Genomic DNA, 72,089 nt, shown 5'->3' with positions numbered 1-72,089 from the left:
ACAAGATCAGTGGTGGAAATGAGCTGCATGCTTGGCGGAGGTCTGCGCTCTCAGAGTGCTTTTCTAGTCGCTAATCAAATTGATTACCTATACAAGTACATATTGAACTTTCCGTTTTAAACAGTAGATGTTTGACATCTATTGCTTGCATTATAATGATTGTTGCGGAATTATTAAACTTGACATTATAAGAGTCTGAAAAACCTGCATGAATGTGTCAAGACGTTGTCTTTATACTCTCTTGTCTATAGTCCAATACCAATGAGGTTGGAGCCAAGGATTTGCACAGGCTTATTTGATACCGAAGTTACATTTTTGGATAGTATCAGATTTACTTTGATATATAAAATTGCAAATTGGGGTTTGCTGGTAGGCCTACCTTAACAGACTACAATCTGGAACTCATCCGTAATTTTTAAAATGATGTGAGTTGAAAATAAAAGCTAACGTTGGGTGTCTTTCACTACTGCAGGTCCACCAGTCTCTATGATGAAACGCGGAGGAGCATTTCTGAAAGGCCTTTTTTCAGGAGTTTTAGGTAAAGAGAAAGAATATGAATGTTGAATTGGTTTGAAAGCCCGAAGGAGTGACAACAATGATATACCAGAATGATATTTTGTAAAGAAAAAAAATACTTATCATTCGAAGGTCTTTTGAAGGGAGTGCAAAGATACAAGGATACAGCAATAATAGAGAGAATTCCACAAAGAACACAGAATGATGGCGTAGGGTGTGTAGAGTGACTTCAAAATGTCCTTCTCAGCTTTCTGTCTGCGTTCTATTTCCCCCACTTAAAATTTAGAGTCAACATCATCCTGTAATTTTTTACTTTCTCGATTTCTCCCATCCCTTTCTTTTTGCCTCCTCCATTCTCATTTGTTTCTACGTTTCCCTCCTCTTCCTCGTTTTCACATTCATCTCAATCTGTCATCCTCTTCTGCCCTACTTCTCCCCAGCTGCATTTTGACTTCCTTCCCTCCTTTTCTTTCCTTTCTTTCCTCCTTTTCCTTGGATTCTCTTTCCTCTGCTCCTATTCTGCTCTTCTTCTTCTTCTTCTTCTTCTTCTTCTGCTTTCAGTTACATTGTCTATATTTTTGTTTCATTTCTTCGCCAATTCCTCAATCTTTACTTCTTCTTCTTTTTTCGTATTCGTTGCTTTGATTACCTTCCTGTTTGTTGTATCTTTCTCTTCCTCCATTGTTTAGAAAATCTTCCTCTTATGTGGATCCTCATCGTTGTCGGTGGGATTGTGGGTCTGGGACTGCTCTGCGGCTGTTTATCATGTTGTCTCAAAGCGCTCGGTGAACAGGACAACTACTAACACAAACAGCGCCACACAGACTCCATATCGTGCCTCAATCTATCCAGCTGATGTGGATGTGCTCCAGTTTCATCCTTATTTGCATCCTCTTAACGTGGTTTACTCATTACTTACCAAATTTGGAATGAAGAGAGCACTGAAAACATTCCCTCACAATAAAGTAATTTTGTTGTTTGATTAGATATCTTTTAGAATCACTGTATGAAAGTTGAGAACTATAGTCGGAATTTCACATTTTCCTGTCCCAACATTACGCTAGTAATACACTGTACAGGTAATGCTATGGTATCATAAAGATCAATTGTTTTAGAAATTCTTTATTTGAACCATCAAATTTTGTATACCTGGGATTTCCTAACTAAGGACGGAAAGGAAACAGGATTCACATTTCTGAACATCTGTTGCACTATTCTTATTGATAAGGGTAACAATGTTAACGGTTTGTATTTCTGTATAGAGTGGAATTAAATACGTTAAGCTAAGTCGTGTGTTCCTTTAAAGATAAAATCGTGTAAGCTATTCCGTCGATGAAGATTCGTTCATTAGAAAATGATATGTTGCGCGGGGAGGGGGAGGGGGAAAGGGTTAGCCTTATCGTCTAATAAATACGGGGGAAGGGCTAATCTATCATGTCCCATATCCTCGCCAAGGGAATGTAGTGACAGAGAAAATGTTGGATTTTTCTTTAGGTTGTTAATCTGAAATTGTGACCGTGCACCTCAAAACGAACATAAAGTCGCACACACTGATTTGGCGTGAGGACTGAAAATAAGTGAAATGGGTCAACCTAGCCGAACTTGACTTTTTCATATTTTCTGAAAGAGCGGGTCTTCTTTTACATTATGCTAAAATTTGGTATCATAAAACGGGCAGGAAAGTGTGTTTTTTTAGCACTTTATCTCGAACATTTTTGGTAGAATAGTGTGATTAGGTGTGTCTTTAGAATCCCTTTTTCATTTCTGAAAAACCTTCTCCACACTCTTCGCTTTCAACTCTAATAACTTTTGAAAGGATATTGCTACTGCTTTGAAAGTTGGGGTTAATTATGGACAGAATGTGGTAATGAGGCATGGTCAATTTCAGTTTAATCTGATAATCCCTTCATTGTCGTTACTCTGGTGGCTTACTTCCTGTTTTTGGTCCCATTCATCGCACAGCCAGCACGGTTTTGTAAAGATTAAGCGCTTGAATAGACACTGTACTTCAGAGCCTCTTTTCTCAGTTCACAATTTTCCTGAGTTTGTGCTTTCTTTCCAATATTTAGATAGGTTAGGAGAGTCCATTTGATTTGAGTTATACATCATTTTAAAGCTTAAAGTCTGCTCTTTCAGAATATGGTCTTAACTAAAAATTCATGTCTGGCGACTTTTTGTTTGTTTTGAGGTGCAGTGTCACAATTGCATTTCCGCGCTTTTACCTTTTATAATGACTCTATGATAAGCACGCAAAACGAAAATATGATTAGAGCGTACATTATATGTAATGGAACTTTATGCAATTAACTTCTCTGAATAACATGCAGGGGAAAAAAAGAAAGCATATCAATTGATGCCATCGATGTCACAATTACAAATTGATATAGTATTGTTTGTTCCTTAGAGCTCCAATAAACTTCATATTTTGTGTGAGTGTTTGTATATTTGAAGGGAGTATAAAACCTACACGCACCCCTTACTAATTTGTGGTTGTCCTTTGAACAATTGAAGATTAAACTGAAATACAATAAGAGGTTGCAGGCGTGCCGGGAGCAGTAAAGTATAGGCAGCGTGTACACCTTAATCCATTTATATTCATGTATTTGCTCAGGCGACACTTTGATATTAGTTTGTAAACCGTGTGGATTTCTTTTTTTCTTCTTCTTCATTTGAAGGAGTCTATCTTATTTCCGAAGAAACGAATCCTGCTTCATTTTCGGTTGAGCAAAACATTTCTTTTTTTCTTTTGCTTTCTCATTACCGAACTCTTTTTTGGTTCCTGATCAACAGTAACAACCAATGTAAATTTTGGACATTCACAATTCCGGAATAACGACCTGGTAAACACATGTAACAATGCAAAGTAGGCTCTACATACTTATTGTAATTACTGACAAGGAACGACACGGAAAGTGAGTGATGTAAATAATCATTACGTTTTACACGTAGCTTTTTTAGTAGTAGTAGTAGTAGTAGTAATAGTGGACAAAAAACCCCACACATGGTTTATTTACATGTAGCTTATGACAGAGTGTACACATACACACACAAAACACACACACACACACACAAGGAGAGTGCAGACCTCCGCCAAGCACCACCTCCATCCATATTGCAATTATTTTTATCCTAAGTTGTGGTCCTACATTCAAATCATCGTGTGGACTATGAAAACACGCCCTCACTGCTGACCTTCCGCCATTACATTTTTTTTTTTTTTTTTTTTTTTGCCAACAACGCAATGGCTGTGAGGGTCGCAAAAGCAAGCGCGCCATCTAGCGTTCATGATCGCCTTACTGATATTTGAAAAAAAAAAAAATCCTTTAAAAAATCTGCCCTCCTCCACTCCCCCCCCCCCCCCCCCCCCAAAAAAAAAAAAAAAAAAATGCTGATAACAAAAAAAGATAGCTCCAAATCTGTTCATATTCTTTTTGATCAATCGGGCAAACAGACAGACAGACAAACAAACAAACAAACAGACAAACAACAAAAAATATAACCTCCTTCAGTGTTCTTGGCGGAGGTAATAAACATCGAAGCAAAATTATTTACAGCAAAACAAGACACACGGCAATAGACACATCACTCTCAAACTGAAAAAGAAGAGAAAGAAGTCGGTCACCTTTGCCGCGATGAATGTTTAATATTTACGCAATATCAATACAGACGGTGCAGGAGAGAACACGTAGGCCTACTTAGAGACCCTTTTTGCTGTATAAATTGACTCTACTGTATATTTGTGCCGTATCATCGTGTTCTGAAGACCAAGGTAGACGGTATTTTGATGCTGGCGCTACAATGCCAAGCAACTCGCCGGTTTGCCAACATATTTAGAATCCCAGCATACGTTACCCAAAAGGTTGTGTCTAACACCCAGTAAGCTTGCGAATTAGATTATAGGGATGAAATATGTTCGAATATTCGAGGAGAGCTCGAAAACCATGACCAGAAGCGACAAGCCCGCAGAGAAAGGATCCCGACCCTTCTTCTGCTATTGCGTGCCCAACATGCGACCGCGTCTGCGCGTCCTCCTTCGGGCTCCGCTCCCACTCTCGGCATCACTGACATCATTGTCGAACCCAACAGATTTCCATTACACGCAATATGGTACAGTTTGTGTTGCTCCCCAAATATATCTTTAAAAAAAAGCTATGGACGCCCTTGGCCATAGCATAGCCTACTGTAAGAGAGAAAAAAAGAGGGGTGGTTCATGTATCAGAACTGCTCTTTTTGAGCAATCAAACAATTTTGATCGAAGTTGGTCAAATCTAGTTGATGATCTTAGCCGTGTTTTCCCGCAAGGCTGCAAAATGTCGGCTCCTCCTGGTTTTGATTTGATTTACGACATTATTCTTTCCTCCACGCGGGATTCAGTTGTCGTTGATATTCAACGAAACGATACTCGACAAAACAGTGCTAGTATGGTGAATAGATGTTAATTGAGCTTTCAACATTTTGCCTAACACTCTTGTGGCATCATCGTGTAACGGCATCAAACTGTCTAACATGAACTATTATAAAAGGCATCATATTAAATGGAATATAGGGTGAAAACTACTTTTATGAAATAGACACACGAACTTCATTAGTTTTCCGACTCCCTACACTGTTATACTCAAACAAGTTTTCCTCTTTTCCAAAATTCATATTTTGTTTTGTTTTGTTGCTTTTTCCTGCTTGAATGATATACATTTCAGATGTACGCGTAAAATCCCAGCAGTCGGGGAAATCACATGTGTCTGTCTATGTTGCTGTTTTTGTGTTTTTATACTGACCTGCCACAGACTTTAAGCGTTTTTTTTTCTTTGCTTCTTCTTCATGAGTGGATTAAATGTTCATTTTGCACGTACGATACAATTGTTTTGTTGTTGTTATTTGGCAAACGATCGGCTATAAAGTGAAATCTGTCTACTCTTCAGTGGACAAGAAATGCTTGTAATTGCAATAGTGTGGTATAATCATAAACATAATATTTTACAACGCAATTTGTTGGATAAATTGTATATTTTCATCCATACTACAGCATAATACATTTAATACCAAATGTCAAAGTAAAGTCTTAAAAAGACAAACTGCAACCCTAAGTTGTTCGGTAGTGCTCGATGAACGTCTGAGCTGCAAAGAAATCGATTATACGTGAACGTTATGATTCGGCCCGATAGTCTTTCTTCGCATTGTTTATTCTAACTCTCTACTCGGACAGGAGAGGATTAGGATAACGTTAATAGTCCGAGGAAAGTGTATAAGGAATATGAAACTCTTCGTTTCTCATGTAAACCCATGTACAGTACAACACATGGAGTGTGGATAACTTACATAATAAATTACCCTCTTTCGGTCATGTTGTGTTAATTTCACACACACATAATAATTATAAAGATCTACATATCTAACCATTTCTTATCCAAGTACTGTACTTGTCGAACGTATAACCACCCTGCTTGTCTATACCTATCCTCTAATGAGAGTAGGTGTTATTTCGGATGTTACTGAACTGACACGGACAAGGCCGTGCATATCTCTTTGCGTTAGTGTAATGTAGTATATTTCTCGCTCCCATTTCCCTTTCATAAACACACACGCACATACATTTGCATAAGAGACACACGAGTAGATATGTAGAAATTGGTGAATGACAGTGAAGCGCTTCATAAAGAAAAGGGTCAAAACTTTAAATGTGTCTTTTTGTTACATTAACTTTGATACGATTCAGCATACATCTGAATGCATGCAGTCTCGATTCGCTCAAACTCTTGACAGCTTCACTTCATTTTTTGTTTCGTTCTCCACTGTCTACGGGTAACAGGTATAGTGAAATGAGTTTATAAAAGCACCACACACACTTATCCACATGCACATTTACGTAAAAACACGCACACACACGAAATAGGCACCCCAAACACACGCGGGCACATCACACACACACACACATGCATACACACACAAACTAGAAGACTGATCATCTTTTCAAAATATGTAGCAAAGAGTGATGCAATAATGTTAATGTATCATTCTTTATTAAACTTGAGAATTCAACATGAAACTGTGTTAACATGAGCGCATTTAACTTTTTATGTTGATAATATGATATGTTTCATAGGTAGGCCTACAGAAATCAGTCGAACGAGACACATGAATCTCTCGATAGAATGCAAAGGTGGGATGGGAAATTATACAGTAATGGAACCACATGTTTCTGTATTGCTTCCTTTCTTATATTGTCCATTACCAGGAGGCAGTGTCTCCTGTGCGTGATGTTGTTTCTTTTATCGACATTGTTCAATTCCTTTGTCGAATTCATTTTTTTACAGGTTGTATGCCAGAGCTACATGTATGTTGGTAACGAACAACTCGAACTCTTTTTGTACTTGTCTTTCTCTACCTTCCTCTGTTTATATCACACTCTGTCTGTCTATCTACGTCTCTGTCAGTCAGTCAGACTGTCTGTCTGTCTGTCTGTCTCTGTCTGTTTTCTCTTCTGTTGCCAATGTTGGCGTACAGCTGGCCTATCTGTCAGATTTTATGTGCATTTATGTGTGTGTATTCCTGTTTTCCGTTATGTTAAAAAATACACAAAATACACGAATAGATAATAAAAACTATTCAAATGATTATTCACGATTATGTTTCTCACACGGCAACCATAACTAGCAATGAAACAACACGACATTCGCTATTGTAGAGGCGAGTACGTGGGAAGAGAGCCAGCTATATAGTGAGCTACACGGGAGACATTGATGAGACCCACACCATCGCAATGTGACTGTATTGATCATCTCAAAAAAAGTTCTTACGACATAAGACATACAATAGACCACTATTTGTGTACAATAGAGTGTTAGATGTTAGATATGATTGGCAAGCAAAGATTATGTACAGAAAAACCTTCGAACCTCAAGCTTATTCAGTTCATGAGCAAAAGATATTGTTTTCTCCATGTCTCCGTGTCTCCTCGGCCCCTTTGTTCACCCCTCAAGCATCTCTTTATGATCGTAGGCAGCATTACGTGATCATAATCATAAGATTCTCTTGTAGAAAGCAGCAAATTGCCAGATTAGAGGTGTAAAACTCAGTGTAAGATAGGTTGTATCAATTACAGGCGTTTCTTACCTGTGTATTTTTAAATTTTGGGCCCAATATACATGTAAACGGAGCAAATTTGATCATTTGTAGACATTCTAAAAACACTCAATTACATAACTCCCACTAATTTACATTGCAAAAAAGTGATAGCATTAGACACGACATTAATATTCCTCTATTAGATTGAGTCAAGTCAATCCTTGTCAACCTTTAAACACCATTTACAATGACATACACTTGATAACATTTTCTATTCATTGCTACGATAAAAACTTCATGCATGTTTTATTACTGTGCAAGTAGAATCTTTAAAGTATACAACATGTGTTACAGCATCGTAATCGCGACTCGGTGACATGTATTTTATGGCACCACTTTGCTTTGTAATCCTTTCCTCCTAACTTCCTTGTTACACTAATGCGAAGTAAGAAGAATGTGCGTTACCATCACACAATCCTCCAATCCTCCAAGGATCCAAGAATCCAGGGTAGCCTGCTCTAAAGGCCACCAGACAAACGCCGACCGCTGTTCCCATTGAATGAATTAACAATCTTTATAATACTTGGCTCCTGATCGTCATCACTTCTCACTCTCGACAGGAAAGTCGAATCATGAAGTAATCTCGTGGCGTGTTCCATAGTTCTTTCTTTTCTATCTTTTCTTTTTGAAGTCCCTGAATATAGACGGTAGCTGTGCTCAACCTTGAAACTCTGAGATGAGGGCATAGTAGGTCAACAAAAGACCACCGATCTGAAGAAAGAGTATGGACAAACAAATTGAGGTTACACTGTGTGAAAGAGCTAGCAGCTTCTTTAAGAAAAAGGAAAGAAAATAATACAAGCGCTGAAGTATACTTGAAATCTATCCTCTCTGTTGTCGTTGTATTCTTTAATACTTCTTTAAGAATCTCGAGATATTCGTGTGTAAATATGACGCCATCAAACATGAAATGCCATGGCAACAAAGTGAATTATTACGTTAATCAGTTTGACTTCTGTGAAAAACTGGCATATTATCCTTTACGTGTACGCGTTACTGTTATATATTGCACACTTTTAGTACAGAAAACGATATCATATTTTAGTCATAGCATTCGGATGTACCGACACTTTCTCAATAACAGCGGAATAGGAATCAAGGCAATAGAATGTCAAAACACTTCGTGCGTTAATTACTTTCATGAAAGGGCCTACTGTGAATCGAAACTGGCGTGATGCCCATTTATTCATATACAGCCATGTCTATACAATACTTTCAATAAAGGAAGTAAAATCTTACCGTGAGAATGAAAGGCTTGGTGATAGTGACAAGGTCGAAAATCGTGTAGCCGATCGGATCTCCACTGAGGCGGTTGAGGAACACATTCATCTAAAAGTTTGCAAAAGAGTGCGAAAAAATATAAACAATACAAAGAAGAAAAACTTCAGTAATCTAATGGTATCTGATTTATTCAAATTTGATTTTTGGATACAATTTATAAACAGTCTCATCAAGGAACGACATGAGGCAAAGATCACCTTTTAAGACAAATTGCATCAGAGTGGCGACATAGAATATATTGTTAATACCAGGATCCCTAAAATTCTGGTGCCTTTATCGTCAGTAGAATGCCGTTAATTACAAAAGAAGTGATTTTTGTATGGTTGACATCACTTCTTCTTCTTTTTTCCCTCAGTTCCATGCGCTATATACGTTGTTAATAACATCAACAATGCCATTCCACACTTATTAAACTTTTGTTTCCCGGAAAGTGGTCTGTCGCGTAATGAACTTACGGTTAATTACAGGAAATCGGGAGCAATGGGTTCAGTTAATTGCGTATTTTTTTATTTTTTTATTTGCAATCTAAACAATTCTTAACACATACCTGCATAATTTCCTCATTTGTGATGTTCCACAAGTTCACCATGAAGAGCCTCTCCCTAGGGTCGTGAGCCTGGAATTGAAGAAAGCATGAGATCACATGGAATTTATGACCAACTCTGAGAATTAAAAATGTTTTCGACAGCAGTGGAGCAACAACATCATACTTACATAGTCATGACAGAGACAACATGAAACCGGGACGCCATCACAAGACTCCATCTTTACGCAATCAGGATTCGGTTGGCATTTTCACATGTGTACATTGCATTATTAACGTATAATGTACGCACAATATATAATGTGTTGTCGTTTCTTTCTTCTTTATTTTTGATTTTCGACAGACTTAACGTCATCCTCTAAGTAAACAAACACTGAGCGAAATTTAAACGGGTTACAAGATATGAAGAGATGCTTCGGGAAGGCATGGAAGTTTGGGGAGAAAGCGGTAACGACGTAAGACATTAAAAAAATAGTGCATCTCCTCATGCACATCGACGCAAGGCGTTTGCTTACTGGCCTATGCTTTATTCATGTCTATCTGTTAGCGAGTCCCCCCCCCCCCCCCCTCTCTCTCTCTCTCTCTCTGTCTCTCTTCCTCTATCTCTTGCACGTCAATACACTGGTGAACAGTCTGACTTACCCGGTCACTAACTAGTGCGGCGATCCAAGAAGCAACAATGACATTGATGAAGATAGAGATGATCCACGTCCAATACATGACCCAGCCGGTGATACCCAGAGCGTACTTCACAGGTGAGATGATGCGGTAAAGAAGAAAGCAAGCAAGTGGTGCCATGGTCATGTAAGTTACCAGATTGACGAACGTGAAAAGGCCGTCGTTTGAAGTGTCCACAGCAGTGGCGAGGGCCTCGTGCTGCCGACGAAGAATCTCAAAGTCCTTCGGAAAGCATCCGTCGAGGCGCGCGATGCGGAGGGACTTTTCCAGGCGGGAGTCGAGGAGGACGAACTGACGAGATAACATTAAACATATGAGGATGAAGAAGAGGAGAGGGAAGACCCATGCGGCGAAGTCGTAGACGAAAATGACAAGGAAAAGGAATTGGAGTGGGTAACTGCTCTCCATCGGAGCACTGAAGATCACGCTGTTGTTTCTGAAGAGCTCGAGAGGAAGCATCGTGTTGGTCCCCTGGTTCAGAAAATGGATGGTGATGAAAATGCAACCGATTACAGCGCACACCCAGCTTCCTCTCCGCAGCCAGCGGGGGTCGACGCGAGCCTCAGGGTTCGTTTGGATCGAAACCTCGAAATGGTGGAAGAAGATGGCAACCTTGTTTGGTTTGGACAAGCACCAGAAGAAGACACTGGAGTTGAGGGCGCATTGGAGGGTGAACACCTGGAAGATAACTTTCGCGAACAGGCGCTGGGGATCGAGCAGGGAACCGGTGAAGAATGAAGGGAAGTAGCGGATGGCGTTGAACCAGAGGAAAATCTGAACGACGACGGAGTAATTCTTAGAGTTGAATATTTTCTTGAACAACGTCTTTGGTGGAGGGTTGTGCAAAGGATCAACGATATAGCCGTGCCAAATACCAAAGAATTGCATGCACAGCAGGAGGGGTCTCAGACAGTAGTAGAAATCCATGTCGAGATCTGTGCGATAATCCAACGAACTCCTTCCCTTCTCATTTTCCTCCGGCTCCAGCGAGACGACCAAGTGACCACCATTTTTCTTGTCGTGAACCTGGTCATCGGAGACTTTGATATCGTTGTTTTGCTGCAGCGAACTGATTTTCGGTGTGCCGTTCGACTGAGTGATTGGAGGAATCAGTTCAAACGCTTGAGTGTTTCTAACATAGCCATTGTTAATATGATCTGCATTCGCTGGTGAAACCTCAGTTACTTCAGGCACGAGGGGAGTAACACTGTTTGTTCTAGACATCCTGCTGCTCTGGCTCTCGTTGTATATGAAACGATACCTGCGAAAAACAAACGTTTGAATAGACACAATCTTAGTTATTCAACTATTAAAAAGAAAAAGATTATTATGATGGTTTTCACTTCCATTATTTTCATACAGTATCTTTAAATTTGCAGGAGGAAATACACGTAGCATGCAGATTGTTTCTCTTTGCAGAACTTCTGAACTCTTGCAGCTATCTAAAATCGTCATTTCAAGAAACATAATCATAATAGCATCTCTGCTATCAGCAGAATTCGAATGTGGATCTGTGTAGCAGTTCTGTCAAGAGAATTTTTCATGGTTTGAAACGTACGTCACATCACCAATATGGTTTGAAAATGAAAACTCATTTACATTAAGAACATGGATACAATTGTTTTGCTAGCGTATTGCGTTGGGTCATTTATTAAAAGGTGACGTTCTCTGATCAAACCTTTGCCATCTTGAGCATCTTGTGGCATAAAACGCTTTCTGTTCCGTTATAACTTTGAAGAAGTGTTGGCGGAAACTTATAGTGGTGTGAAATACTTTCTATGAATCGCATTACTGCAGACTTTTAGATTACATCAGGAAGCAATAACGTTTTAATTACGCAATGTAATGAGAAATCACACATGACGCTCAGGAATGTTCTAACTACAGACGCGGTCTATTACGTAATATACACATTTCTTCCTCCACTGGGCGATAGTAAAGTCAGGGCCGGTATTGTTTGTCATCTTGAGCGATCGATATTCTGTACCCCACGGAAACGTCGTTGACGACATAATCCTCTTCATTTTGCTGGATTAAGTATCTCGATGCACCCTGGAGGATTTGGTTCACTCCCATTGTGTGGGCAGATGGCTCATTAATGTGTATTTTATTGTGTTCATTCAGTTATTGGCTAATTTGTGAATTGCACGTGTAAAGAGCGCTGACACCTCCACGGTTCCATTTTAGTCCAACTAATGAAAATTACAATCAGCTATAATACTCTGGGTTTTTCTCCATCAGAGTACCAGAATACAAGTGTATCTACACTGTATGTATCTTAAGGTTGCATCTAAAGATCCCACTCTTTTTCTTTCCAGCAACTTTGTGAATGCTGTGTGTGACACATTGTGGGAGCCGGGCGCCTTTGAATATTCTAAAGATAACTTGGGCTATCAAATGTTGTTCATTATCATTATCATTATCATTATCATCATCATCATCATCATCATCATAATCATCATCAAAATCATCATCAACATCATCACCATCATCATCGTCATCATCGCCATCATCATCATCTTTCCTTAAACTTTTTAGCTGTTATGGAGGTTCCACCCCTGACAAATACACTTAATACCAATGATTTCTTGGTTAAATTTGTGTTAAAGATCTTCGAAAAGTCAACGAAATATTGGGTCAGTTTGTCACAATTTGTCAGAGTTTGCTCGATTGGACGTGCTGCATCTAAAGGAGATCGACATCTCCGTCAGCAGCGACACATACATGTATTCCATTCAAAACGAATACAAATCTGTGTTAATGTGGGTGTGCGCTTATAAAGCTTCGTGAGCATAAATTTGTTTTGAATTTTATAGAGGAGGAAAAGAACGTTGCGGTTCAAGCAGGTAAGCTTGGTTTTCATTTGCAAAAATGGGAGCAGTTGAAACTTTCATAGAGTCAGATGTAAGGTCAGTTTAGGTATCAGCATTATGGTGGTCACTTTTTTTTCCCCATGTAAAATGTTTAGTTAGCTTCGGTTTTAATTCGGTGTGTGTCTAACTGTCAAAGAAACAGGTAACCAAGATACCACAAGTATGTAGTGTGATTTGGCGTGCAAATGTTGGTATTTGTGAGTGCGCACTGGTGGGTATGTTGTTGTTGTTGTTGTTTTGGTTGATGTCTAGTGCATATATGGGTGTGTGTGTTGAGGGAAGGCTACGGGGGGGGGGGGTATGTTAGTGGGGAAATAGGTGGGGATGTTAGGGTTATAGGTAGATGTAGTTAGGTATAAGAGTAGAGTAATGGTTAGTGGGGAAATAGGGGGGGGGGATGGTTAGGGTTAGGTACAGATGTATCGTTAGGTAATAGTAGAATAATGGTTAAGGGGCCAGGCAGGAATATGGTTTGTTTTGATGATATACACATATGGTTATTTTGTTTTGTACGGGGGAGGGGTAGGTTGATTGGTTGGATAGAAAAAAAAAATGATGATGAGTTTTGTTCGGTTAAGTAAAGAGTTTTTTTTAATGATATGTTTCAGGAAATGCTGTATTCTCAAGAGAGTGTAAGAGAATTTATGTTATGAAGTGGATATTGAGCAATCTGATCAAGTTGATCAAGATTTTTTTCCCTTTTAAGAGTTATACTTTATCTGATATATTTATGTATATAGCGTGTGCTCTGCCAAAAAAAAAAGAAAAGAAAAAAAGAAGGAAGTTAAGTTAAAAAGTGATTGAGTAGCACACATTTCTTATTCAGAGTGTGAGTGTAAGGCACATTTGGATTGGCTTGATTAGGCTGATCAAAATAGCTTTTTCTGAGAATTATGCAGATTTTCATGTCATTTTTCTTATAAAAACAGGGTATGATTTGGTAAAAAGAATCGAATATATCATACTGCATGTTTGAAAAATGATTTAGCAGCACAAGAAAGAAGAATACAGCTGTTTTTTTTTTGTTGGTGGACGTATTAATTTTATTGTTAATATGGATTTGACATTGAATGAAACTCAAATAAAGAATATTATAAAACAAAAAATAAATGTGGGTGCGTATTTGTGTGTGCGTGTGTGTGCGTGTATGTGTGCCTGTCCGTGTTTGTGTGTCTGTGTACTCCTGAGCCTCGTTTCATAAAAAGTTGATATAACGACTCTTGCTGGAATGCCAATTGTCATGGTAACGACATGAATGCAGCTTCCTGATTGGCTGTTGCTATAGGAAGTTGTCATTCCAGCAAGAGTTGACATCCTAACATCTTTTATGAAACGGGGCCCTGGTGTAAACATTCTCCTCTCTCCCAGGATTCCTCCACAAATTGTTATTGCTTATAGCTCGTACCCAGACGACTGGGGCGAGGTTATCCTTCTATTACAGTGTTTGTCAATATATCTATTAAGGCATACAAATCGACAGCAAATCAATTTGTCCCTACTTTTATAACGGCAACTAAAGAACTCTGGTTGAAGAACCTTGTGAGACGAACAGTAGTCCTGGCAGTATGCCGCGGGGGATGGAAATCGATGTCGGTTCTGTCCATTATTCTTTCGTGGGACGTCTGACTACCACTGCGCAAGATGTATGGGAAGATTCGGAGCATAGCGGAGGTTGACAAAAGGAAGAAAGAGATAGAGGGGTCTATCTATTGTTCCGCCGATCATTCAATGGCGATCATTAGGTACCGATCCTCCCCGCGGTAAGCTGTGTCCGCTGGCGGGACAGCGAAGTTAAAATACCGGATGATTCTCAACGAAATAAACACTGTATGCCTAGAACCACTGCCTACAAGTGCACGCAGTCTCGTAAGAGTGTTTTGTCGGGCTTTGTCACACAATTGTAAGTTAAAAAAATATCAATGTACAGGTACCTCTTACCATAATGTATTGCCCGAACCGAAAAACAGCTAGAAAAGCACTTAGAGAGCGCTTGTCTTTGCCAAGCACATGCATGAATGCTGAAAGTGGCCCTATTTCCCAATAAAAAGAATCCTTAAAGAAGAATAACCCTTAATCCAGACGGTGATCGCGATCACTCTCATGTGATGTAATCGTCTGATTCTTATATCACTTTCAAGTTTTCTGAAGATTCCATTAAAATCCACTCACATCTTTTTGAGTTAATTGCAAAACAAACAAACAAACAAACAAACAAACAAACAAACAAACAAACAGAGAGACAGACAGACAAAGAAGCAATCTAACTTCGGCAAAAACATAAACTCTTTGATGGAGATGATGAACAACTCTGTATACAGTAAGTTAGGACAGCCATTGAAGTACATGTACCTATACAGTGTACATATTCGTGTTTTGGGCTTCTGTGTTGTACAAGGTGTATAATAATGTTAAGTTGGAACATGATGTGGCCAACATGTACTGTACAAGATACAATGTCGGACCTTACATTGAATGATAAAGAATAATGATAATACATTTGTAGTCATTGTGCGAATACAATAATCTGCCTAGAACTATGCTCAAGGCACATCAATCACGATTACCTATATACACACCGCTTGAGAAAATATCATTACTGACTGAGAGAGAAAGAGTAAGAAAGATAGAGCAAGAGGGAGAGAAAACACGAGCAACACAAAGCCAAGGTTTGATAGATATGATGTCAAAAAGATCTTGTAAGATTAATTAGATAAAATATTTCGAATAGGTTACTTAATTCCAGCGTGAACGTCTCTCACACAAATGCCAAATCACCAGACGGATTTTACTCTTTTATATTTCAAGCAAATCAGTGTTCGAGCTTTGATGCAGGATGACATTATTGCTGTTTCAAAGGAACAGCAATTACCCTGGTGCAGATTGATTAAAAAAATAATTGTCAGTAACAGATATATGAATATCATTCTAAAATCATGTAGTCACAAATGATGAGATGTTCGAGTTATATGACTACATTTTCTAGCAAGTTTAGTGTACTAATATACTACCTGCTCTTTTATATGTTTTATAATGCGAGAGGCACAGTACAATTATTTGTAAATTTTTGGTAACTGAAAGAGAAGAATATCAACGGCATCAAAACGAAAAGATTCAACACGTGTTGACTGAAGAAATCAAGTGATTATTTTCTAAATGATAATAATCGACCAATCTACAAGCGCAATTACAAACTGGAGTTGCGCCCTTTTTCTTGATACACTCTAAATCCATGGAGTAAAATTTTGCTAAAGTAAACTCAAGAGTGCTCAATATTGAGCAAGATTGAACATTTAACAGCGGTAAATTCGCCTTTATTGAGCAAACTCGTTCTTTTTACCCCTCTTTACTCAATATTTACATACTTTCATTTTGCTCTTCTTCGTGAGTAAGGTTTGCTCCATTATCTTACTCAACTCGGAGTAAACTGCATTTTACACTCTCGCTGTTTACACTGTACCAGGCGAGCCCAGTCGCGATATTGCTATGTTAGGTGTAAAAAGGACACACGCGGATGACTGGTGGGTCATTTTTACACTTGCGCGCGCACGTGCATGCATACCAACTACATATAAAGTATAGTAGTAGTCTGTACTGTACTTCGACGCGACATCGTGTTGACAGAGCACGAAGCATGGCGGACAGCGAAGTTGCTTTTTTGCTGCGTCAATGGGGTCTTGTTGACCAAATCCCCAACTTTAAAAGTAAGTATAAATTACCAGTATGTTTGTTTCCAATAATGTAGGTGCTTCAAGTTAGTTGATGGTACCGTTCGGAAGTGGTACCTACGACTAGTTGACCCTGCCTGCGCCGCACAGCAGCTGGCTTTGCACTTCAAGCGTATGTACTCGGCGGCCGGCGCCGGCCCTCGGCGGCTGGCTCTTCAAAGGCCGGCCGCTTGGCCCATGTTCGACCTAGTCACTGACACAGGTCCAATACTCGGCATAATCGTGATAAGCATGTGTGCAAGAACTAGTACAGTACCGTACTTTAGATTAGGGTTTTTGATAGGCCTAACGTTTACTTGTTAAATGTTAGACAAGGCTGCACACTGGCACTGGTCCGACGGTCCCTGACCAGTAAAAATCACTGTCGGACCAGTAACTTTTTCAGGAATGGACCAGTAAAAAATGGAAAGACTGGGTACTTACTGGTCCGATGGACAGGCCGGACCAGTAGAAAAAATGGGTTAGTGTGCAGCCCTGTGTTAGATCTACTTTTGTCAGACTAAGCCTTCATAGGCTATAGTCAAGTATAGAGTAGGACAAGTTGATAGAAATCTATAGTCTATGCTATAGGCCTAGTCTAGATACTACTGTCTACTGACAGTATGGTATTTCTACTGTCTTCTGGTTTGCTTGAAGCCTTGGCTTGCCTTTGATTTGTGTGAGGTCTGGATGCACAGATTACAACATTTTGTAACAATGTCAAAGAGGTGAAATAATGCAGTAGAGTCTAGGCCTACATCATTTTCATATTAGTTCAAAGGCTTCAAACTGTGTCTGTTCTGTGGAATTTGACATTTTGGGAATCTGGCTAGATTTACCTCAAGACACATTTCCAAAATGTCAAAAATCTGCTGAACAGACACAGTTTGAAACCTTCCAACTAAATACATGTAATGATGTAGACCAAGAATATAACTCTAACTTAGAGTTACAATTGTACTAGTAAGTTACATCCTGTAGACCCTATTGTCTAGCTGTCTGCTATCTTTTCCTTCAGACTCAGTAGACTATTGTGCAACAACTTAAGTCTTATCCAGCTTATAATTTTCAAAGATAATTACCTAATCAGCCTTTACAACAAAAAAAAAAAAAAAAAATGGGTGGCTGTTCAACATGTATACATTCATTTACCACTCTCTTTTTGGAAGAAGTTACTGGAGTTACACTATGGTCATAAACCCTTATCGTTCTTCACTTTCCTCAAATAATATGTTAATACATGATCTGAAATAGATACGAACACAGCAAGGTTGAACTTGACATCAACTATGCAGTTTCGTGACTTACATGATTGACATCCTCTTACATACATGTATTATGATCAGTGAGTTAATGAGCAGTTGATAGCTGTAGGGGTTTACCAACATGTAACTTGAATCCATCCATAAAAGTAAAGGGTATATTGTCAAATATTGCTATTTTATATTACCCCTTTAATACACATGTTTGCTTTCTCTCTTTTTTGTTGTTGAGATTTTGAAGTTTTGAGAATCGTGATAGAGGGAGCTTTTCAAAGGATGTTATGTGCTATTAGGAGACAGGGTTAAAAAAAAAAATCTGGTACCAATTAATTTTTTTATGTTTTAAAGTTTAAAAAGTGTGTTTTCTTCAACCAAATATTCATATCTATCCTGAAATAAATCATGAGAACTTTATTCATTGGAGTTGAAATTATTGCATATTCAGAAATTTATGCAAATTTGGCCAGACCTGTATAAAAATTACAGAGTCAAGGCACCACTCTTGCCAGCGCTTGTATCCATGACATGTCCTTGACTGTACCATTGACGTGGGGGGGGGGGGGGGGGGGGGAATTGGGCTTGCGTGATACCCTGAATTCCACTAGAAATACAAACTGCCCAGACTTTAAACACTTAAAAAATCCCTTTAAAGAAAATCTAATCGCACACAATTTGTTTTTCCTATCCAGATTAAAAGAGCTATAAAATGGCTATAAAGGAAGGGGAAAGCGGCTAGTTGCATATTGTATGTACTGTATATTGTCTTCATTGAAGTGTGTTTCTTTGTGTGTTTAGTGTGTACGGTATGTGTGCTTTTACAGTGCCTTGACATTTCAATTTTTTTATTTAAATCATGCATTACTCCAAAAAATGTACAAAATTGTAGGCCTACCTCGACAATTAAAAACAAAAATACATGATACATTTCATGAGGTTATATCAACCAAGAAAATTGTTGATGTAATATTTTGAGGGGGGCAGGGGGAGACCACAAATCAATTTTGAAAAACAGCATCATAATTCATATGATTTTTGAAATGACAAGGATGTCAAAAAGGCAATTTTGAGTATTTTTAATGGTAACAAACTTGAACAGTAATGCTTTTTGCTGTTTATGATAATCTACAGTATGGATTGTATAAAAGCACGCAAATCAACTTATCATTCATTTCTCTTTTTTTTCCTAAATAGAATTTACCATATTTTTTCTTTTGTTTTAGATTGTGGCATTGACCTGTCAGCATTCAAGCTGCTGGATGCAAGTCTTGTGAAGGATGTGATCTCCCAATTGGGCCCAAGGCTTAAATTTGTTCACCATTTCGAAAAATGGAAGAAACAGGCAAGTGTGTGACCAAGGACATCTCAAAAATCATTCCTGCAAAAATGTTTGCATGTTGCAAATGTGTGAAATCCTTTGAAAGAAGTGTGGACCTGTGGAACCACCTAAAGATCCACAACATAAACTCAAAGACCAAAACAAAACTTGTGTGTCATGTGCAAGAATGTTTTAAAACATTCTATCATGGTTACAGCTACAAGCGGCACTTGGAACAAGATCATGATTCCATTGTAGAAAATGTCAGTGATGGAGATTCTGTTGGAAACACAGTTTTTAGTGATGAAAGTGCATCAGAGCAGTCAGAAGTGCTTCCAAATGAAAAACCCACAGAGGAAATTTCATCAGCAATCAAACAGTCTGTTTCTGAATATGTAGCAAAACTTAAAAGCTCATCCCTGCCATCCTCCACAGTGCAAAGTATAATTTGTGACACACAAGAGCTGCTCACTAATGTAATTGAAGCAGTTCAACAAGTGTCAGCCCCCATCATCGAGGACGTATCTCAGGATATCAAACCCTCAGTTGATCAAATTGACACTCTACAGTCAGTCCTTGACATGGTGAAAGATCCTTTTGAGCATTTCAGTTTATCTACTCGGCATAAACAAAACCAATTTGCCCGCAACTGTAATGTTCTTATTGAGCCAGAAGAAATTGTTTTTGGCAATGTATACAAAGAATGTCTGAATACACATACTGGAAGGACTGAGCAGAAACAAGTTGAAGAAACTTTTCAGTACGTGCCAGTCGGTGAAAATCTGAAAGTATTCTTGGAACAACCAGGCTATATGTCAGTCATCATTCAGGAAAAAGACACTGCTGGCGAAAAAGATGTGCTTCAGACTTACAGAGATGGATCATATTACAAAGCTTGTGAAGGAAACCAAGACTGTGTGGATATAGAATTGTTGCTGTATAATGATGACTTTGAGACAGCGAACCCCCTAGGTTCAAAGAAAGGGAAACACAAACTTCTTGGTATCTATGTTACTGTTGCTTCTTTGCCCAAGAAATACCAAGCTAAACTGGAAAATGTCCTTTTAGTTGCTCTAGCAAAATCTTCTTTGGTATCCAAATATGGTGTAAATGTTGTTCTTCAGCGTATTTCGGATGACCTTGAAGTTCTCTTCACAGAAGGTCTTCATATTAATAGTCCAGATGGATTCACTGGCCGTGTACGTCCCCGACTCTTCCAGGCAGTCGGTGATAACTTAGCTCTCAATACCATGCTCGGCTTTGCTGGAAGTTTTAGTGCCAACTATTTTTGCCGGTTCTGCAAAGCACTCAAGGCAATATGCAGAAAACAGGTAGCTGTTGATCAAAGGTTACTCCGTACTGAAGAAAACATTGATTATGATATCAGTGTAAATGATGTTTCTCAAACGGGACTTCGGAGGTCGTGTGCTCTCAATACACTGAGCTATTACCATGTGTCGCAAAACTATGCTCCTGACCTGATGCATGATTTCCTAGAAGGGTTACTTCCAATCGAGATGAAACTTGTACTTTCAGAACTCATAAATCAGGGAAGATTTAGCCTTGATGAACTGAACTGTCGTATTCAGTCATTCAGCTATGGTATAACAGAAAAAGCAAACAAGCCCAGCCCCATCCTTCAAAGTCACCTTAGCAATCCATTTGGACCAAGTGGTCAAAAGGCTTCACAGATGAGTTGTCTTGCTGAGTTCTTACCCCTGATTGTGGGAGATAAAGTTGAAGAAGGATGTGAGTACTGGAGGTTGTTCACAGTTCTTCTGGAGATATACCAACTGGTCTTAGCACCAAACATTAGTACTGCTGTCACCTACTACTTGCAGTCAAGGATTAATGAGCATCATCAGTTATATTTGCAACTGTTTCCTGATAACCATCTCCTCCCCAAGCATCACAACCTCCTCCACTATCCCAAGGCAATCAGACAGCTGGGCCCTTTGTCACAGTATGCTTGTATGAGGCAAGAAGGAAAGCACAAGCCTTTGAAAAAGTGGGCGAAAACTTGTAATAATTACAAGAACATCGCCAAGACAGTTGCACGTAAACACCAGGAAGCACAGGCATTCAGAATGCTCAAGAAAGAACACATCAACAGCGAATGTGTATACATCCACACATCAGAATTTGTCAAAGTTTGTGATCTTGAGAGCGAGGTAGAAGTATGTCGGCTGTTGAGCTGTGAACCTGATACCTTACTAGAATTGTGTGATAAAGTAACATTCTATGGATACACATACAGACCCAATGTCATGTTACTGACTGACTGGTGTGGTGAACTACCATCTTTCTCAAGGATTGATTATATTATGAGAAAGCAAGATGGACTGTATCTAATGATCCAGCCATGGAAAACAAAGTACTTTCATGATCACTTTCAAGCCTTTGTTGCATCAGAAAAGGAGTTGGATTCTCTACAGTTGCTTAATCCTGAAGACCTGTTTGAACACAGACCTGTCCATGCAGTGAAGAGTCATGATAGTGCAGATCATCAGTGGTACATTCCTACCAGATACATGCTGTCATAACTGCAACAAAGATCACTAGACCAAAGTAATAAACTTCAAAAATAACTTACAGGTACATGCTCACTTCAGTTTCAATTTTTCAATTTAACCATTTCAAACTTCTGTGCTTTCTTTCTACACAAAGTTATACATGTATGTACTGGTATATCAAATGAAAGGAAAGTAAGTACCGTGGTACAATTTTTTATTTTTTTTTTGTTTGTAAACTAATGACCATTATACAGGATAAACCTATTGAAATGGAACAGAAGATACATTCAGTTTTTATGATTTCTCACTGACTAGCATTTATTGTCATTAAGCTGGCTGGAAAGAACATCTTTTTTCTTATTAAGAGGACACCAAGATCATAACATTTGGTTGTGAGCAGGGCTTGCACCCTTCTTCCAGGCATACAAGTTATGCACTTCAGTTTTGATTTCATGCTGTACATCTCTCTGTTTATTGCATTGTTTACATCAATTAAAATGTCAGTTCATTTCCCTTTTTAATGATACTGAAATCATGGAATGTGTACAACATTTTTGTGCGTGACCATGTACAAAATTTTTGCATAATGGATTGGCATTGTTATCAGATCAATGATCATGAGTATGGAGGGGAAACAGTTCTCTGTGAATCACTTTCCACAATGCACAAATCTGTAATTCAACCCAAAAATTACTGTCTTGATTTGATTTTGCACTATAACTCAAAAGTGTGTAAGTATCAGTAAAAATAATGTGCATGAGGATACAGTGCTGGCAACTGTACACTCATTCCAATAATTTTAATGTCAAGTAAGATTTATTAAAAAGGAATGATTGTAAGCTCATTGCTGTTGAATTGCTAAACCCTTTTTGAGTGGTGTATTTTCATCCTTATAGGACGAAGCAAATAATGCTGCAGAATCTGTACTCAAAGACATGCAGATGGGCTGGGAGTCATCTGAAGTTTCTGATGATCTGATGCTGTCAGATATGGAATCAGTTACTTTTGACCTTTCCCAGGCTTCAACTATCCCAGTAGATGTAGAAGAACCATCATGCTCATCAGCTGTAGTTCAGGATCTGAACAGCAGCAGTGATACACCGCCACCACTCAAACGTCAGAAAGCAGTAAGATACGTAAGTTCACATTTCATATGTAATTCATTTAGTCATATTGATATACATGTACTCATGTTATTACATACAGTGTATGTGCATGTATATAGTGTCTCATCTGTACTTTGTGAAAATAATTTTTTTTTTTTTTTTGCCATCATGCACAGTATAGATATGAGCAAATTTTTCTAAGATTCAGCCTTTCTTATGTTGTGTGTAGAGGAGGAATATATAAGCATTGGAATTTCAAATCACACCAGAATTCAGAGGTGTCATGATATTGACTCTGTTTTTTTTTTATTTTTTTATTGTCAAAGTCTCTTGAAAATAGTCATTCACTGCTGGGAAGCCCATTCTTGGTGCTAATTACTTATTATTTTGAGCCCTGATCATGCTACTGATTATAGTACTTGTACGCAGAACCAATTGAAATTACATGTACTGTATAATTTTTAGATTCTCTTCTAGCTAATATTTCGAAAGAAGTTGAAATATGCCAGAAAAAATGAATTGCCTCCTGTATCATGATGTTTACACACACACACACACACACACCATTTTTTAAACTCATGCAATCTTGAATATTTTACAGGATGTGGGTGAAATTCTGAAGAAATCTTTGGAAGGGAGGAAAACGTTAGAGGAAGTAACTCGAATGAAAGTCTGCACGCCACACAACACTCGTGTCATCTGCAATATGTGTACAGAGCATCTAGTAGACTTGCATGGCCTCAGGTAATGACATTTTACCATTTGCAATGGCATCCTAATATTACCTTGCTTCTGTCTGTGTTAATTTTGCATTCCTATTCTTTTTGTTTCTCTTCTCATTTCTTCTAACAAATAATCACATTCACTTTACAAGACCTTTTTTTTTTTTACCTAAAGTTGTATCTTCACGTAGGTGAATTTCTCATGTCCAATTCATTTCCAAACCCTCTTCTCCCTCTTCAGGAATCTTATTATTTATATACCCTAGACTGGGAAATGTGTAAGATCTTCCATATTTTGATAACCCTAAAAGTCATTTTATCCAAGGATAGTATCATTATGACTCATATTTTTTTTTTTATTTAGGCCTATACCCATAATTGGATATGCAGGTTCTCCACTGTTCCTAGTGCTTGAATAGAATCTGTTCTTCCATTTTCATGAACAGAGAATCATGTTTAATGTCTGGTTTTTAATACCCTTAAGTGGTAAATTTATTCAAGGATTACATAATCATTCATCTCAATTTGATACCCTTTCCCCAGATTTTTCCTGTTTTTGATACCCTTGTAGGGATTCCCTGTAGGTTCCTGGTCTGGTGCTGAGAAAACTAGCCTCTTTTTGTTAATGCAGATGATGTACAAGCTTTAATAGGATATACTTTATGGGGGAGGGGGGAATGCTCAACTACACCACAGTGCTTTGTGTGGGAATTGTATCACATGTGCATTTGCAATGATTTATGTACATTTCACTACAATTCTCATATTTTTTGTCATCAGACCTGGCCCTGACATGAAGGGGGCAATGGCCTCCTCCATCATTGCAGAGTTCCCCTTCCTTAAAGATCCAGCTGGCAATGGAGACGTGAGTAGACAGTTTAAAAATTACTGACTTAGCAGTCATTTGATTTTTCGTAAGACACAACCCAAGTTGACAGATAACTATTGACAAATGATATCTTTGGAATAAAATCAATGAATAACATGTAGAAATATGTATATATATATATATATATATATATATATATATAATTTAATGCTGATCTTACTACAGGCTTCAGAAATATAATGAAAATGTTTGTGGATGCCTAGCTGTACATGCATGTACAGTGCAGACATTTCATTCTTTGCTAGGAGCAATTTTAACAACATCTGTCCATAAGTGCATGTGTACAGGTACTACAGGATTATGATAAATTGCTAAAATTTACCATGTTTGTGGGCAAAGTATTAAGTGGCTTATTGGTTCAAGGTTCATGTTTCATCTAAAACAGGGTTTAGTTATTAAAAGATACTGGGTACAGGTGTTCCCTTGCACTATACTACAAGGAGAAAGAATCAATAGTTTACTTGTTTCTCTATGAAGAGCAATTAGTGAAAATAACCCAAATGGACTTAGTTGAGATATAAACAAAAATAGAAACAAAGAATGTCAAAAGAATTCTGAATTTAGAGATGTTGTGATTAATGATCTCGCACCATTACCATAAATAGTTAGCTTCCTTCTGTCACTGATTCTGAAAAAGCTTTGTCAGCATTTGGGTTTTGATGATGCTATTCTTGTTACCATGCTTTACCATGAGAATTCTGTGTCAATGACCTTTTAACCTCACAACATAGCACTGTTGCATTTTTAGCTTTGTACACTCTTACCATGCTTACCCAGTACTTTTAAACCTGGTGTTGTGTCTTTTTAGTTGATAATACATACAGTATTGTGTTAGCATGTTTGAAGTCTCTGAAACACTACTAACCAATTTCCTATGTCAAGTTCGTGACCATTCATCTTACAATGTTAATATGTGTATTACAACAATGATTGCCTTGGAGATTGAATTCTTACAAATATTTACAAATGTATTTACCAATCTGAGTATCATTACACTCAAACAGCTGTAAATTTGAAACCCATGTGCATTCTCAAACAGCTCAGTAATGCATGCTGAACAATATATCATGCACATGTATCATGGTATTTTAGATAAATTTTATGATACATGAGTTACAAGTGTACTTCTTCATACTTTGCATACTCATATTTTTCAAGGTTTTGCTTGTAGTTCAAGCTCTGGAACAAAAAATCCATAACTTTGACATTTTTAGTTATAATTCAGTCTAAATATATATCAAAACACATTCAGAAATTTTGACCCTGTCAGAACAAAAAATTACTCCCTTTACTGTGAAAATAACCATATAAACTCTTTTAATTGTGACATTCTTCTTGCTCATTAATATTATTTCATTTCTTTTTTAAAGGAGGAGTGGTACTTGAAAGGGAGTACCAAACTTCCAGCAGGTGGTAGGCTGGAAAACCGGCTGAAGTACCTGAGAAGGAAAACAGCAGAGCAAGACAGGAAGCAAGACAAAGCCAAGGTTGGCAGTCCTAAGGATACCACTTCAAGTTCTTCCAATGAGGATTCAACCTCATCATTGCAGATGAATTATGGTATGTGCTTACAAATGTAGCCAATTATCTCCAAAGTAAAGTGAAGCAGGCTTGAGAAATACTTGCCCTGTATAAAAAATTTGTTTCTGTGCATCAAGCAGTAAACAATTGAGTTAAATGTAGATTTACCTACAACAATCTATTCATTTGCATAATTTTTCCACCTTGGGTCTGTTAGCAAGGCTTGAAAAAAGTGACTTCATTGCATTTTGGGGTTAAATATAAATTTGTATTGATTGAATGTTAGTACTAACTTTTTAAACCCATTTAAAGAGTAATTTTTGACTGGGTCTAAGGGGAAGTGCAAGTTATAGAAAAATCAGCGTGACTTGGGTAAAATGTGGCAATATTTCTATATGCACTATAATTATGATATGCCTTGTTCTTATACTTTGTTTACTTTTAGGAGAATTAGCAGCCCAAGCAATATTGTTAATGATGTCTGATAATGCATACAGCCTAACACAAAAATATTGGGCTATTTCAGAGGTTTATAGGTCAGAGATGGGTGGGATGGCTATATCCCCCCCCCCCCCCCCCCCCCCTTTTTCAGGATTAAAGCTAGAAAATGCTAGGATGAACATTAAGGCTATGCATTTGTTCTCAGGCTTGATTCAATAATGATTGTTATTATGAGTTTCCATAATTTGTATCAGATTTGGCAGACATGAAAGCTACGACCGAATGGTTGAAGAGTCATGACACCCCTCACAAAGACGTTGTGGCCAAGATGGAGCAGACAGCAGCTTATAGAAGGGACTTTGTACATTCCAACCTGCCGAGAAGTTCAAAGAACAAGCCGTGTGTGACTGAAGTGCTGGCTGAGTTTCCACACCTTCTTTCTCCTGGAATGGTAGGTGCATGTTACGTCCCCATTGTGAATGGCAGGTGCATGTTATATCCTCATTGTAAGCTGTCACAGGGGTTTTATTATCATGTCCAATATCTACCAAAATCTAGATGAACAAAATTATTGCATTCAGTGTTTGCCATATTTGCATGTACACACAAATGCCTGATTTTTGTTGTTAAATCACAGCGTGCAAAATTTAAAAAAAAAAAAAAAAATCTGTACATATTCTATAGATAACATTGTATGAAGTATGTTTGCCTTCCTACCCATAGAATAGTATGAAATATATATATATATTTTTTAATGTAAGAAATCATCTAATATGAAATATACATGTATATTGATATCATCAATGCTTGTCTGAATATCCATTTCTGTTTCTCTTCAAAAGCAATTTACTTATTTATTTTTTTTTTTTTTTTTGGGGGGGGGATGGGGTATAGATGAGGTTTCTTGTGCATCATCTTTATTATGCATGTAGCTTCTTACGGTAAGATTTGATGGGGGTTAAAGGTCTCTTGCTGATGTGTGAGTAAGGAGACAATTTGACTGCATGCTGTAGATAAATTTTTTCCCCCATGTTAGGAGGGGGGGGGCTAATTAAGCTCCCCCTCCCCTCTGGAATACATAGGGTTAAGGCACAGTGTGTGTTGGGAACATACACAATGGACTAAGATGGTGAGAATTCAAGATCTAACAGGCAAATTAACAGACAAAAAACAAAATAACTGCAAAAACATGTTTTGTTGTTGTTGTTTCTTGTTTCTTTGCAGATTGAGCAGGATTACAACAAGCTATTTGATGGAAAGGGGGACCTTCTCTTCACAAAGTGGCCAGTAGTATCATCTTGCATTCTGGACTATGGGAATAGAATTTCTCCAGGGTGGAAGGTGAAATTCGGAGTACAAGAAAGACGTGATGAGGACTTCACTCAAGGTGTGTAATTATTGATAGATACTGTAGACTTAGGGGACATTTGACAGGCGGGTGACTTTGGACAGTTTAGACAATTTCACTTACATTATTTTGCTGCTTGCAATATACAAGAGAAGTGCAGTAATTCAAATATTCCATATCCCCCTTTCATAACCTACAAAAATATTTGCAGAAAAACCAACAGCAAAAAAAAAAATGTAAGTAAAACAATTCCTGTCCAAAGTCACCCAACTGTCCCGTCCCCTAGTTCATGGTAACACATTATATTTGATTTTAAAATGATGTGATATACACTTCATCATCCCTCATAATGTAGATGTAATAGGATTTATAGAAGTGTTTTACTCCATTGCATTCTTCCAAATGGTGTATTTAGTAAAAACAGCACCAAGGGTCGTTTGTGCCCTTTCCAACATCTGACACCGAGGCAAGTGCTGGAATCAAGCTACTTCCAACTACTGCTGCTCGTGGCTTCTATTGTTGCTCATCACATTAACCTTTTTGTAATCTTTGTTGTAGCCCCCACCTACATTTGGGCACCTTCCCCAAATACACAGCACACAGCACACCACCAATTCTTCCATAAAAGAGCAGTGTGCATGTCTGCAAATCTGCATAATAATCTTAAGTCATCACTGGCCGATCCAGGATTCTTAAAAGGGGATGGGGGGGGGGGGGGGGGGAGGCGGGCAAAAATTTTGCCGCATTTTCTTGTGATTACTACAAAAAATAGCAGCATAAAAAGGGGGGAGGGGCTGTGGTTGAATTTTTTTTTTTTGCGTGTGATGACTAAAAATGTGTTATCAACCAAATAAGGGGTGGCAGTGGCTTATTCGCCCCCAATCGCCCACTGGTTATAAAATAAGCCCTGAATTTGAAGAGATATAAAGCTGATATGTGAATTGAAAATATGCCAGGATTGATTTATGGTGTGAAGACATATGTAGCGTAAAATCTTTCATATTCTAATAAAGACTTTTTGTGTACTCCACTAACAGAGGAAAAGGCAAATCTGGCTTTTCTTATGCTGTCACATCTGTTCCCGGGCAAGAAGTCATCAAAAGGGGGAAGAGCCTCTTCCCAAGAGTCATTGGAGTGTTTCATCGACTGCCAAAAGGTATGTCAAATGTTTGTAGCAAAAGCAGTATTAGTGAAGAAAATTGAAAAATTTTGTGTTAGCATGGGTCACATCTCCATACAGCAAGATCAACTCCACGTATCAAGTCAAGACATGAACACTTTGATGCTTCATCAAAAAGGAATGTGTATTGAATAAAAAGTTCCAGTAACTGTTATGTGCTACTAAAATGTTTACATCTGTTTGCCTGAGAGCTTAGTTGTCAAAGTTATATTTCACGTATTACTGATGTCAAGTTTTATGTAATAGGGTCCTGGCATGTGAACTTGAATCGCGCTTATGATGGTAAGAAATGTAGCCATTTGAATTTTACACGTACCAGAACTCGCTGGCCCTAATTTTAAACTATATATAGGATTAACAGGGGAAGGAAAATGCATAGAGTATTAATCACAAAGATTTGTGTGATGTGTTGCAGAGTTTTAACCTAAAGCAATATTGACTGAAATCAGTCATTAAAAAATATCACCACGGGAATGAAATGTTTCATATCACTATTGATGGTAGTCGTTTCTTACAGATTTTTATTCTTTGATTGAAACTATTTCTTTCCAGTATAGTGGAGGAAACAGCAAACTTCGTTTTCAGACTTTGTGAGCCATAAGATAAGATGTACTTTTTATGCCTCTGCCACGAAGTGGTGCTGGAGGCATTATGTTTTCGGGTTGTCCGTCCGTCCGTCCTTCCGTCCGTCCGTAATGAATTTTGTAGACAGCGTAACTTAAAAACCTCTTGAGGTATCCTAATCAAACTTGGCATGTATGTGTATTAGGGGGTGAAGTTGTGCCTATCAACTTTTGGGTGCACATGCTCCAGGTCAAAGGTCAAAAGGTCAAGGTCAAATATGTAAAATTTCTCTATTTCCACCATATCTATGCAATGCCTGAAGATATTTTCTTGAAACTTAGTGTATACATGTATTACCCAATTTAGATTCTCTAGTGAAAGTTTGGGGTCATGAGGTCAAAGGTCAAAAGGTCAAGTAAAAATATTAAAACTTCACTTTTTTTCTCCGTACCTTGGAAATTGTTCAAGGTATCTTCATGGAACATAGTATATTTACATGTACTGACTGGCAGTGATTATCTAGAGAATTTAGGGTTCATGGGGTCAAAGGTCACGGGTCAAAGGTCAAAGGCAACACTTCAAAATTTTACTATTTCCCTCATATTTATGCAATGCCAGCAGGATTATTTTTTTTTTTAAACACTTGGTGTATGCAAATATAACCCAATAGAGATTCTCTGGAAAGTTTCTTTTTTTTTTTGCTTTTTTTTTTTGCCTCAAAGGTCAAAGATCAAGTGAAAGTGCTGAATTAGCTTTTTCCTCCATTTCTCGGAAGTGGCTCGAGTTATCTTGAAACTTACTACATATTTATGCATGTCCTGCCTGACAGTGATTATCGTATGAATCTTAGGGTCAAAGGCCAGATGAAAATGGTAACAATTTACTGTTCAATACAGAAATTGCACTTTTTCTCCCTACCTTGAAAATTACTTAATGCATAAACTTATGAATGGGTCAAAGTCAAGTTAAAGTCCTTAAATCCCCAAATACATGCTCTCCTATTCATCCAATCAAACCTAGGTTAAAGGAAGGTGAACATTCAACACATTTGTGACAAACGTCATTTTAATTTTTGCCAATTTTGTGAAAATGTAATCACACATTGTCCACATGTACTATAGACCTATTAGGAGAATCATGCATTATGGCGGAGGTATACTAGTTGCCATAGCGACATTTGCAGTTTAATATTTATCATTTGCAGGAAGGAACCAGTCTCGAGGCCTACCGAAAAGACCATGGGAGGAACCAGCCTTTCGTCCTGGCTGTAGGGAACAATGTCTGCCAGCCAATCCAGTGCTTCGTCATTCTGGAGAGCCAAGTGTTTGAGAGAAAGAACCTCGTATCTGCTGTTGACCTGTGCTATAAGATATTTCAGATCTTTGATCTGGAGTATCCAGCACAGGCTCGAGCCATGTGGGTGATCTTGGACACTGTGGTGTATGGGGTGGAAGCAGGTGCCCAAGAAACGGGGGCAGTAAAGGCCTTCAGAGCCTACTACCATTTTAATAAGAAGTAGAGAAAATGTTCAGCTGAAGACTGGTATTAACTTCTTGGTTAGGGGAAGACATATCTGTAAGTTGAAAAAAAGATTATATTAATCATGTGTTAGTGGATTCCCATACCTTTCCTACCCACTGTATCATCTGGAGTTCAGTTAGCGTGAGCTGGATGGTGTTTCTGCTTGTAATTCTCTTGTGATAGATTCCCCCAGAATGGCAAAATGGTAAACACTCGATTACAAGCACATACATGTACTACTGTGGTGTCTTTGGAGAGCATGCTCTTACATAAAATATTTAAGCAGAGTAAAGATTGATTGAACTGTTGTGATAACAAAAAAGAAATATATCTTCTTAGTATGAATACATATCCATAATCCAAGAAATATAAAAGATGCAATTCTTAAAGTCAGTATGTGCTGCTAATCAAGAATTTACGGTACATCAATTTTGAAACAATCACTGTTTCGTCATTCTTGTGAAGCAAGCGTGTTAGCAGAAGAGTTTTGTATCTGCTGTTCACCTGTGATATAAAATCTCTTTTAGATTTTCAATTCATAGTATCCCACACAGGCATGAGCCCTGTGGGTCATTTTAAATCTTTTGGAAGCAAGTACGATGAAAAAGGGGCAGTAAAAGCCTTTAGAGCCTTCTACCAGTTTAATAAGAGGTAGAATGTTCACTTAAAGGTAAAAATTAACTTAATGATAAGGGGAAGACAAATAGCTGTATGTTGTTTTAAAAAAATTATTATTATTATTATTATTATTATGTTTTAAGTGGGTTCCATTTCAGGATCATATATGCTACATCATTTTTATACCAATTTATTTTACATGTTCATATTGTTTTATTTGGAGTTTGCTTAATAGGGTGAGCTGCATTACATTTATGAGTTTGTTCTCGTTCTTGTGAAAGATTTCTCCAATATGGCAAATACCGTAAACTCTGAATTACAAGCACATACATGATCTCTTTGAGTAGCATTGTTTTTGCATACAAATTTTAGCAGAGTAAAAATTGACCTGTCTTTAATAGTAACAGTGAAACACAGATATCTTCTCAGAAATAATGAATACATATCAATAATCCTTCAAGGTGGTAAGCTTTATTTTGTAAGGGAAAGTTTATGATACATCAAATCTGAAACAGTAGTGAAATGCAAAATATGTAGCACCTATGTCTTTCTGGTTTTCTTTTGCTGGAGGATTTTTTTTTCCAACTGCAGAAAAGGCACCGAATTATTTGGCTTGTAGCCCAGTGTTTCATTATTCTTGTAAAATAAAGTGTTTGAGCGGAAGCTCTTAGTCTCATACATGTATCTGATGTTGACTTGTGCTATAAGAAATTTCAGATCTTTGATCTGGAGTATCCAGCACAGGCTCGAGCCATGTGGGTGATCTTGGACACTGTGGTTTACGGGGTTGAAGCAGGTGCCCAAGAAACACGGGCAGTAAAGGCCTTCAGAGCCTACTACCATTTTGATAAGAAGTAGACAAAATGTTCAGCTGAAGACTGGTATTAACTTCATGGTTAGGGGCAGACACCTCAGTATGTTGTAAAAGAAATCATAATCGTGTATTCGTGGAGTCCATTTCAGGTTCTTATATAGTATGTCAGCATTATACCTCTGTATTTACATGTGAATGTTGTGTTTTTTAAGTTGAGTTCAAGTTCAAGTTCAAGTTCGAGCTGGGATGAGCTGAATGCTATATCTAAGTGTAATATACTCTGGTGATGTATTTCCCCAAATGGCAAATTTACTTCAAATCTGAAACAGACAAAAATATATCTTTGAGGCCCTCTGCTGGAGGTGCTTATTCCACATTATAATTTTCGTTAATTTTCAGTGTTAAGGCTCGTTTACATGGCATCACGGCACAGCATTTACAAGATATCTAGTCTGTGATTGGTCAGTGCGCGCAGAGTGTTAATCAATCACGGTTTAGATATCGCGTTAATGCTGCGCCATGATACTGTGCCAGATACGATATAAATGCACCTTTATACTTGTTATGCCTGTGCCCATTGAAGACATGTTTCTGGTTCCTTTATGTAAAGAATTAATCATCATGTACCAACTTATTGATTATTTTGTCCTTTGAGAAGGTCTACAGCTAGTTTACATTACTGGTTAAGAAAATTATGACTTGAAGTGTCATCATTCCACTGCATGCTTTATTTTCCTATCATGTAAAGTTTTACATGTGTACAAGCTCTGCATGCATAAAGACAGTCTATTTCAGTGTATAAAGGAAGTTTGAAGTAACAACTCAATTTCATGTGGTTTATTTCATATGGCCATATATTTTGCAAAGGGTGTTCTATAAAACCAAGGTTTACAATTTATGTGATGTAAGACTTTGCTGGAATATAAATGTAGAGCAACCAAAATATTGACCTTGCTATAATCTTGTTAAAATACTTGTGCCTTCACATGGGAAGGATATTGACCATATGTTAGGAAAGAAACACTTGTACTTTGTGCGGTATCCTTGTTTTGATTTTTGTGTTTAGAAATGTTTAGATTGGACCAACATCGAGAAATGAGTTTTAAATGTTGTGACTGAAGCTTTGAGAAGACCTAGAATCAGAGTGTCGTTCCATTTGGTTCCAAACTTTAATCCTATACCAGAGACTGGAAAGGAAGTGATGTATAGCACAAGATGCTTTACATAAATCACAGTTTATTTTAGTTTTACATGGAAAAGAAAGGTTGTGACAAGTTGATCGCAAGCTTTATTTTTTCTACCATCAATGACCATGTAAAGTTCTGCATGCGTGTTACATGCTCTGCATGTAAGCACAGTCTAATCCAATGTTCCAGAAAAAGAGAAGTTGCAAGTTTATTCCAATGTTACAGAGAAAAAGAAGTTGTAAGTATAACAACTCAATTCCACGTTGTTTTCCTTATTTCATGTAGTTTAAAGTATAACATACTACCAGCTTTTCGTGTATGTTTGTTATGTTTTATTTCTGAGAAGATGAATAGTTCAGCTCAAAAAAAAAAATTGTTTACCTTCACAATAAAGGTAATAACGATATATATTTTTTGTCATGTGTTACTTATTTGGGTTTTATGTCGCAAACTATTTTGGTCTGTAGCATGCACTTGCTAGCTTGCCTTGTCAACTTCAAATGTACCATGAGAATGTGCAAGTCACATTTCACGTGTTTGTTATGTCATGTATATCATACTGTACTTTTAAAATGAATTGTACATTGCAAATACGTAAGCAGGCCGACCAAAATTGTTTTGCCACAAAAGTAAAAACGAATTTACACTTTCCTCGTGTTCTCCAGAATGGTCAATTGGGAGTAAAATTGAACTTACACATAACCCCGATCAAAATGGACACATGGCCAAAGATGGTTAAAAATCAGAATAGTCATCTGGGATTAAAATCAAATTTACACATAACCCCGATCAAAATGGACACATGGTCAAAAATGAGTAAAAATAAAATTACTCAATAATAAAGCAAAACAAATTTTACTCTTCATTGGGTAAAAGAGGAGCTCAAATATGATCAAACTTTTACTCAACTAGGAGTGGTTAAAACTTTACTCAATTCTGACCATGTGGCCGTTTTACTCAATTTTTAGTGAAATTTTTCTTAGAGTGTAGCCACTCATCAACCACCAGTATGTAAATCGACTCGAAAGAAGCAATTGCAAAAGTGCAATGACCGTCAAGTTCATTATCATTAAAACAAATGCCGCCTGATGCACGTACCGCATGAATGCTTACATACAATGTACCATTCACTTTATTGCCCTCACCATACGCGAGAGTTTAACTCCGATTTAATTACGAAGGCATTATATGTACACCGTGTATGTAGATTAAAATTAGTGAAAGACCCAAAGCGTTTATCGCGCTTCGTAACTGTTTTAATATTGGTGTAATGTACTATTACAATCAGTGTTCCCAAGGTAACGTTAGCTTTGTTGTGTAAAAGGTGAAAATATACAAAGTACAGGTACGTAATTCAAATTCGTTAAAGGTTATGCTTACAAATTGTAGGCAGACACGGTCGTTAGATTAGATTAACAAAACTTTTACAGAATCAGGGGGGGGGGGGGTGGGGGGGGGGGGGGGGTCCACATGATAAAGCTTAGTGCTTTTAGAATCGTTCCGTAAGGATTTCACAGGAAGGACTCGGGGAAAACTTTGACACCACGTACTTTTATACTGGTATGGAATGTGTGAATGAGTCCACATTGAAGGTCACATTTTTTTTTTAATTCTCATCATTGTCTCAGAGGTATGAGGGACACGATTTATTGCAGCTGAATCCTTACAATTTTGTTGTAGTTAACTCGTTATTAATGATTTGCCGGTACAGATTAAAGAATAAGTGGTCTAAGTGAGTGACCTCTGAAATATCCCAATTAAACTATACATAGACAAAGAAAACAAAAAAGTGAGCAAATAAGATAGTAATTATCATGGTGTAAAGGGATATGCGTTAGTTAAAACCAGTCTATAATAATCATACATCATTCTGACCCAGCCTTCCCCCGCTGATACAACATTTTGTACGTGAAAGTGGAAATCTAAAATTGAGATCCGATTATAGCAACTTATCCAAATTCATGGAATGAATAACGGATTTTTATGCTGAGGTAATGACAAGCGCTATGCTATATTTCCAATCAATATTCTACATTCTTTTGTGAAATTTGCATAGTACCGATCTTGTTTCTACAACATGATGCAAATGGTGTTTTTGTTAGCACTACAATGTTCATCTTAGGGTAATACAGAATATTCATTCACTTAGGAATGGCATTTGAGTCTAAACAAGCAAATGCTTGAAAAGGCTGATTAACTTAGCCGGAGGGGGGGGGGGGGGGGGCATTCAAAATAACAACCTACATGTATAGTAAACTCTCATTCATTCATAATGACAGGCATGTCTTGAAACAACAGAATGGTCCAAACGTATATAAAATGCACTTCATCAATACATACGTGGAAAATGTGTAATGTTTTAATATTGACAAGACCCAGTCAAGTTTCGGCATTGTTTCTCTTCTCATTTCCCTGTAAAAGGGGGTCTCAAAGCTGAGACGGCTTGGCTAAATACGATAAGATGTACAAACTTACTTCCTTGATTTACTAAAAATATATCGCTCAAAGTGCATACAGGGTCAACCTCTGAACCTCTTGTTGTTGTTGTTGTTAAACGCTATGATGGTAATTCCAGTTTCTCTCTCTCTCTCCCTTTGCCTTTTACTCTTTCGTCTCCGATTATTTGAATTTCGCTATTCTAACAATTTTTTATCTCATACTTGTATACCGCTCCCTCTCCCTTCGGAGGGAAAGAGGGGGTGCATATCAAGATAATTTCGTTTTGTCAGATTTAGGAGACTGCTGATTAATTGTACTAGCCACTGTACGGACAGTACAATCGTAAGTTGGGCCACCTCCGAGGGAATGAGTGATCAATTTATTTGTCTCCACTGAGTAACGACCAAAATCCTTTACATGGTCTGATGTCCTGGGACACGCGCTACATGTTATGATGTACTATCTATGAAATAAAAGAATTTTCATTTTTTTCTAGTTTTACTCACATACTGTACACTGTAAAAACATCGGTGTTAGATTTAACACCACGGGTGTTAAATCTAACACCGATCAAATTCAATAGAGGACCACACCCACAGGTGTTAAAAATGCACTGTGATGGTGTTGAAAAGTGTTCACCTGACACTTCGTGGTGTTAATTTGACACTATACCTGGTGTTATTTTGACACTGTACTGGTGTTAATTCAAAAATGACACCACATGGTGCTGATTTGATATTTGTTGGTGTTAATATCAGTGGTTTAACACCCGTCCAGCTTCAATAAGAGACCACACCAGCTGGTGTTACTTTGGTGTAAATTTATTTTCACATTTTTTCAAAAATCTAGTATTTTAATGTAAAATTCGTGATCGTCTTGTTTAAATTAAAAATCAACAAGAAGTGCAGTTACTAAGAAACTCTTCAAAAAACAGTTTAAAATTTGGAAATGACACCCGGAGGTGTTAATTTAACACCATAAATGAGCACCGAAAATTTAACACCAACTCGGTGTTCACTATTTAACACCTGACTTTTTGCAGTGTATAATTATGTTGATATCACTTTGAGTCTTATTGCTTAATCACTTTACATTGTACAAGAAAAATACTAGCGGCATGCAACGACGGTTAACTTCTGACCACAAACGCTTCTGCGAGTGTAATACATGAATGTATACAGTATCAGAAGTGGTACAATACGTCGAGCAAATTTACAGTTTGAATACTATATGCCTTTAAACAATATGTATTGCGTTTTTTAGGTTCTCCCGTCCAATCAGTTACTTCATTCAGTGTTATGTACAGTTTAATGTACAACATGTGAACGTGCATTTACAAAGCGTGTACAAGGAAGGTGAGCTGTCTCGTTTTTAGACCACTCATACAGTACAATGTGTGTATATAATTATTATGTAAATCTGCTTCATTTATAAACTAGAACGTTTCCATTTCTTGAGAACAAAATCACGCTTATTTCATCTTCGTGGATCAGAAACCGTTTGAAGTGTTGTGACTTTTTTGTTGTCTAGAAGAATCACTACTAAGGCACCTTTCAATGACCGAGGAACTGCATTCATTAACAGCTGGGGCGGATCTAGGAATTCTGTAAAGGGGAGGGGTGCAACTAATATTTCTGGTGCCACTTCCGGGTTTCAATTCATTTTTGTAATTTGTAATATTTTGTTTTTAACGAAATATTAAGGGGGGGGGGGGGTGGCGTCACCCGGTTGCGCCCGATCTGGATCCGCCAATGTATAATGATATACAGTACATACCTGTAAAGGTACAATGTACGTGGTGAAAGGGCACGTACAACATAATAAATATGCAGATATGACATAAAAATACTCAGAGCCAGAGACAGCCGGAGCTCAAATAATAACGAGAGATGAACACGTCCTGCGATTTCTGTTTTCATATACATAAACAGACAATGAGATATTTTGACGCCCACTTTTAAGTGTGTGTACACTTTGAAAGATTTAGTGATATCTTCTGTTACCTGTTTTGTTTCGACATATTATAAAAGTGATATTATACATCATTGTCAAGTTTTCATTCCCAAACAACGAAGTTGTGCGTCCTAGCTGCAATATGGAAGCTGACCGTGTTTGAATGTTTATCATAATAATTTCTTTTGTCAATGAAGTCTGCAAGGACTCAAAGATTACACCGAAAAGTGCACAAATCATACATAGTGTAGATCCAAAAACTCTAATTACAATATTGTATATCTTTATCTCAACAGTACATTGATATCTATGACAGTTAGTCAAAGTAGATCAAACTGTGGTCAACGTTATAATATATAGCGATACGCAAGTTCTGCAGCAAGTTACATGTACATGTAGCAGCAAAAGTCTGGAATTTGCACATCTTACAGTGTACATGGGAATGTGTAAGCCTTTTGCTTGATATTTCTGGAAACATTTTGAAAGTGCAATGTCTTCACAATGTGCTGTATACAGGCCTACATACACTCTATACACAACTTTGTACATTTCTGAATGGTGTATCTACGTCATTGATATAACATTACTGGCTTCATTCAACGGCAAACAAAATGAAAGATACGGACTTATTATGAAAAAATAGATATAGAGGAATGGAGAAGAAACGAAAGGGAGAGACAGGAAGAGAGAAAGAGAGAAAAGAAAATGATATTATAATACTGTAACAGAACAGATGCTGTCATTATTGCTATGTTTACATGTAAAACAAACAGCAAGTCTATTCCCAACTATGGTCAAGTTTGTGTTTACTTACCAACTGTCGTGCCGCCGGATTCGAAGACGTCCCACTTGTGAAAGAAAGTAGACGCACGTGAGTTTCCTCCTTTCCTTGTGCTATAGTATCCACATTGTACACCAGTACAGTCTCAAAGTATTCTAAGCTTTAATTTTTGGACCGACTTGAACTTAGTTTTGAAGACGATGTTTGGATGTTGAGATTTGCGTTCGATTATATTTTTAGACCAAGAGATACAAGATGGTAGGCAAGGTGTGCAAGTGTAGTTTACAAAGAGAGACTCTGACGACTTGGAGCTCCTGCCCCGCGGACAATTTTTATTGTCCTATTGTGATTGAAGGATTACAGTGACGCTCAATGTCCACTTTGTCTGAGGATAGTAAGCCTCTTCCATCCTAGCCTAGGGGTGACCGTCGACTAATTGACAATAGACGAAAATTCAAATTCGCCTTGAAAAGTTAACATTCTGGCATCTGGATGAAAAAAAAAATCGAAGAGGTAAGGTATAATTCAAGTGGATGAATTTTATAAACATGCTGTGAATGTAGGAATAAGCCAGTGGAGATTATTTCCTGTCAAGCCTTTCAAACGCCCCTTCCGGGAAAATGGACTCTCGTTAATGGATGAGTAACCCTTAAGCAACTTAAGATTCCAATACACTTCTTGAGGCAATACCGACAATGCTGCCCGCACCTGTAGGCTGTTTTTACTTGGTCGGGGAGTATTGTATACTAGTATCCAAGATACTCGGTGAGTGCCATAGAGCTGAGTAATTCCGTCACGAGAGGGCAGACATGCCCCCGGGCCTCGGCGATAAGCTATGCCATTAGCATGTAAGTGGACAAAAGTTGTTGAAAATAGGTGATTACTTTAAGTCACCGGTCACTGAAAGTGAATGGTGGCAAACACTTCATTGAATATTTGAGAAAAAAAAAAAAACACATTGCAAGTGTCTTGAAAAGAGACTGATCATCTCTGTTGCCACTATTTTGAAAAAAAACAACAACAAAAAAACAAAATCACTTTTACTTTTACTACTTCAATCAATGATTATGAAGATGGAAAGAGAAAAACAGTGAAACTTGCTGAAGATATGAATTACATCCAGAAGTCAACTTTCTGGAAAAGAAGTGATGTAGAAAAAGAATTTGACGAGGGAAAGAAGTATGGGGAATGTGAGGAAGGGAAGAGGAAAAGAGGAATAATAAAAAAGATAACAAGGCAACTAGAGGTAACATTACTTCAGGCGATATACAAAAAGTGTAATAACGCTTCACAACGACTTGGAATATGTCACGTGAAGCGCTATGTGATATGACAATCCCCAAGTAAAATGATGATTTATTGAGTCAACCGAAGATTTGACAAGTGGCAGCAAATGCAATCATTAGGAGGGAAGAAATCAAGAAATAAGAATTATATTTGACTTACATTTGAGTGAAGACTTAAAATGCTTTGGGAGTTGAGATGTGGCTATGTTCGGGGGGGGGGGGGGGAGGGGAAGGACCATTTAATTTTGATTGTCCGTGATCGATTTTTGGACTTGTTATCCGCACTGCTGATTTGTAATCCTCTTTGCCCATTAACTGTAAAGTGAATACTTTCATGACCGGTTCACATGACTGTTGTTGGGCGTTTGTATGGTTTGTAAGCCACGTAATAATAAACCATGATGGTTGGTAGGCAATACTGGAAGGATTATCTACAAGTGTACCTCGAGACAGAAGCCTGAAATGTGCATTCCAATTCCAGTTATTACTTTAATACTTTGATGTCATGATGCGGGTTTAAAAAAGAAAGAGAAAAGGGATTATGTAGGAGTCAATTTGCAACGTACAAAGTAAGTGAGGGTTGTTAATATCATCGTTTGTGACCAAGATCGTTCTATTCCGAAGTCTGTTGAACACTGCGAATACTTTCGACTAACAAAGGCTATTGTCATAGTATTGACCAAATTAATTACTTTTAATGTAGTTATCGTGATTTTCCCACTGTGCAGTCTTTTTAGGTGTATTGTTATGAACCGCATATTATAATCTGCCATAGGAATGACATTTTACCTTACATGATTCTCCTTTCCTATGTCACCTAACTCTCCATATCATTTTCTTTATCTCTCCCTCCCTCCCACCCTCTCTCTTTCTCCCCTCTCTCCATGTCTGTCCGTCTCTCTCCCTCAATAATTCCCTTTAACTTCCTCTTCCTCTCCCTCTCTTTCTCTCCCTTTCCTTTCCTCTTTCCCTGTATCTCCCCCTCTCTACAATCTGTCTGTATCTCTCCCTCCCTCTCTCCCTCCCTCTCGTTCTCCATTTCTCTGTCTCGCTTCCTCTCTCCCTTTATCCTGTAGTGCACGCATCGCTTCTGAATATCAACTAAAGAAATTAAACTTTTTGGCACTCGATTATAAGCGCTGCACGTCTACGGCATTTTCAACTATGTGTGACATTCTTGTGTAATGCACTATGATACTTGTTCTCCTATTATTCTCACAATCCTTTCACACCACGTAGTTATGTAATTCCCTGAAAGGATTTAGCCACAAGCAAAATGTCAACTGGTTGCAGAATATGAGTGCCTGCATACAGAGTAGAGTTTGACACTACAGGCACTAAGAGAAGCCTTTTTATTGCATTATCTTTCATTATTTGCCTGAAGGAGACGGGTGCTCAAGAGATATAGAAGACATTTTAAGCATTAAATTACACTATAGTGGCGCCGTTACGCGATTGCATTTTTTTTTCTTCTTGCCTCAGACACAGGCTATCTTCGCGACATTGAAAAATTGCGCAAGGGATTACCGCCCCGAGATGGCATAGAGTCTATGTAGGTATAGCTCTATTTGTGTCAGCTTTGTTTATGAATATTTTTAAGGAAGTATGTTATCATGAATGATCAGGCATGATAATCATAGTATCATATTATAGTGTCTAGTTTCATAAACTAACCTTAGGTTCTCCAACGCGTTGAGGCGATGAGGTAAAATTTTTGAAGAAGAATAAAAAAGAAGGTACAGGAAAAGCCACTGAGATTTGAAGTTTCATAAAAAGAATAAAAGAGATGTGACTTAAGACACTAGTTTCTTTTAAAGTCCTTTCTGATAACAAAATAATACAACATAAAACTTGGATTGAAAAATAAAGACGATACATGAATGTAGCGATCTTAACAGCCTTTGGTATAGTCCTTTCATATCTCCAAAATAAAGCAGGCATTCCTAGAAGCATACTTCTCCGGATTAAAACCGAAGATTGTTGATACTTCTTTTAATGATACACTATAGTGCTATATATATAAATGTCATGATTTTTGTGAAGAGGATATCTCTGCAGACAAGAGAGAGCTTTCCTGACCAATCACGGATATAATATAGGACCAATCGTGAAATCTATACAAACTGCTATGTCAGGGTTAAGTCAGGATAGCACTCAATTACAAAATAAAAGCCTGTGTCAATCTGTTTTCAGGAATCAAAGGCGACATGTTTATAGCCATACATTTTCATGTCTTTCATTACAGATAAAAACCTAATCATTTCATGTACACAGCAAGTTTACTCATAACAGAAAAGTTCAACAAAATATTTGCAGAGTATGTTATGTTGTGATCTATCTTGTCACGGAGAAGCCTACAATGTGCTCACGTGAATTGCCTCTTGGGATTTCCTTTGCTCGTCAAACTTTTGTGTCATACCTTATTGAACACCTTACACATTGTATAGATTAGGCCTTACAATAAGATAAGCGTTTTTGTCAATACCCGTTGCTATGCAACCTGTTGAAAACATTCAAGAAGAATAACCCAAACCTTATTCGCTCAGCCCTGTGAGTGCACTCTACCAACAATTGATTAATGCTCTCTTATCTCGGACACTTCAAAGAGCACAAGTGGCTATTGTAGATGGTGGATAAGAATAGATTCCTTGTTTAAAAGAAAATGTTCTGTTTCCCTGTTTTCCTCTACTTTTTCCTTCTTTGTGCTATTTTGCTTCATTGTAATTATTTATTGGCAAACTCGAGATCGAAAGACGCCCTTTACAGGCGAGAAAAATGCAATTGTAGAAAGATGCGGTATCGATTGCTCCATAACTGGTTGTTCTATTATAATCTCTTATTTACCTTGAAATCTGTTCTTTATCGGGTTTGTTTTTCTCTCCTCAAATTGATTACTAGTATACTTTTACAACCTTGCTGAGGATCTCACAAGACAGAACTGGGCTACAGACATCACGTTTAATGTTGATATCTATTCTTCTATCCTTGATCATCACGCATTTTGTTACAGTTACCCGGATTCATACCCAAGATGGACAGAGAAGAAGAAGAAGAAGAAATTAAGTCACCAGCTTGAGAAAGGAACATGCTCACACACACACACACACACATACACACATATGATTTTATTTCAAATATATATTACAAATATCATATTGATATGTATATATATGTATTAATATATATATATATATACATATGATACACACACACACACACACACACACACACACATATATATATATGTATATATATATATATATATATATATATATATATATATATATATATATAATGATACTTGTAGTCCGCGTGTTGGTACCAGTATAGAAAAGATGACGAAGTAGACTGGTAATGCGTTTTGACAGTCCAACAGTGCTATTATTTATTCAGATCAAATTTTCGACGAATACATTCGTCTTCCTCAGGGTCGAACTGTCCTTGTTATTGTCATGAATTGTCAGAATTGTCATTGTCGACCCTGAGGAAGGCGAATGTATTCGTCGAAAATTTGGTCTGAATAAATAGCACTGTTGGACTGTCAAAATGCATTACCACTCTACTCCGTCATCTTTTCTACACACACACACACACACACACACACACACACACACACACACACACACACACACATATATATATATATATATATATATATATATATATATATATATGTATATGTATATAATTTATCATAGGGCTCGACACTATTGTCTGGTGGCCGCTTCTAGCCACTAAAATCTTCGGATCTGAAATTCTGATGGCTTGAAAAAGATATGTAGAGGCCCGAAATAAAGCAAAAGTAACAGCCTGTTTAGAATCTTATAGTTGCCTGATTGGTATGCCACTATTAAAAGGATAAATTTGGTGGCCTGGCACCAATTTTAGTGGTCCCGTGCCACCAGGCCGTCGCCTATGTTAAATGTCGAGACCTGTATGTATATTATGCACCAGTAACCAAGGAAATCAAGTTTCCTCTACGCGGATTTATGCGTCAACGATTTTGTAGTGTGTACTTAAAAGCATTTGTATTGAGCGTCTAATAAATACATTGTGTTATTATTATTAGATTTGTCACCAATCATTGCTTGTTTAATAAAAACAGGATGAGGGTACGACAGTAGTTGACAAGGACAAAAAAACAACAGCAACAACACGTATCTTGTGACAGATCACAAGCAAGTAGAAACACCAACGAAACAAATTAAAAAAAAAAGAACTACTACGGTTCTACTTAAAGGGCAACGATTCAGTGGAAAATGAGAATCTTGGAACACTTAAACTTGCCACACATATTATTACAAGTGATGGTTGTAAGATGGCACTCTGAAGACAACACATAAGACTTATGTACATAATACATATTTTTCTTGAAAAGTATGGTTTATTAAAGCTTGTTCTTATACAACTTTGTTGAAATTTGCCAATCATGAATTAATAAGATATCCGAATTTACAAAAGAAGTAGAAATATTGATCATTGGTATATCAAGTTAGTATGTACGTCAAAGAGCAATTTCAGTTAACTTGCGATTCATTATACTGACTTATAATACACACTCTAGGCGAGTGTCATTTGTCCTGATTTAGGCTTTGATTCTCATTTGCAGAATTTGTTTGTATGTATGCAGTTTTCTAAGTTCAAAAGAGGATCGTAAAAGCATCTGAATTAAACAAATGACTGCACAGCTTCAACTGACACCAGGGGCTGGAATACAAGACCAGACTGTACAGAATAAAACATGGTAAAATTCAAATGAAAGACATTCTCATTTATTATCCTTTTAGAAAATAAATGTTTCAAATTTGTACGTAATTCTCGGGGATTGAGAGCGTAGTTACCTGTAAACTAGAGATAAATCTCGTCCAGTAGTACAAACTTAGAAAATGTCATCTAATCACCTTTCTTCATAAACCAAGAAGGTCTAGTGAAAAAATGTAATATAAACAATTCATAAACAAAACATGAAACTAAGAAACCAACTTGGAATTAAAATGAATCACATTTGATCGCATTTGTCTATTAAAAGGAAGTGAAATCAATTTCCGCCAGTCTTTATGATTTCAATTAATTTTTTAGAAACCTGCATATTTCACACTAGAGAAATAAGAAATTATGAAGACAATACGAGGAATCATAACTGCAATTCAAAGTTGATGTAAGAATCGTTTTAAACGATACAGCGGTTATGGTCTATCTAATTAGAATTCTGATTTACTCACTACAGTTCCATGATTATAGAGCTAACATGCTCTTCGAATGGGGTGCATGCTTTTCATGTTTCAATTCCCTCCTACTAAAAATAAAGAAATTCTTGAAAAGGGAATTTTAGTTGACTCATACACATTTTTCAGGATTTAATACAAGACTTTATTGTATATTGTGATTAACTAAACAATTGCTGGAGTATTAGACTATAATAGCTGTTATCTAAGAGGGTGGCACTTTTTTACTGATAAAAAACATTTTGCTTTGCTTCAAACCATATGGCGGCTTGGCACAACTCCCGCGCTCCTTCTTTACAAGGGGCTCTTTATATTATTGTAAAACACTTTGATCTTCAGGCTGGATACTCCCTCAAAAGAAATGAATTTCACTTCTACTCGATGTACATGCAATAAGTAGACGGTTTGTCTGTAACGTTGTAGTTTTATAAATGCCGCGTATGTAGCATGTAGTAACGAGCTTTACATGAAGTTTTTCATTTTTCCTTCTCCGTTTGCTTGAGCAGAGTCTCTAACCAATTCAATATGTAAATACATGAAGTTATATCAAAAGCGATAATTTCATATTCAGTAACGAACGATGCTTGGTAGAATGTAGCATTACCTATAAGTTACGTTTTTTTCACCACAAGAATTTAATCGTACGTTCTTTTAATAGAACCTGACATATTTCGAATTTGGGAAACCGTGAAATAGTCAATAATTCCACATGCAAACCATGGTAAACACGAGGCTATGAAATACATTGTACCACTCATCTTCACTGATGCTGTACCTTTTTCTAACGTTCCACACCTGCCGCGGAAATTGCCATCGTGCGCACGGAACATGTTGTAACGATATGTTCTGGTTGGGGAAGGAAAATCACTCGAGTTTTGAAACGCCACACGATGTCCTTCGCCACGAACATTTCTGCAGGAACACATAGTTTCAGAGCGCGTCACATACACGCCTATTCTTCTCAGATACTTTTTATGTACGGCAACAGGAAGTACGCGAAATAGTTCAATCCAACACTGCGCGCAGACAAAACTGCGAATTGTTCGTGACTCAAATGTTCCGTAGCTTTCATTGTGTTCGTGTATCCTCTGCGATCACGTCTTACCGCCCATGATTTTTGCCCATCCGACCCTCTTCTTTGGCGCTGTGACTGGGCTGCCATCCCCGCTGTCATTTGGTGAGTCCGACTGATCAGCGTTCGTAATGCGTGTGTGCTCCTGATCATTCAACTTCCGAAGTGGGAATACTTTCAGCTTGGTCTAGAAATATTACGAAATATTGAAGAAGTAATCAGAGAGGAAACCATTAATATACCACCTCAAGAGGAGGAATTTATGTTTGTTTTTCATTCAAAACTGTTTAATCTTCAAGGAATCAGAATCGCAAGGCAATGAACGCACTCGTACTTTGAACATGTATACGTGCTAAAAGTAATGGATCAAATAGCAGGAGGCCGAGCTCGGGATTGGTTTTGCTTCTATTCTATAATCTATACTGTTGATGTGAAAATTATCCAATTTTACTTTATTTGAACATAACTATAATGACTAAACCTAATTAAGCATTCAACAGGTATAAGTTTAAAACATTGATATTCGCAGAATCACTTTGTGTTCAGAGTAGTAGAAGTAAAACGAAATGACGATTTTGAACATGTTCTTGAAGAAACAAAGAAATTCATAGAAATCACCTTAAGATTCAATGTGGACGCCATTGTGGAAGCTATTGACGATGTAGAATCATTGAGGGCGTCCTTAGCCTTTTGTGGGTCAATCTTTGTTCTCCTGCTCGAAGACGGTCTCCCATTTTGTTCGCTGGTGCCCGCTTTGTTAAATGCATCCCCGTTCCCATTGTTCACGAGAGAACCCGAAATGCTCGCGGCCTTGCCACTTGAACTGTTCAGCAGCGAACGCATGTGTGAATTCGCTGAGCCCTGTCCGCGCAGGGAGGTCGTTGAGTCAGCGTTCACAGAATTACCAGAGTGGAGCCCCGAATAAATCATGACTGTGCTGTCGTTGTCCATCACGCTGTTTTCTGCCGCGTTGCTGATCTGAGAGACTTCGTCACGCCAGCCCGGCCGGGGAGAGGGGGAATCCATGACAGCTCGAGAACTCTTTCGCACCCACGGGCAGCAGGGTCCGACTCGTCGCTCGTATTCCGACTGAACCTGGAAATAGTAACACAGAACATGTGCAGTGAAGCGTCTAATTTCATTTGAGTTTGATGAGTAGAGGTAAAATGAATTGACAAATGAGCTAGGTACGGACAAAAACGAAACAGAAATTAGTGAAATAGTAATTAAAACTAAAAAATGCTTCTTATCAACGATGGCATTTTGTTGACTAGCCAGATCCATTATCCTTATTTGATTTTATTCTATTTCTTTAGATAATGGACAACATTAGATACAAATTCAATGAATTCATTAAATCCGAAGATAATTAAGTATTTCTTTCTTTTTTATTCGGGGTTGGTCATTTTGTCTTTAAAGAAAATTTTCATAAATAAACTGTTTTCAAGGGGGAAGAACATGTTTAGACTTCGTTTCCCGAAAGACAGTCATTCATGTTCTCAATGATAATCCTTTATAATTATAAGGGACATTATACTGTAATTTGACCATGTGATATAATTCACATAGCTATTCGTGTCTGTAGACCACCCCGATAAGGGTACAGCACTGATAGATATGAGTCGTTTGTATGATGGATTTACCAACACTTGTACATGTACCTTTACTGAAACAAGTCACATTGTTCGCCAAAGTTGCGGTTGCTGCAATGTGCGTACATAAAGACTTACCTCCGTGCTAAAGACTCCAAAGAGAAGAAAAATGAAGATGCTCTGAAAAAAAAGGTAAGAGGTAGTAGATAATTAAACAATGACAATTGATGAATTTCCTCAGAGATTTTATATTTCATGCACATTTTGCTTATTGAGCATGTAATCAATGCCATTATTGATAGGTATGTTACATTATCATCCTCGTCTCGGACTTCACTGAGTAAAGACAATGAAAGAGCCAGACACAGGTCTGTATGGACCGGATTGACACGGACACATCAAAGTGACAAAAGGGCCACACGCACTTAAATTGCTATGTTCAACAGTTTTACATTCACAAGTTTCACAAGTCTACAAATTAATCCGTGATGCATGGGAATCTACTAAGTTCTCGTGACGTTATTTCCAATTATTATTTAATTCTTGCATAGAATACTAAGTATACATATCCGAATCCCAGTGACTTTCATCATTGAGTCTAGGGTTGTCTTCATTGTAGAGTCATAGCTTACCTCGGCCAGTTTATTACAGGCCCAGACGGCGTTTACTGCCCCTAAGTTCATACGGAGGGCGAGTATGAAGAGACCCCAGTCCAGCATGAGAAACAACGAAACTACGGCGCATGCTCTTGCATTGGGTCTGTGTAAATATGAAGAAGTACAAGTGTTAGAATATTAGAGCGCAAAATTCATTTGCATGATTGGCCATGTTTCAAGATTTATCATTATTATTATCATTATTATTATCTCTTTTTTGTGTGTACAATCACGGGTATTACCAGTACCTGAGACATTTCAATGCGCTCTTTGCTAGGTTTCCCCAACTTCCAGAAAACTCCATACGGCATTTGTCAATTGATATCGCCCTATTAAATTTGCGAGTACAGAGGAGATGAAATTGCGGCTTGGTTACGTGGTTAGAAATAGAAATAGCTAGTATTTGATTTTCATTCGCATGCTCTAAATGTTTATAGCGTGACGATGTATAATAATCAGGGTAATACGTGATGACATGAGGTTTATAGATGATCCGTCATTCGTCATGTAACACTGCTTTCATGAGCTAAAAAATTGATAGGTTTGCGACCATATTCAAGGTTTTAATTTGCCTACGTCTGCCTCAATTCGAGCATGATGCTTGCTAATAGGAAAATTGCTCCTATAAAAGTACAAACTTGTTTTTTTTTCCCTTTTTTGACCATGTCAGCATTTTGCTGCACGATCATGTCTGCGCGTCAATGCTGATGGAGCATTTCATTTTCCCTCGCAGACCACAGATGGCGCATAACTAAAAGTGGCAAAATGGGAGCATCCGAGTAAAACGCTTTACGTTTCATCGGCTAGAAAGATATCCGATCTCTAAAACCATTTGCGCGGGCATGATGGAAAGTATTTACTAAGTAGTACGAGGGAAGTTGTATTCAGTATGCAAAGTGCCCAAGATCAATTTAGTATAATGTACTAAATCACTGCCATCCAGTGTCATTAGGGTTTCATAATTTGCCATACCGAGCATGGTGTTAATGCTGTCTTACGCACGTCTCATTTTGCTTATTGTGAATGATGAATGTATAATGACATGACTTTGCCGACGATACCTTTTGTTCTGGTTTTACTTACACAACACTTAGAACTTGTGGAAGATTTTTCCTGTCCCTCTTTTTCGTCGTTACATACTCGTAGAGAACGTAGCAAAGACACACATAATTGGTCTGCAAGAAATTAAAATAGAAATTCCAAAAATGAAAATCCACACAAAAAAGTCACAGCAGAAAGGGACGTGATATGCACAATATCATGGGCATAATGACAGAATCAGTAACTCAGTGTGCCGTCAAAATGCTTGTGATAATAACAGAAAACAGCTTGGGGACAAAGTACTGAAGTAAGTAAATAGACAGGTAAATAAATAGATAGATGTACGAAGGAAAAAATATGAATAAGTACACTATTCTTAATGAATAAAACCCCCGATAACGCGTTATCGTTTCTAATGCCCGATATTATGCTTGACAGGGCTTTAATCGTTCACATCCCGAAATGCATTACCTCGCATTCCATTATGAACTGTAAACGACCGCCACTAGCGTTACACGTTTCTCTAAATATGTGGGCAAACGTTTGTAATGTCTTATATCTCTCACAGTAAAAAAAAATAGTTGTATGCAAATCGTCCCACAAGATTTGTTAATAAATATGTTCCTCAGATATACCTAATGTAAGGCAAATCATTCTCTTATTCACTCTTGTATTTGAACAAATACTTTCAGTTCTGTCAAAGGGTTTAGGTCGAATATTTTAATCCACTGCCCCAGGACTATATAAGCCCCATAAGCAGATACAACTAGGTATAGATGCAGCGACGTATAGGGTTATAAAAGATGCTGAAGTAGGGATATGTCATGATTGTTACATTTATGAAATTCAACTTTCAAATGTTCATGCTACACTGGACTATATCATCAATTTTGTTCTTTTTCGACAGGGTAACAAAAATCAGCAGCGTTATACCCACCCTCCCCCCAAAACACACACACACACACACACACACACACACACACACACACACACAACAAAAATAATAACAAGATCACAAGAAGGGCTTACCGCTATGATGAGCAAACCAGGAACGAGGAAGGCAAAAATGATGTCTTCCTCAACCGGAAGAAAGCAGCTATAAAATGGGAGATTGAGCAAGAGTAGAAAACAACAATGTTCATTACATCAGAATGTGGAAATTCCATTCATCGATGTAATATAGCACAGGATAGAAATGATGGCCGAATAATCGATAAATTATGAATATTCCAAACTCAACGGCGTTCATATAGCAACTCCTTTTCTATAAGTTGGAGAAGTTTTTTTTTTTCTTCTTATCTTAAATGCTTACACCGGCTATGATGGTGGTGTTAATGGTGGATGGGGGAGACATAAGAATAGATGCGATCAACCTTTTTACTCAGTCAATTAGCCAACTATAAATTAGTAGCCGGATGAAGTAGTGAACTGATGGCTTACAAAGCAAGAAGCGGAAAATAAACCGGATATTACGTACTAGGTGTCGTTGCCGTATTTGTTGAGATTAAGACCGGCTGTGCTGGCTACCACGAAGAGAGGGGTGATCCAACCTAATGCGCAGTACTGAGATGTGCTTCCAATGTCTGGGGTCTTGTACGTAGCCTGGTCCATGAAACACGCGGAGTAGGGAGTGAATGATAACATCAAAGGAATGCCAGGCATACAGATATCGCAAGTGATATTCCAAATTCTGAAATGATATTCCTCATGTATGTTCCTTTTGACTTTGAAAGATATTGAGAAATCAAACAAGCAACGCAGTACTTCGCACAATACTGTGATATTTTACTATCAGAGACGAGACCAATTCTCAGGAGTAATGAACAGACAAAAACAAAGCCAAACAAAACAGCCACAGTGACAAATCTCTCTGCCGTTCGGATGTAGCAATAATATAAGGAATTCATTAAAAAACTAACAACGATCGGGCGTCTAGGATCATTGATTTACCTTGAGTACTATCTGGACGATCATGCCCAAAGTCCAGAATGCTTCTGATAACTCGAAGAAATGAATCATCAAAGCCACAGCTCGACAGACAGCCTGTGGAAGGAAGAAAAACGACAAAGGAACAGGACTTAGATTTCAGGTTAAAACACTTGAAATGAAAGGAACTGAACATAAGGCCTACGTACATTGGCCTTACAGTGTCCATACTGTACAACCAAGAAGGCAGGCCTCCTTGAAACAAATCTGTTCACTTTACAAAACGCATGGAGAGATCATCCGGATTCAGCACAGAGATAGAACATTAAAAGATGTCGGTGTTGACTGCCAGCAGGGACATTCATTCTTCCACAAGTGCATCTACACTTACCCTCGTGACTTGTGTCATAGGTACCACTGAGTGAATCGTCGTAACTATAACTTTGTTAACAGGAGGTCACTCTGCATGTTCACGTGTCATTTCCATTTTTTTTTTTTGTATATGTGGTCGGCTTGAACTAACTAAAAAATATGTCTCCCTGCACGTCCACTACCCCTCTCCATCCTCTCTCTGTCTCTCTCTGCCTTGCCATGCCATTTTTCACAAAGAGTATGCATGGTTTCAAGAACACATGAAGTGATTTGCCTCTGATAAATACACGAATTTGGAAAAACACAATTATATTGCATTGTATTGTGAGATATGATTAGCACCAAGACCTTGCACAAAAGCTTTCCTTCAGTATACCTTCTACTGCAGTTTGATGTCATTTGTGCTGGCAAAGTTGCATCTTGTTTATAAGATATTATTTTCTTTTCTTTTTCAGCATTACTTTAACTTTAACATTATATTGTGTGAATAACCTTTGGGTCACAAGATGATGGAAGAGTGGGTTGAATATAGGATGTTTAACAACATAGATCCTGGCCATCTGATTGAATGAATGTGGGTCACATGACATTCAGAAGAATCAGCTGTACCCTGCCCACTCTGTCATTGAATAGAACTGTTAAACTTGCACGCTCATGTAATATTCGAAACCGTCGCACTCACAAACATTGAATAATGTATAAAATCCATTGATTCACTGAGGGTTATAGAAGGATTTAATGCTAGACGAAAAAAAGAACCACAGAACAGTGATGAGAGGGAAAGAAGTAGACAACTGAAAGGTGAGATTTAACACACTTGAAAAGAGTACAAATAAAGAGGTAATAAAAAGAGATGAAATTGTGAAGATAAAAATAGAAAGATACATCGACAAATTACCCCGTCACATCGACGGAAATAGGCACCGAATTAATCATTGTGTAATAGTGTAGCCACGATTTAAAAAAAAATCATGTGAACACTAGTACATTCTCGGGCAGGATTTGAACCTACGACCTCTTGAACACCGATATTTACGTCGATGTAGGGCAATATTTGTCAATCAGTTGCAATTAAAACAACACGTGAGAATCTCATTCATTTGAGAAAACGCTTACCTTTATCAGATGAGACATGGCTTTGCAATTACGCTAAGAAAATTACACTTATTCCAGCCTTCACAATGCCTTTGAGTAAGAAATAACTTTGAGAGGCTCGTTACACTATCACGTGACCATTATCATTTGAGTGCTCATTGGTGTAAAAGCAGATTACTAGCATTAACAATCTGTGACAAGGCCTATACTGTAATCGACTCTCCAATGCTATGAGAAAATAATGACTCAGGATGGCCGACGCCTATAGCTACCTGGCCATTCCTCTATCTTTACGCCAGTATTCAAGAGTAATAGCTATAATGTTTTGTCTTTCAAGGAGAGTTCAGTCGAATTAAAGGTTAAAATCACAAGATTTTTTAAGGTCATTTGGGAGATGACTTTGGTCTTCAGAACAACAGATAGCAATGACATGTGTTAAGGAACCAGGAAAGACTATCAGAGAAGACTGTTTTATATCTCGAGCTCAACCGATTGTGACTAAAACCTTACACGTATTCAACTGCAAATCTCAATTCAGCTGCGCTTATGTTCTTCTTGATGACCTTCAATTTCGAACCATTCAGGTTTGCTGGGCGGGTCGTAGGCAGAAAATCTATTGACTACGATAAATTGTGATAACTACCAGAGCGACTACGTGCTTTCGACGCTAATTATTTTGTAATCAGGCAACTGCGGTAAAGACATAGGACTAATAAATGAAGATTAATATCGAATATAAAGCGCACACACACACACACATACACACACACCAGCGAACGCACACAGGTACATACGCGCACACCCGTACACGCACATAGGATTACACAAGCCTACAGATAAAAGCCTCTTCAATTTACTCAAGAACTCTTTTGTTGTTGTTGTTGTTGTTGTTTGTTTGTTTGTTTTGTTTTGTTTTGTTTTTTTTTTGGGGGGGGGGGAGGGGGGTTCCCCAAAGGAATCGAGCAAACAAACAAACACATTCTTCAGAGGTATACACCTCTGGAGGCCATCTTATGTCTGTCCTGAAAGTTTGGTTTGCTAGGTTTAAGTAACCAGGAGAACGGTAGATCATAATCACCATCACTATTATTACTATCCATATGGCTACAGTTATTACTGTTCATGTGGCTACAATGAAAACTTATATGGATTGTCGCCTCATAATCAATAAATATTTAGTGGTCACCCTGCAGGATGAAATAAAGAAGTCAAATGAATAAATAAATAAACAAACGAACAAACAAATAAATTTGATAACTAGCCTATATGAATGAATACGTAAATGAATGAATGTGTAGAACCATTTTGCAGTAAAATGCGGTTGTTCAAGAATGTGTCATGAATGCGTTGCTCAGTCAAACGAAGATATACTTAGTATAATAAGCGGACATGAAATTCATTGCGTACTTGGTTTTTGTTAACACGTGCATGGAATTTGGTAAGTGTGTTGGTATTATCCGCTAATCAGCTCGGTTTTCCGCTAATCACCTGAATGTGACGAGTAAATTATATCTACACATCGGTATTTCTCTAGGGCATTGTAGGGGCGCTGGAAGGGAGGGACCACTGTACATTCGACAACATAGGAAGACAATGAGTCCACTCAACCTATGCAGCATTATGGTTTCAACCCGCTTGCACTCCAACTGCATGTATTCAATAAACCCCAGGAAATTCCAAAATAGTGGTTGCGTGGAATAACGCGCCGGTTAATAAGTATGAATATTCAAAGTCACTACACGCGACGGAAAAGATGGTCTCTCACCAGGTTGGCTGTGGCGTAGAGACCGCTAACCAGGGTGATATGTTGGGCGCTCATGGTAAGCAGGAAGCAACAGACTGTGATGGCGCGGTCCGATTCGAATTTCCTTTGATGAAGAAAATGGGGATGAAAATAAGAGCAAAACACTTAAATGAAAGGATTATAATGATATCGCATGGTGTAAAAACTAACTAAATTAAATTCGCGGTATACTCTGATAATATATCAATATTATTTCCTTTCCTTTTGCACTCCGACTCATGGTTATCATTTCTTCGATATCTTTAAATAACTCGACAGGAGTTACACCACATCAAATGCCTGATAAAGCTTAATATTTGCCATTTATACAAATCTATTGCTTTCATCAAGTTATATATGCAAAATATTCTACAAATTTTTCACCGAACACGCTTATGTCCACCTTATATACTGCTGTGAAATAATGCGATGTGGGAAATGTATTAGTAATGCATTTGCGTGCTTTAAATTCTTCATGTCTTACTTTATACTTATTCGTAAGAGCTAAGTTAGAGTTCATCTTTAATCATGGGATACTTTACTTAGTAATAAATCAGTGTACCAGAGCGATCTTATCCCTTGCAATTTTCTTCTTATCACCTGTAAAATGGCTATTCAAACTGTTTTCAAAGATTACACCACCACCATGACTACTAACCGATTGGCATAGATCAGCATGATGAGGGTTGAGAATATGAGGATGATGGAAATGACCAATGCTGCCACCACCTCGTCCGGTAGATTGGTCGGGATGAGAGGCGATGTGGTCTGCTGATTGAATGGGGAAACAGGTGCATTCACTTTTCAAAATTCCTCAAACACTCATTAACGATAACAATGCGTTGGGCTGGTGACGATCAGTTTCTTGTCAGTGAAATTACGCTGCCGTTCTCGTTTTGTTTCGTTTTGTTTAATTCATTTCCAACAGAATATGTGAATACACATAATAACACGACAATGTGAAGAAGAACACACAAAACTGTGCACAGAGATATAATGTTGTAAATTTCATGACAAATAAAAAAAAGACAGTTGTTTAAAATGGAAAGGACTGCTAAAAAGCAGAACTTGTAGTTTGTAGTCCCCTTGTAAAAATACTTAATTGCAAAACTTAAGAAATCTTTCATTTGTAGCAGCGCACTTTACCACCTGATAAGCTTATCAAAGGTGAAGGAGAGAGAGAGAGAGAGAAAGAGAGAAAGAGAGAGAGAAAGGGAGAGGGAGAACAAGTTTGAATGAAGATTGGAGTATTTGGCATTTGCATATCCGGTTCGTGCAGAAATGGAAAATTGCAACAACAACAACAACAACAACAACAACAAACAGAATGAAGTATCGATTTACAGTTGTAAAAGTCATGTATTCATCTTAGGCATTATGAATAAAAAACAACATTAAAGTAAAAAAGAGAAACAAAAGAAAACGAAAATGTTTACTTGACTGACATGCCATCATTCACCCCTCATTGAATAAAGATCATAAATCTCAACTGGAACTATACGCTCATCTCGATACAGGGCTTATATAAAGCAGTATTGTGTTATCTAAACCTGACATTTCACCATCGATTTTTAAGGCCTTATAAATGTCATTAGAGTTCTTTCAGGATTTTGTCTTTTGTTTGTAATGATGTTTGCTTGACAATGATTGCAGGATATCAAGCATAGAATGAATGATTACCCCCTTATCTTTATCGCCAGACAATATGATTCAACTAGCAAGTTCTGTTTTAAAAAAGGCTGCCATATTCTAAATTAATTTATTTGTTAATACTCATAGTCACGCAGACGGATAACACGTACTGCGTGACCGCGCAAGAGCCATCCCGTTCAATACACCGACCCCTACTTGAGTCTTGACATGTCTCCGTTCATTCGTTTTAAAGGGTGTACTGTACACATAGAGGTTGACCATGTCATTATGCTGCTTTTGAACAAACAGTATGGCTGCCGTCGGAATTTGATTTAATTTGCCATCGTGAGGGCGGGGGAAAAGAAACTTGGACATAATCATGCTTTTGATGTTTAAGTGAAGCATACTAAAGGTTCTGCAAAGTGTGGAGATAAACAAATGTTGTCGTCCTTTGCAACGATTTCGTAGTCTGTGTTTAAAGGACCATTTGTCTATCACAGAGACTAAACCATAAGAAGGGATGAGGGAAACCCGTCTTACCGTTACTAGGGTAGTCGTGTCAGTCATGGTGACTGTCTCAACGGTGGTCAGATTAGAAGAATTCCAAAACACGTAGTCAACTGTGATATACATTCGCCTGAGCTCCACGAACTGTAACAAAAGGGAAATATAATCAAATATAGCCCTACTGATAATATCGATATCAATTATACATCCACGTCAGCCCTAGGGGTAGAAATAAGTGTAAGTAAGATTTTTACGTACAATTCAGCAGAATAAAGACCCCTTTATGTTCAACAATATTTCAGAAATGAGATATTGATTTGATACTCATTATTCTACATAGTAGACTTGCTAAGGGGGTAAACGCTGCATTTTTAGTACAAATGTCCTACTTGGCACAGATGTTTCCTAGGGCAAACGAAAATTTTCATCTAAAGAGACAATCTGTATCTATGCAAATAAGCCTCAATTTGCATAATTTATGCAGAAATACATATAAAAATTATTAAAAAATATATGTGCACCCAGCAGAAATACCTAATTTGGTAGAAGTATTCTATAGAGGAAGTGGAAACGTTCCTGCAAAAATTTATTTCATACCTATGTAGATAAACATAAAATAATTATGCAAGTAATTGTGCAAAAATTTGCATTTTTGAAAGAATTTCTAATCTATGAAGCACTGGATCTTAGTACAAAGTTTGAACCTTGGATGGATGTTCCTTGGGTCAAAACCAAATGATTCATCTAAAGAGACAAACTGTTTCTATGCAAACAACCTGTTATTTGCATAATATGCATATCAAAATCTATACATAGATAATCAGAACAAACAAAAAGCAATTACGTGACAATGTCTTAAATCGCTTTGAACTTAATATCCAAAAAGCTAATAGAATAAGACAATATTCTCACAACAACACTTTTCAGTTGCTTATGTTGTTTCCATGTTATTTAATCAACTTAGGTGTTTTATGCATGAATTATGCTAATAAGTATATACAAGACGTGAAATTTCATATTGATCTTTGAAATAATTTTACTATCAATTTTCCCTCATTGCATAAATGCTTTGCAGGGTGGGAAAAATAGCAATCGATAGTGACACCCTTTAAATATGATTATGCTAATATAACAGTAGGGCCTGCATAGAAACAGATGCAAATTGGAACAATTGCTACAAAATGATTGTTTTTCCCTTGCAAACAGTACACAACTAAGGTCATGGTTAGAAATCATTACAAAAAACACCACCATAGTGAAAGTGTGAATTCTGATTTTCACTGTGTTTAGTAGGCACCCAAGCGAATAAGGGGCTTTTTATGTCAAACTGATTACTGTATAAACTTGTGTAAATTAAGTGGATTATGTGGATTAAGGGTATCTGCACACATTAAGATCTTACAAGCTTGAGTTAGAAACAAAGTCTGTTTCTGAAAAAAAAAAATTTCCTTCAGTATACTATGAGCTGCTATGGCATGGAAACTATGCTAGGAAATTTATACAAAGTAACATTTTGATAAGGCAATAATTCATGCAAAAATTGTCATGTGAACAATATAGGAGATGTTATACTTTAAGTCAGATAATCTTAGTCTCTGACTTAAAATCAATTAATTTCAACAATATATCAAAGCAGAAATAATATGTTCATAGCCATAAAAGATTATATTAGATGGCCTTTACAATTACTAGGATGTGATTTGTCAACAGATCGTCACATGCTACTGTTTACGAGGATCGTAAATATCATATTCTCCCTGGTTGTGATTGTTTTCCCTTGGGATAATGTAACTCCCTGGCGGTCCAAAGAATGTTATATTCCACCATATACCAGCTAATACCTGTATAGATGATTATGACCTACATGATCTTGAAGCTTTTTCCCAAAAAAAAAAATTATGTTTACTGGTTTTGTGTAAAGATATCAGAGGTTAAAATAAATAAATACACCGGTTAAAATGTAAAAGGTAAGAATGCCATAGGTTATACATGTGTACATCAAAACTAACTTTCAGGAGACCCATACATTAAATGCAATGACGGTGATGACTTTACCATGTCACTGAATTTCATGTCCTTTCCTGCTTATCAAGAGGAACAAAAACACTTGAGAGGGGAGGGCTTAACTTTTTTTTCGATAATCAACAAGGGTATCACTGTCAGGTAGAACATGCACAAATATGCACTAAGTTTCATGTTACCTTGATTCACATTCAAGATATGGAAGAAAAATTGAAATTTAGCAGTTTCATCAGAGCTTTGACTTTTTGGCAGGAAATTTCCCAGAGGATCTCCATAATACCGGTAATACATGTATATATTAAGTTTCAAGAAAAATCCTACAAGCATTGCAAAAATATGAGGGAAATAGTGAAATTTTGAGGGCCTAATTGACCTCGATATTTGACCCTTGACCTTTGACAAATGACTCCTAAATTCCTTAGAAAATCCCTGCCAGTACCAAGTTCCATGAAGACACCTTGAACCATTTGCGAGATACAGAGACAACAGTGAAATTTTAATATTTTCACCTGACCTTCGACCTCTGACCTCTTGACCTGAAACTCTCTGAAGAATCTTATTTTGGTATGTATATATAGTACATGTTTGCAGTCACTAAGTTTCAAGAAAATACCTTCAGGCATTGCATAGATATGGGGGAAATAATGAAATTTTAGCATTGACCTTGAACTTTTTGACCTTTGACCTCGTGCCGATTTTACTTAAAAACTGCTTAATTTATATGATTGCCCCATCATACGTCATCCTTGGACCAAGTTTGGTGAAATTTGCTTAATCCAGTCTGGAGTAAACTGAAACAAGTCGACCTTGACCGTTGACTTCTGGTACATTCGGGTATTGATATGCACAATACGCTAATTAGGTGGTAGTTGCATAGAGAAATAGTGTTTTGATATTACAAACGAGAAAGAATGTTTTGGTATTACAAACCATTTCCTTTTGACTAAAGGATATGCATACTACTTTGGTAGTTTTTATCATAAAATGCAGTTCTTATACTGTAAGATAAACTTTAGAAATACTGTTTTTACTTTACTTTCTTTAGTAATTATGTAAATTAGCTGGTAATGATGGTTCAATAATTCCAATTCTTTTCTCATTTTGTTTCATATCTATCTAAGAAGAGATTTGAGGGGGGTTTCATTGTTTACAAATCAATTTGAATAACTCCCATAATTATGCAAATTGTATGTTCATTTTCATAGGTATGAAATCAATTTTTGCAGGAATTGTTTCCACATACTCTATAGAATACTTCTACCAAATTGGGTATTTCTGCTGGATGCAAATATATTTTTAACAATTTTTATATGTATGTTTGCATAAATTATGCAAATTAAGGCTTATTTGCATAAATACAGATTGTTTCTTTAGATGGAAAAATTCCAATTGTACCGAGGAACATGTACGTGTGCCAAATAGGACATTTGTACTATAAAATGCAGCGATCACCCCTTTTTTCACCCTTAGCAAGCCTACTAACATACATTACGGAAAATGCATGATGCAAAGTTTTATCACTGGGAACACTGAGCACCTTTACTATCTTCATCGTTCATGGAGGGAAAGGTCGGATTTCCCCTGTGTTGAAATGTAATGTATCAAATGGAAGAAGGAATTTGTTTTATTTGTTTTATCTTATTTTATTTTCTTTTCTTTTCTTTTCTTTTCTTTTCTTTATTTTTTTTTTATTTTTTTTTTTTTTTGGGGGGGTGTTTTTGGTCGTTAGATTTACTCATCACCACCTGTAAGCATTTTACCTGTGATGTGTTCGTCCTAATGTAGAATAAAAGAGTCATACGATATACTAGTAGCTACTCCTGTTCAAGAGAGTACTTTATGAATTTGTGGTGGTATTTCTGTACATATGAAAGCTTAAAACGAATTGGTGTGTAAAAATATTCAGGAGAAAAACAACAACAACAACAACAACAAGACCAACGACAACAACAGTTGCTGACCCAATTTACAAACATTGTTCAAATCAAATCTGATGTGTAAATTTAGTAAATGGTCTAAAACAAGAGCGAAAAAATGCATTATCCATATACACAAGACTCCAATTCAGTGCTTTGGCTAAAGAGCGAAAACAATGCTTACAAACGCATGTTGATCTTAATAATACTTAGAAAGTTCCAGTATACCTGAAAGATTTGGTAAATGACAGAGGTTATAATCACAATCAATTAAACACTGTTGAGCGGTGTTATATGTAGGATTATCTAGCATTGAACAAAGTGCAACTTTCCGATATATTCGTGAGTTTTTGTCTACTTCTGAAGGCTGCTGCCACTTTCTCAATATCCCGAAAGTTCATTTAAATCGATGTCGGCTTATCCTACTTACAGCTGGGATGGAAAACTCATGACAGAGTGTGAAGAGACTTGGTGTAATGTGAAGATAGATGAATCCTTCCGAAGTCGTTAGGAAATGCGACCCTCAAGCCATGTCGAAATGACGACACCGACAACGGTGATCAAGTAAAAATCGATGAAGACTCAAAGAAGCTCACGATATCAATGATTCCATGATGATCTGAAGTGACAAAATAGAACGGAAAGTCATAGTCAAAGTATTATGTGTGACAAGATTATAATATTGTATATGATTTCACTTTACAGTTTGATACTCTGCAGTTTCTCCTTTGCTAGTAAAGTATTCTGCGTGGGAGCTACATGCATTGTGATGATGACGAACGGGCAAAGACCATGTTCAAATTGTATACACGGAGAGGGGGTTACCAGAAGGGATAGTTGTATATGATTAGCAGAAACATATGAAAATCTGTTAATATACAACAACCTTTTAAATAGTAATAACGTATTTCAAATTTGATCATGTTGTGTTTTTCCCGTCATGCATGCTTTTTAGACAATAGATGTCTTACTCTGACAAAAATGCACTACATCTTCGTCTTTTTTTCCATTGACAAAGAAGCAAGAGACATTTTCATCAACGATTATCGTAACCCATACCCTGAAATCTGATAGATATCTAGTTTGGACAGTTCTCGAAACTAATATCGAATTCACAAAGGTTTCTGCATACAGATACCTACTGCGTTAAATCATTCGTTGCCTGTAGTATACATTTGATAGATAAGACGCCCAGCCAAGGTAAACGACGGGTTTAGCCGTACATAGTCCATGCATATCACACTTTTATCCTGCCACAGGTTCTATAGTTAGGACGTGACACCTTCACCGTATCATATTCAACGACCCGTGAACAAGTGTAGAAATTGCTTCAGGTCGGAGAATGATGCCTGCAAAGCAACATAGTCATGATGTGTGCTCACAAATTGACCTTCTGTATTCAACTCCACTGCTTATTTGGACGTGACGGCAAGTGTATACACGTCAATTAACTTTAGCCTTCTCGATCATAACATAAAATGGAATCAGGAGTAAAGTCTGATCAACAATGTAAAGTTAAAGGGATGGTATAGTTTCGGTGGAGATTGGGCTCAGGTCTCCAACTTTTTTTGTGAGATAATGGGAAACCTTTTATGAAATATGAATGAACATACAATTCTAAAAACTGAAAACTGCTCTTGAAATGATTGAGATGTCCAAAAACAAAGCGGTGATAAACACTTCAATTCACACAACGTGTACAAATATACCCACTGGTGTCTTTCTCACAATGAAGTATACAGTATTGATATATTATGGGAGACCTGACCAGAAATAATGTACACAAGGGAATCGGGGTCTAGGTGCATGCCTTGGAAGTGATCTTATGGAACTACTTCCAGCATTCTTTCCAGCAGCATGTTACAATATGGAATCACATGAAAATATTTTCGTTCTTGCGATAGGTAGCCATAACAACTGTGACGTAGCCAAGTAAATCCGTTCTATTATGCCCTACTTCTTCGTGAGTGAGCTAATAATAATCAGACTAATCAAAACACAAAGAGTATTCGCCTTAGCTTTCCATTGACTAACAGTCAAGACATGAAAAATGACACAACGTCTTTTGGCCATTGAAAATTCTCGATACCGTTTCGCAGGATTCTATTCAAAACAGCTAACACGTCACATACGTCCTTGCCAGAGAATTTGTGTCTTTTGTTTTTGCTTTGTCTTTGTTCTTCTATTCTCCTATTATTATTTTGGTCAGATGCTGTTTTCAAGAGTTATAATGCAAATCAAAGACCGCCTCGGGTAGGCAAATTAATGATTTTGCTCCGAAGCAACACTAAAAAATGAAGAAATAGATTTAAAAAAAATCCAATGCAGCCCTAAACAAAAGGATTAAAGGAGGTGACAACCAAATTGTCAGAGAAAAGACCGCTCTTTTTCCATACTTACTTTCTGTCAGTCTTTCAAGATATGCATTGATGTTCTTAGTTATTCTTATTGTATACTTTACGATTCGCATTGCTTCATTTTTTTTGAACTAATAAAACACTGTGATGGGGTAATGCATGCTTTGTACATTGTTCTACTGTTTTTTGGATGGAAAATGAAACTGAACTGAACTGAAAAACTTGAAGACATGCAAATGTGATGTCTAGAATAAGGGTAGCTTCGTTGTATCCATCTGCAATGCTCTGAAGGAAGGGTATAAGCTGAGCCGCAGTCTTTTTATCACAACCAGTGTTTCCACGTACATCACATTTTAAAACTTAAACACAGGAGACAAAATGCCGACACAGAGCACTTCATGAAACGAGGTTGACATTTCGATTAATTGCCTGCAAATAAAGTCAATTTCTCAGCCTCTAGAGTCGGTCATCTTGAATCTTAAAAAAACACACACACATAAAAAGGATGATAAAAGATGGAATACAGCTTGTAGAGCCGATCTATCAAACGAAATAAAAATCGAAGACTTTTAGAAGCAATCTTGTCCTGACCTTTCTGGCCACTCTGTTTTCAAGTGTTTAAGAACATAATGATCTGATGATGCCGGCCTGTGCCGCCAGCTGACAAGACGAGGCAAAACAGAGCACTTTGTTTCTCTTCAGTGGACTGACACTTTATATACATGTTTCACAGATTTTAAACATATTATTTCAAGCCACATGATTGCACCTGTATTACAAAGAGTACCCGTGTTTTTGCTTGGTTGCAGTCTATATGTCATCTTGATTCTAGCTATATGAAATCTCCATTAACCCTCTGTATGCTTTGGATGCCGATTGGCACAGAATATCCCATAGGGTTGTACACACTGTCCAAAGTCCATTGCACGAATAATGTTAATAAGAGAGACACGCGCGCCTGTCTCGCTGCCTTCCTATGTGCACAGACCCCTGACATTCCTTTTTACAACGTTCAAAAGGTGATGATGATGATGATGATGATGATGATGATAATGATAATGAAACAAAAGTTATATAGTGTCATTCATCTGTAGAAACATTCCGAGGGCGCCCGGCTCCTATAATGTGTCCCGCGTCATTCACAAAGTTGCTGGAAAAGATAAGTTTCCAGTTCATATTTGAAAGTATTGAGGTTGTTACAATTCCAAAGCAGGACTGGTAGAGAGTTCCATAGACGTGGAAGGTGAAACGTTTTTGTTTAGTTTTGTTTGTCTGTTTGTTTGTTTTTGTTTATTTGTTTGTTTGTTTTTTACCAGACCAAATACTGCTGATTCACTCAAATAAAGAAATGGTCTACAACCTATCTCGACATAATTTCAGAGATGATGGATGGCTTTATTCCACAACTTCTACATCATCCATTTCAGCAGAAATGATTGAAACAGTTTATTGACCTCATAAATGCAGTTGAGTAGTAGCGAAAAAAAAGAAGACAAGGAATATATCATGAACACTCCACCACTCCACCCCCCCCCCAATTAAAAAAAGAGAATAAATCTTGGTCTGATATCATTTTGACAATAGCATTAGCGGTGGCATAAGTGTATATGGTTTACAAAGTTTACCCATTCATTATAAATTGTTTTCAATTTCTGATTCTATATCTAACATGTCGCTTTGTTCATGCTTAAATTGCTGAAATGAAAATATAAATTATTCATGATACATTTAATACTCCTGCTGAGATTAAATGCTAGTGGACAAATTGGTAAATGATAAATGATTTTCGGGTACGAAAGATATGTGGAAGGGCCTTGTTAAACGAGCTTGTTGGCTTGCGGATCCCGATAAAATCTTAGTGTTTACGGGAAGACATTATTCCAATTGGAGAGACAAGTACAATCTAAATGAAAAGATAGACATATGACGAATAGAGAAGAAGAATAAGCTTTGATTTTGTTGAAAAAGGTAAAAGGGGTAAATCAAAACTGTTTGCTTGCAGGTCCAGATTAATTTCATAGGCCCGAATTAACGAAGGTGGTACAAATGAAATCATGGTTTAAACCATGGACAAAAACCATGGAGCGCCAAGTGTCGCACGGAATATTTCGTTACGACATTGGTCATTTCGTCGACAAAATGACCGTTTCGCTAACGAAATTATCATTTCGTGGACGAAAAGTTCATTCAGTTACAAAATGTTGTTATTTCGTCACAAAATAATCATTTCATCGACGAAATGGCTGATTTCGTAATGAAATGTTCCATGCGACACTTGGCGCTCCATGGTTTCATTTGTACCACCTCCGTGAATTCGGGCCTTAGTGTTGTAAACAAGATTACGGTAATCGGGGAGACAAGAAAATACCTTACCACATAAACAAGAGAAATATATAACAAGTGAAGTTGAAGAAGAAGCTTTGATTCTGTTGTTACAGTTAAAGGGTAGCAAGACCGGAAAATCGTTTAGGTAAGGAGAGACAGAAGAGTATTTCAGGTAAAGGCACAGATAGCTTGGATTGTGTATATATGGTGAAATTTGCTAGATGCAGTACCTAGGAGAAGAATTCGCAGGACATCAAACTAAGTCATAATCGCAGAATATTCCCATCCTTCCCCTATATGGGAAAAACGCAAGAGAAGATGATAAACAACGTGTCATTTAGGGAAGATTATTCAAGTTTCTCTTTAAACACTACCGTGGTCTTTATAAAAGCGGAAGGTGAAATGCATCTTTTTGCGGATAAGTATAAATAGAATCATGGACTTTTTCTTATTCTATTATTCTTCTTATACCATGTGTCTAATTCATAATTCACCTTTTCTTGACTGGATATTCGATGTCTAAATTATACTTTGTTAACACATTTGCCCACTGACACTGAAGGTATGCGATTAGGCCTATTACTTTAGTTTCTATACAGTGTTTACACTATGGACTTCCAACAAATTTGTTGTAGGTCTATAAAGTGTACGATGGTTTGTGGTATATAGGCTATAGCTCATTGCATTATACTGCACTTTTTCCGACACAGTGCGCATGCATCTTTTTCCTTTATACACATATTATTATTGTACGACTAACTCCGTTCATTTTATTTTAATGACACTGCACGAATACGCCTGACTACTTGTAAAACGAAATAAGCTCATAATATTCTAATCCACTAATTGTGGGTTCCATTTGGTTACGCATTCTACCGTTTGTCTTTATTGTTCAGGTGGGAGTGCAGTGGGACGGGAAAGGATAATAAAGATTACATTAGTAATAAACGAAATTCATCATTTTAGCATTAGTATTCCACATTTTGAATGCATATGGGGTATGAAGCAATTTAAAGTAAAGACAGAAATTTTACACATCATATTTGCTTGACTTTAATGGCATACATTAATGGCATTTTCATGACACATAATAGGGCGAGAGTTTTATCTTAAAGTGATAGGATAAACATTAGTCTTTGGAAGGGACAAGCCTAATACATTTCTCTTGTCAAGATTAAATGTGCAGGTCTAGCGGCCTTTGTTCTTTGACGTTTTGGGACCAAACATGATTTAGGAATGTAAGAATATAATACATATTGGGCTCTCTTTGATATCCATGTCGCGACGCCCTTTATTTCTATTCGAACAGTCCATTACAACGAACCCAGACAATGTGAATATGCAAACACAATATATTCGACAAACTCCAGCGATTGCCTTCCATATTATATTCATTGGGACTGTGCTCGCCGAGTGCGGTTTCTATAGCAACAGTCAGATTTTAAGCCGGAGCTTGGTATGATCGTCTGTTGATCTGAGGCTGGCAGTGTGTGTCAATGTGACATTTTTCAGACGAATATGAGAGCCGCACTCGTATACCAGGATTTATTGCCATAAACCCCTTTGAACCAAGTGATGGATACGAACAATACGATTTAATTTACTTGTGCTTGTATATAATGTGTGTGTGTGTGTCTGTGCGTGTGTTTTGATGTGTGTGCGTGTGTTTTGATGTGTGTGTTTGTTTGTTTGTGCGTACTTGCTCATGTCCATTTTGTCTGATATTTTCTCTCCATTTTTCCGTTCTCCGCTGATTGATGATTATTATTGTGGAATCGTTTTTCTTCAGTTCAGGTGTAAATAAATTAAGGAAGTAACCATATGTTAAACATTTGGTGAAATGGAAACCCCTTTTTATAACATTATATGGGCATTGATTACATGAACAACGGATGGCTGAAGTCAGCTGGCTGAATCCCACTCTGCGTTCTTCTCAGATTATGTTCAATGGCAGCATTGATATTATTTTTCGTCATATCTGAATTACTATAAAATTATATTTTATGTTTCATTTACTTCAGTCCCTAGTGTGTGCAGCTTGTTGCAACCGTACACTTAAACTGTGGTTTGACATGTTCACAAGGCAGAGTTGGACGTGACTAGAAACAACACTTCCTACCTCTGTTCAGCGACTTTAATGTGCTAGACCTCTTCAATAGCGATAGGTTTCATGTTACTCTATAGCGCTACGGCTATCATTATTGCAGCGAACATAACTCGATTCGACAGAGCAAAGGCTGCAAAGTGTCATTGGCAGCAAACACGCGTCGTGCCGGTCAAGGGCGCGCACGATCACTAATGCGTGATTAATTGAATTACACTTGTATATATCAAAACCGCCTTCGTCTAGACCTTACACCCGGATCATGCACATAACACGTTCCGCCCAGCGGTCCGACTCACATTTGCCTCGGCGTAATGTGGTAGCGCGCATTTGCTCATGAGTGTGCAACACCGACTCGTCGTTCTTTCATGGAAGCATATGCCTACTCTGTAAAGTGAACAAAGATCAGCAATGCCAAGAAACCCCGCAAGGGTAGATTTGTTGCTTGCGACCTCACTTGGGTTTATGTTTGTATTTAAATATATATATGAATGTAATTATATAGTGGGCTCGGTCTCGTACGTGATGGGTGCTGCATTGCAGGCTATAGTCGTGACGACGGAAGAAGGCTGCAAGCGGACGTGGCAGTAGTTCACTTGTTGCCTTTTGTTGCTGCCACAGACACCAGAAACCAAACAGGTACACTTCCCAACTGAGCAGTGTCAAAGAGTCGAAAGCTATATAGGTAACAATAGAAGGCAATAAGTGAAGTACTGCAATGTCCGCTAGCAGCCTTTTTCCATACCATTATCTATATCCATGTCTATCTCTCTATTTATACAATCGAAAGAGCACGAATGCCTATGTGTGATTGTCGACCATGGACAACCATGCTGCCATCATATACTTTTCTTTTATTGTTTGTTTTCAACACACTCTACCAACATTGTTCAAACTGCGATTCATTAATATGTAACTCGTTTAGGCCTGGCTGGTTTCTATATTATGACACTTCATTGGGCTGTACACGTACATAGAAACAAAAACTAATAAAAAACTCTCTATGTAGCATCAGGTAGCTTTCTTCACTGTTGATAATTGCGTTGTGATGAAACACAAACAAAACACTAAAACCTTGCAGAGAAAGATGAATAGAGTAACAGAATGACAGTGAGGGAAAATGGAGGAAGGGATGATAAATGCCTGTGTTTATGTGATATTGGCGTTGACATGATGCTATTACTCACGTAATTATCACACAGGACATTAACGATAAACTATGACATCATCAATGTCGATTACCTATTGCAGGCGAGAGTATTGCGGGAAGACCGGTGCTATTAAACGCCATTCAGATCAGACAGAGCACATACCAAACAAACTGGATGCTACTGGTATTATCTAAAGAACTTTTTATTCTAAATGTTTGCGCTTATTTTGTCATTGTTCATTTATGATTGCGCCATCATCACTACTGATGACTTTTGCTTTTACCCACCGAGTGAAATTTATCACTTATACACCCAAAGAAAAGAAGAATCTCACATACACCTTTGTGCCATTCGTGAGTCACGGTGTAAAGACCTATTATACATCATAATCTAATTCAGTCATGCAGCGATATTACTTTTCTCAATGGGACCTATAGAAAACCAATATAAGTTTAGGCTTTCTCCGGTATCAATGCTATATTCCGCAGCAAGATTCATTTCAATTCAATTCATTTATTGTCATTCTCATTTTTTCCAACAAAACATAACACAGAATAAATCCAGAATTATAATATACGCATATATACATTAGAATGTGCGAAACGAAAATTAAGTTTTAGAGATATTGGCAAAATACTATAAGTTATGTTTAGAAGGGAAAAAGAGAACTGAGATAAAATAACTAGGACAGAATGGAACAAAACAGATAATTAGAACAGAATGGAACAAAACAGATTGTACCGCCTGAAAGAAAAGGATGAAATTGGACTCTGGGAACCATCCATGGGAGTATTCGGATTTTCCAGGGTTATTTCTTGTCTCTGCAGGAAATGTAAGCTTGAATAATTGGACGAATCTACACTTTCCGTGATTTTATTGTCTAGATTGAACGCCTGAAACTGTCATTTTTGTCAACAAAGCTCTGTCCAAACAATGACATGAGATCTAAAGAATAAAAATTACAAAATGCCGAAGAGATCTGGATGCTTAATCATATGATATTATGGCTAGTGAGTACATTCGATTTATGTTTCTGATTTTCTGTTGAATCACAAAGTTAATCTCACTTTCCTGTCAATGTCAATCCTCAGTTTTCAAAAAGAAATAGAGAGTTCTGTTTATGGCACCTAAATACTAACATTAACCATTATCTCGAATCACTCTTCTTAAGAATTGTAATATAATAGAGCGACTGATATTTCAATAGCTTTGCGTCTTATAATGTCACCGTATGATAATATAAGTGCTGCAGGCTGAAAGACAACTGCACAAAATAAGAAATGCTTCCTTGCAGCATCCTTACATACGATATTCATTTCTCTCGCTTGGTATATTCTTGCTGCGGATCGCAGATAACCTGTGACGTCATAAACGTCATAAACGTCTCAGCTGATAAAACAGAGGACAGCAGACCGGGCCAGCAATATTGATTTATAAGAGAATTTCGTCTAGATTATGTTGTAGATCATTATTAACTATCTTGCAGTTCAATCCTTCAAGTGGAAAAGGAAAATAGATTTTATGAGAGCTTGGTACAAAATTATCATGAATGGATTATTCCGATAACCTATTAATACATGTATGTATGATAAACCAGGACTGCACACTAAGGAAACTCCTTCCTGCCGGAGGAGCTCACAAGTCACAATTGTACAAGCAGGTTGTAGCACTCTTCGTCAGCGGCCAGTAAAATTTATATATATATATATATATATATATATATATATATATTATAAATACATATATGTACATATAATATTATACATACATATAGTTTGTGTGTGTGTGTGTTGAAATATTAATGTCAATTTCTATCTTTAAGAAAGCAATAATGCAAGAAAGGTAGTATCTCCTAGGTAGAACAATGTTGTTATTTGCGTAAAAAGGTGTGATCTTTCTGTCTGCACAGGGGCATTAGCTGATATTACATTTGCATTGATTTGAATGTTAACAAATAAAGATTATTGAAAAATGTATAATAAAATAGATAGTACAGAATTAAAAGGTAATAGATGATTAAGATAGGACTTGCACCATGGCTGATCTTGTACATGTTCGACAAATGCATAGGCCAAATGTAGTTATATTGTAAGGAGGCCGAAGGCCGCGTTGAAATGTAATTTAAGCAGGTTTGAAGTGTATGCATTGCTAGAACAGTGCATGAAAGAGCATTTACCTTTTTTTTTATAACACTGATTTGGCTAGACGGGGGATTCCCCTTGCAAGAATCAAAGAAATTAAAGACACATTACTTAATTTCGTTATATAGTTATAACGATCGTTAACTAAAGCAAAATCATTGAATGTTACGTGGTCCCGATTCGACTGATCACAAATCTTGCTATGAATTCAGTATTCACGATAGATATTGACATTTTGTGTGTGTGTGAGTGTGTATGTGTGTATCTGTACGTGTGTATTAATATCATTAGGACTTCAGTGACCGCAGAAAAGTTTTTATTAATCGACCTTAGAACTATATATTTATGATACTAATATTTCAATCGATAGTGTATCATACATCCAGGCTAGATATCATACTTTATTCTATTTTTTTTTATATTTGACATATTTTTCCCATTGAGAAAAATTAAAATGCAGTTCTAATTACAATTTTGAATTTTCTTATCTCTTATGTATATTCCGACCCCGTCTTCCCAGTCAAGCAAACTGCTTTTTGATAACGGTCTCCTTGAATATTACGTTAATGCTTACTCATTATGTTATTTCTTCCATGTACGTCAATGTCTACATTATGTTATGTGTATGATAAGATATATCTGATTTCATCATTTCGTATATGTAATTGTAAATTTTCTACTCTTTTTATTTGTGCAAGCGGACAAGATAAAGTTAAAGAAACTGGAACTGAAAATGACAAAATATGAACTGAAATTGAGTACTGAAAATAGAAAATAAAGAAAACTGCAGCAAGTCTGGCACAGACTGTCACAGCGATGCAGCGCAGGGGCCGTGGGAAGTATTGTAGCGTATAGTGCTTGTATGTTGTGTGTGTGTGTGTGTGTGTGTGTGTGTGTGTGTGTGTGTGTGTGTGTGTGTGCGGGGAGGGGGTACAACTCAATTCCATCGGTCCCTGCAGTGAAACGGCACAAAGAAGGATAACGATATAAGAAA

At 37.4% G+C, this 72,089-nt stretch overlaps 3 protein-coding genes across 3 annotated transcripts; 1 reads left to right on the top strand and 2 right to left on the bottom strand.

Annotated features, from left to right (window-relative positions):
• Positions 1-8,295: 8,295 nt before the first annotated feature.
• LOC139738849 (uncharacterized) lies at positions 8,296-12,217 on the bottom strand. Its single transcript, XM_071649484.1, has 5 exons — positions 12,129-12,217; positions 10,106-11,402; positions 9,467-9,535; positions 8,878-8,967; positions 8,296-8,349 (listed from the first exon to the last, which is right to left on the bottom strand). Exons 1-5 carry the CDS (start codon positions 12,215-12,217, stop codon positions 8,296-8,298), a joined length of 1,599 nt encoding a protein of 532 aa, XP_071505585.1.
• Positions 12,218-18,866: 6,649 nt separating this feature from the next.
• On the top strand, positions 18,867-31,513 carry LOC139738880 (uncharacterized). The gene is made up of 9 exons (XM_071649508.1): positions 18,867-20,626; positions 22,705-22,944; positions 23,516-23,658; positions 24,417-24,501; positions 25,896-26,085; positions 26,742-26,938; positions 27,712-27,874; positions 28,873-28,991; positions 30,784-31,513. The coding sequence occupies exons 1-9, from the start codon at positions 19,307-19,309 to the stop codon at positions 31,096-31,098; spliced, it is 2,772 nt and encodes a 923-aa protein (XP_071505609.1). The 5' UTR covers positions 18,867-19,306; the 3' UTR covers positions 31,099-31,513.
• Positions 31,514-45,230: 13,717 nt separating this feature from the next.
• LOC139738879 (cadherin EGF LAG seven-pass G-type receptor 3-like) lies at positions 45,231-61,556 on the bottom strand. The gene is made up of 12 exons (XM_071649507.1): positions 61,448-61,556; positions 57,113-57,223; positions 55,599-55,708; positions 54,923-55,025; positions 51,715-51,807; positions 51,242-51,366; positions 50,794-50,860; positions 49,807-49,898; positions 48,700-48,826; positions 48,206-48,247; positions 47,094-47,570; positions 45,231-46,662 (listed from the first exon to the last, which is right to left on the bottom strand). Exons 2-12 carry the CDS (start codon positions 57,203-57,205, stop codon positions 46,498-46,500), a joined length of 1,494 nt encoding a protein of 497 aa, XP_071505608.1. The 5' UTR covers positions 57,206-57,223; positions 61,448-61,556; the 3' UTR covers positions 45,231-46,497.
• Between the last annotated feature and the right edge of the window lie 10,533 nt (positions 61,557-72,089).

The sequence above is a fragment of the Diadema antillarum genome, unplaced genomic scaffold (assembly GCF_040938485.1).
Source record: "Diadema antillarum isolate AM-2024a unplaced genomic scaffold, OU_Dant_1.0 seq00000770_RagTag, whole genome shotgun sequence".
NCBI classification, from domain to species: domain Eukaryota; kingdom Metazoa; phylum Echinodermata; class Echinoidea; order Diadematoida; family Diadematidae; genus Diadema; species Diadema antillarum.
Note: the sequence above shows the minus strand (reverse complement) of the source record. Positions and strands in the feature narration are given on the sequence as shown.

Bases quoted from the DNA above. Each gene is read 5' to 3' on its own strand.
- LOC139738849 (XM_071649484.1), bottom strand. From the start codon at position 12,217: ATGGGAGTGAACCAAATCCTCCAGGGTGCATCGAGATACTTAATCCAG. The intron at 9,536-10,105 runs GTAAGTCAGACT...CTTCAATTCCAG, and splicing joins CCGCACTAGTTAGTGACCGG to GCTCACGACCCTAGGGAGAG. The intron at 8,350-8,877 runs GTAAGATTTTAC...CTCTTTCTTCAG, and splicing joins CCAAGCCTTTCATTCTCACG to ATCGGTGGTCTTTTGTTGAC.
- LOC139738879 (XM_071649507.1), bottom strand. From the start codon at position 57,205: ATGTATATCACAGTTGACTACGTGTTTTGGAATTCTTCTAATCTGACC. The intron at 51,367-51,714 runs GTAAATCAATGA...TTCATGGACCAG, and splicing joins TCGTCCAGATAGTACTCAAG to GCTACGTACAAGACCCCAGA. The intron at 49,899-50,793 runs GTAAGCCCTTCT...AATTTCTTGCAG, and splicing joins CTGGTTTGCTCATCATAGCG to ACCAATTATGTGTGTCTTTG.
- LOC139738880 (XM_071649508.1), top strand. From the start codon at position 19,307: ATGGAAGAAACAGGCAAGTGTGTGACCAAGGACATCTCAAAAATCATT. The intron at 22,945-23,515 runs GTAAGTTCACAT...AATATTTTACAG, and splicing joins GTCAGAAAGCAGTAAGATAC to GATGTGGGTGAAATTCTGAA. The intron at 24,502-25,895 runs GTGAGTAGACAG...TCTTTTTTAAAG, and splicing joins ATCCAGCTGGCAATGGAGAC to GAGGAGTGGTACTTGAAAGG.